Here is a 72,089-nt window from a genome sequence, read left to right on the forward strand (position 1 = left end):
AATTTTTTGCTGGCAGTCTTGTGAGTTTCTCATGTTAAGAAATGACACTGGCGTTTCCTTGAGAAAATCTATTACAAAAGAACAAATGACTACCTGTGGTTGCTTCCTTGTTCAAGACTGCTTAATATACTTAATATTTTAAGAGAAATCAATAATCATAAAGGTGATTTCTGGTCTAATTTAAAAGGAAGAATAGATGCTCAGCAGTAGCTACTGTGTGCTACAAATAAAACAGGAATATAATGAATACTGGATAAGGATTCCATTTAGAAAGTTACAAGACCAATTTTACTCAGCAGCAGAAATAACTGCTAGCATCATGGGTAGAGAGGAATCCCAGGTGGGACATAATGAGTTACCCTATTTATCTCTCACTAGTGAGGTGGGAATTTGTGGCAAAGTGCATCCTTATGTGGATTGAGGGGAAGGGAAAAGAAAGGGCATTTCCCCTGTGATCTGGCAATTCGGTTTAATTATGTCTTTTTCCTTTGAGAGAAAAAAGGAGATCAACTTGTCTTTGTCTAGTCCCATAATACCATTTGAATCCAGCCTAATCCTTTTTGTTAGTTAAGATTCAAATCCCAAGGTACCTGGTGATTTTTGTGTATGTGTGTTTGTTTGTATGTGACTAGTTAGTAAAAAAAAAATATGAATGTGAACTAGAAGAGAATTCTTATTTTACTTTGTTTTAGAAAAAATATGTCCATGTTTGTCATGTACAAAAAGGAAAAAAAAATAAGAAAAAGCAAACAACAAAAAAAAGGTGAAAATATTGTGCTTTGATCCACATTCAGTCTCTATAGTTTTCTTTCTGAAGAATAGCATTCTTCATTGGAGAAGAATCAAATCCATCACACTTGATCATCACATAATCTTGCTGTTCTCCTGGTTCTCCTTCCTTCACTAACATCAGCTCATTTAAATCTCTTCAGGAATTAGCCTGTTCATCATTTCTTCTAGAATAACAATATTTCATTACATTCATATACCATAACTCATTCAGCCATTCCCCAACTGATGGGCATCTACTCAGTTTCCAGTTCCTTGCCACTACAAAAAGCCTGCTATAGAAATTTTTGCATATGTTGTCCTCTTCCCTCTTTCATGATCACTTTGGGATGCAGACTTGCAGCAAAAATCATTTGGCAGGTGATGATTATCTGAAAACTGGGTATAATAACCTCCCATTGTTGATAAGTTGATAATTTTGTATGGGTGCGAAAGATATTATAAAAGATATGCAGTTTGGTTGTCCTTTGGGTATAGTTCCAAGTTGTTTTCCAAAATGGGTGAATTATTTTACCACTCCACCAACAATATATTAGTGTCCCTGCTTTCCCACCTACTCTTGCAACATTTATAATCTTTTCCTGTCATTTTAGCCAATCTGAAAGCTGTGAAGTGGTACCTCAGAGTTGTTTTAATTTGTATTTCTTTCTCTAATCAATAGTGATTTAGAGCATTTTTTTCATATGATTTGAAATGGCCTTTATTCCTTCATCTGAAAACTGTCCATTTGTATCCTTTGACCATTTAATAATTGGAAAATGACATATTCTTATAAATCTCTAAATAGAAATTCAATCTGTATCAGAAATATTAGCTATAAATTGTTTCCCAGCTTTCTGCTTCCTTTGGCTACGTTGGTTTTGTTTGTGCAAAACCTAATGTAATAAAAATTATCCATTTTGTATTTCATAATGGTCTCTAGTTCTTCTTTGGCCATAAATTCCTCTCTTCTCTACAGATCTGAGAGGTAGATTATCCCTTGCTCTATCAATTTGCTTCTAGTATCATCCTTTATGTCTAAATCATGAATATTTTGAAACTGCCTTTTTGGCTAGTTTGAAAAACCAAAATATACTGTACTTCAATAAAGTCTGAAAGATTCTTATTTTTATTTTAATCTTCCTTGTTGAAAGAAGATTACTGAGATCAACTCAGATTTTTTCAGTTTCAATTTTATGTTGAGGTTAGGGTTTGTCACATCATTATATTAAATAGGGAATAAAACTTAGAAGTTATGTAAATAATTTTATCTAATTCAAGATCTTAAAATCAATACAGTGTGTAAATAATTCTTTTTCTATTTTCCCTTTTATTAATTCAAGCATGATTCTCTCTCCCTCCTATTTAACTCTTTCTCTGCTGACCAAATAAATATGAGAAGAAAAAAACCAAAATCCTTTAAATAGTTAAGAGAAGCATTTTCTTAAGCAGTGTTCAAAAATGCATCTCATTAGGCATTTTCAGTCCATTATCATTCAGTAAAAAAATGGATAACATGCTTCATCTTCAATCCTTCATTGCCTTGATCAGAGTTCTAAAATCTTTCAAAGTTGTATTTCTTGATAATGTTGCTGACATTGTATAAATTGTTCATGTCATGCTGCAGTTATTTATGTAAATCTCCTCAATTTTCCTGAGTACTTTCTTAACTATTTCTTCAAAATCATAATTCAAGTTATTTGAAAGGATACTTTTTGGTTCTTCTCTTGAAATAATGACAATTCCACAATGATCTAGTAAAGTATATACATTATACTTTGATAGTTGTTACACATGTTAACATTAGTTTATATATATATTGCTTTAAGAAATCGGTTCAGTAGTTCTTCAGAAATTCTTCTATAAATAAAATGCTATAATTTTATATTTTGAAGTCTGTCTTACTTAAGTATTGATCATTTAGAGACAGTTTATCTAAAGATTGCTTTTTTGTGCTTAGTAATCTTTACAAATCTCAAAAGATTAACAATAGCAGCAGGAGTTATTCCAGGTATTCGACTAGCAGCTCCAATCTAAGAAATGAAAAGAATAAATAAACAAAAAGCCATGATCATAATTGCTGTGTTTTAAAGTTTACAAAGTACTTATTATTAAGATTAATTATTATTAATAATAAACAATTATTAAATATTGTCTTATTTAATCTTCACAACAATTTTGGGAAATAGGTTCTATTATCTTTGGTTTATAGATGAACAAAGTGAGGCAAATAGAAGTTAAGACTTGTCTGGGGGATCACACAGCCACTAAGTTTGTGAAGCTGGATTTGAACATACATCTTGACTCTATGCCTATTACTCTATTTATGCCTTACCATGGTATCTCTAATTCTATGGTGAAAAAGGGACCACCAACTAAGGAGTATATTTTTCCAACTAGATACAATTAACTAACTGCATAGAGGCAATTATAACAAACACTAACAACAAAGCAGCAGAAAAACTTTAAAGTGAACTTGCTAACAATAAAACTCAATACTTAACACTTGCAAAATTAGCTATACAAAACATAAATAGTCATGATTCCATTTTATGGAAAAATAAATAATCACACCACAGGTCTGAGCTAGGATTAACAGTTGTTTCTTTGTATGATATGAAAGGCAGGACAGTGAGAATGGGTTTGGAGGCATTGGTGTGCTTCATTTTGCTGTTTAGTCTCACCCTAATATAATTTAAACCAGGGATGAGAGTCGTCTGGACCTTAGGTCACATAAGGTTAGCAAAAATCATTTGGCAGGTGATGATAATCTGAAAATTGGATATAATAACCTCCCATTGTTGATAAGTTGATAATTTTGTATGGGTGTGAAAGATATTATAAATATCCTTGGAAGAAAAAAGGTTCCTCATTCCTGCTTTTAAGCTGTTTGAAGGAAGATACCATGTCTAACAACAATAATAAATCTAACAAGTAGATAAGCTAAAAACATTAGAACTGCTAAAAATGTCATCAGTTCACAAAATCTAGAGCATAAGTGTTTATATCTCTTATATTCATTATATTCCCTTTTTCCGAAAGCTCAGGAAAAAAGTCTGCCTGTATTAAATATTTTCTAGAGCATCTGACTGGAGTTGAGCTCCCAAAAAACCACCACAATATTCCTGTGTGTTCCTCAATAAGATTAAAATATACCTGGGAAATTTACCAAAATAAATTTAAAAATCTAAAAAAATAAAAAAAATAAAAATACAATGCAATAAAGATAATAAGAGGTTTTCTAAGTCAGTTTCTATTTGAATTTGATATCATTGTTCTATAGTTTTTCTCCCAGGGAAATCTAACAAAAATTTAATAGAAAGGCTAGGCAGGATTTATTATAGAATTTCAGTGATTAGAAAGAGAAGATGAGGGTACAGAATCTGTGTTTTCACTTGTTACAGGGAGCTCCTGTGGTGAAAATTTCTGCATGCTTAAAGCAGGGCAGCATCTGCTCTGAAACTCTATGAAGTGGCCTGGGGGGCACTTGGAGATGAAGTAACTTGCCTAAAATAACAAAGCTCATATACTTGGGAAACAGGTCTAAAATCCATCCAGATCTTCTTGCCCTTTATCTGAAATTATCAATAACTATTACCATGAATAATTCCATACTTTTTATATTCCCTCCTCCCAAATGACATTTCCATAAGTTCATAGCAATTAAAGCTGTAAAGGTGAAGTTCAAACCTCTTATTTACAAACAACGTAAATGAAGTGTAAGGAAACTGAAATGTGCAAAAAAGTAATACAAAAGTTAAGAATTAGGACCTGACACTCCAAATCAAAAATCAGTTTTGCCTCCTACTCACTTTCATTAGATTTCTTTTAGACTCTGAATATAAATTATTTTGAAGAGATGGCAAATGACACAGGGGGCTCCTGATAAAAGGCATATTTAAGTCACAATTCTTGAATAGAAATTCTTTGTTCAAATCTCTGCTCCACAAAGATAAAGGAACACAACAAAAATATGACATAGTCTGAGATATCTTGATACTCATGACAAAATTAATGCTCTGTTTCTTTACATCTCATAGTCCTCTCATGTGTCACTTACTGTTTGTGGGCGACTAGAATGCAGCTTTTCTCGAACTTCTTGGGACAAGGAAACATCTTTGATAGTCAAATAATCCAGATCTTTTGGGAGCTGAAGGGCTTCATCTCGTTGAACTTCCTCTATTTCCTTTTGTTGATGAATCAGACTTAATTCATAAGTGGCTGGTGAAGAAGGAAAGCAGAAAAGTTATGTTATATTATGTACAGATAGAGATATTATGTATATCATGCTCTTAAAAAAAAAAAAGCAGGGATAAAAATCAAAATTAACAAATGTTCCTAAAAATAGATTTTATTCTAAATGAAAAGACTTGTTAGTGTTTTCAGTTTCTTGATTTATATTCCAGAGCCTTGAGTTTCACTATAATCAATGTTTTTACAATAATGATGCATACAAAAGTAGCCTAAAATGAATTTTGTGTGAGTATGATCTCCTCATCTCCATCAGAGTTTTTCTGAAGTTGGTTCTAAAGATAAAATTCACTAATTTTTTAATAAACCAAATTTTCAGCTAACATACATATACTTTTGAAGTTACCAAGCAATCAATTATTCAATATATACCAGACACCACTAAGTGCTTGACATACTTGGAACATCTGGGAAGATTAAAAAAAGTGAAGTAAAAGGACATTTTACTTGTTCCACAGACAACAAAGAAAGGGACTGGTAATTAGACCAATCTATGAATTAATTTTAGGATGGGAAAAGACAAATTCTCAACTGGAAACCTCTAGTGGTGATGATAAGCAATAGGAAGATTTTCTCCTGAAGTCTACAATTACCAGTATAGAAACAAAAAGCTTAGATATTATATTATTACAGCTGTGCAAACTGTCATAGTAAGTATTCTTTTTTCCTTTTGGAAGCATAAATTTGGAAAACCTTTTATAAAGTCCTATTTATTGGCAGATCTCTATTATCCAAAGAAGAGAAATCATCTCCAAAAAATTTGTGTTCTGGTATCATAATCAAGATAAAAATCTGAATGCTAACTGTCTCTATCACTAAACTGACTGGATTATTAGTAAAATGCACATGCATTTGTCCATAAGTATATGTGTATGGATGTGGATAGATGCATACTTGTGTATCCATCCAAAATAAATATATAGTGAATGAAGGAACGCTACTAAGATTTCCTTTGGTATCTAGAAGCAACATGTAGGGAAATACTGGACCTGAGTTCTAGTTTTGTCTTTAACTCCTTTTCTTTCTTTTTTTTTTCTTTTTTCTTTTTTTTTTTGGTAGGGCAATCAGGGTTAAATGAATTTTATAGGGTTTACGCAGCAGTAAGTGTCAAGTGGGTCTGAAGTCAAATTTGAGCTCAGGTTTTCTTGACTTCAGGGGCAGTGCTTTTTTTTTTTTAAGGTAAGAAAAATGTCTTAATAATAGAAAAGTTGCTGACTGGTGGCTAATTTTCTGCAATAGCTCAGGGTAAGTGGCAAATAAACGTAGATCACCAGGCCCCGGTATTTTCATGAAGGTAGTATCCATCACCTATTTGCAGGATTGTTGCTATAACTTAAAATGAGGAAATCCCTCATTTTAGGGAGAAGATAATATCTTAACATAATCTAAAGACACAGATTAATGATAGAACCATATTATATAGCACCAGGGTTCCCAGTCTTTTTGTGGGAAGCTATTTTTTTAGGTACTCAAAATTTTAAGCAGTGAATATTGTACGAAGGTATATTGAGATTCAGAGGAATGTCAATGGCAAGACTGCTGAATATGATCATCTAAGTGAGTTTTAACTTTGTTATATTATCATATTAAATTGAGCTACATTAAACAAATGCCAGTGAATAATAAAACCTTGAAAAGTTATGGAAAGAATACCATGGCAGGAAGCTGCCTAAAGTCGATAAATACTTTTTAAACATTCATTGCTAGATACTGTGCAAGGTGCCTGGGGAAACAAAGGAAAAGTGAGAACAGTTTCTGTGTTTCAGGAGCGTAGGAAAACAGACATATATACTTTACCTTCTATTTTCAGTCTATTCATTAGTTCCTGACATTCAGCAAACTTTGTCAAGGGTTCTGGAAAAACTTTGGCTAACATTGCCATGTCAACTTCTTCATATTTCAAAATGTCCAAAGCACTACAAATAACAAAATGTTTATTTATCAAAGGAATCACAAATCACATGAAGCAGATAAAGAATCAGAATACTACCTCCACATCACCTTCTTATTTTCTCCAACTCTTTGATAACTTTTAGAAAAAAAAAAATTCCTCCTAAAAGTCATGTGCAACTTTAAAAATGCAACTGACTGGAGGAACCAAATAAGTTCACTGTTGAAGTAACTAAATGGAATGAAAGCAGAAAGGTTCCTCTTTTAATAGAAAATGAAAGAAAACAGCAGCTTCAAAAAATTCTAAAAATTAATATAAATGCAGCTAATGAATTCTGAGCTGCTTTGTTGACAAAATCATTACTGTATATATCTAGACTGTAGACTCCATCTCTGGGGTCCCTTCCTACGATCACTATAACTCTTTTCTTTTCCCATTTAATATTCTCTCCATCTTTTGGGTGGTGAATGAAACAAAAGCATAAAAAACAATAGTACAACACAGAAAACATTTATAACATGGTTCACATTATTGATGAAAATTCCATGGAGAAATGAGTTATGACTTATTATATGTATTTTAAAAATCCAATCAACAAGCACTTACTAAAGCACCTACTCTGTGCTAGGATAAATAAATGCAGAGTTAGAATTAGGAGATAGGGAATTTCACAGATATAGGGAATTTTATCTACCAAGGAATCTAAATTACAGAGAGCTGCCTGAAGCACTGGGAAGGCAAATGTCTAGTCCAAGATTACAATCAATATGTGCAAGAGGTAGATCTTGAAACCACATCTTCCTTCCAAAGCTTTTTCTATCCAAGATACCACATTACCAATTAGGATATACAAAAAAACTTCACTTGACCCTACCATACTCCCAAGCTATCTTTTGGATAAGCTGTCTGACAAACTTCTTATACTGGAACTAGGAATAAAGTGCAGGTTTCTATCTTCTTTTGAGAGAATGATAAATTTGTAGAAATTTGATCTCCTAGAGAACACCTGGTATGCAGATGAATGAAGAGAATCCTTTGGGTTGAAATTAATTCCACAGCCTGCAAAAATCTTAAGACTGATTTTTGTTTAGTTTTTTGAGTAGGTAAAACAGGCCATTTTTTGCCTAGCTTTTTACCTAGCCTTAATCACTGAAGGGGTATTGCCCATATTGCTCAGTCAATCTGAGATCTGTTAAAAACCTTAGCTTAAAAAGGTTAAGGTCTCCCATTGTATTCAAGACCATCTCCAGTCATCCTGATCTCTATCTGGACACTGGATCCAGATGGCTCTGGAAGAGACAGTGGAACAGGTGACTCTGCACTGCCCTCCCTTATTTAAATCCAACTCACTTGCAAGTCATGGCAACACCTCCCTGATGTTATGCTCCTCTTTGAGAACAAATGAACTAATGAATGAACTGTATTTGGGAAGGAGATGACTAACAACTGGGGGAATTCCCCCTAACTGGAGGAATCAAGGTTAGAGCTAAGTCTCAGAGATAGTCAGGGATTATTTACCATGTCACAAGAAACCATGGATGAAAACAGAAGGCATATAAAGACTTGCATGAACTGAATTAAAGTGAAATAAGCAGAGTCAGAATAACAATACATACAATTACTACAATGCTGTAAATATAAACAATAAAACACATAATAATGAATGTTGTGAAATTTTAAAGAGAAAAAACAATCTCAAAGGAAAGATAGGAAAGAATATCTTCCTTTGTTTTTCTGCAGAGATGGGGGCAGAGGAACTCATCGATATAAAATATTTCATGTAACATCAGATTTTTTCTGATGTATTACTCATTTTTTTTGAATTTTTTTCTTCCTTTTTTTCTTTGTTATAAAAGATGACTCTCTGGAAGGGGGGGGAGATGTGGGAGGAAATCTGGCAGATGTAAAAGAAATCAATAAAAATCTATTTTAAAATAAAAGGAGATGAAGAGTGAAAAAAATTCCAGGCAATTCTAATAGTGAAGATAGGCATTTCTTTTTTTTTTCCTGAGGCTGGGGTTAAGTGACTTGCCCAGGGTCACACAGCTAGGAAGTGTTAAGTGTCTGAGACCAGAGTTGAACTTGGGTCCTCCTGAATTCAAGGCTGGTGCTCTATCCACTGAGCCCCCCTCTATCCACCTAGCTGCCCCCAATAGGCATTTCTTGGCAAAAAGTTCACAGAATGTCAATTTGTTTGTAGTATGGAAATAATATGTAATTGATCTGGAAAGATCAGTGGTAGTCAGATTAAGGGCTTTAAAAACTGGAGGGCTTACATTTTATCCTAAAGATAAGGGGGAACCCAATAAAGCTTGTCCATGACACCATTAGGAGGCAGCTAGGTAGTGTAGTAAATAGTGCTGGGTCTGGAGCAAGGAAGACTCATTTCAAATCTGGCCTCAGACACTAGCTGTGTGACCTCTGGAAAGTCACTGAATCCTCTTTGTCTCAGTTTCCTCATCTGTAAAAAGAATTGGAGAAGAAAATGATAAACCACTCCAGTAACTTGCCAAGAACCCCAAATGGTATCATGAAGAGTCAGACACTACTGAAATGACTAAGCAACAACATAGTACCATCTATCCCTGCATTTGAGGAATATCAATTTGGGAACTATGTGGAGAAGGAAGGATGCACTGGATGTAAGAAAGATAAGATAGTCATGGCTATATAAGTGGTAATTACCATAGAAGAATTATGTTCAACAAATTTAATTTAATAAACATTTATTAAGCACCTATAGTACCATGTAGAAGACACTTAAATGTCAATGCTGGAGACACTGCAGTCCCTGCCCTCAAGGAGTTTAACATTTTAACAGGAGAATATAATTTGTAAAAAGAAGAATTAAATATAAGGTAATGTGAGGAAGGAGATCACTAACAACTTGAGTACCTTAGAAAAGGCAGATTCTCACAGAGGGTAGCAGCTGAGTTTAAAGAAAACTAATAACTCTAAGGCAGGGGTTCTCAAACTATGGCCAGCGGGCCACATGTGGCCAGCTGAGGACATTTATGCGGCCCTCAGGGTTATGGCAAATGGGCTGAGGGGTGAAGACAGAGTGTGAGTTTTTGTTTTTTACTATAGTCCGACCCTCCATCAGTCTGAAGGACAGTGAACTGGCCCCCTATTTAAAAAGTTTGAGGACCACTGCTCTAAGGTGTGAGACTACTTGTGAAAAGACACAGAAAACAGCAAGAAGCAAAGTTTGAATGGTTTAGGATGTCTAATAAATCAGTTGGCAATGTGAGTCTGGTGATTAACAGTGAGGGTAAGGCTAGAAGTAGATCTGGGGATCATCAATATAGAGATAATTTAATTCATGGGAAATGATGAGATCATAAAGTGAAATGATACCGAAAAAATAGAAGGCCCAAGGCAGAATGGATAGATATGATCTAAACAAAAATTTTAGAACTCTAATTAATGTCATGATAAGTCAAAGATCCAAAAGATTAAAGGTAAAAATTTTATTTCCTCAAAATGAAGAGACATAAAATGTTGGACATGACTAAAATGGGAATTTCTTTTGCTAGACTAAGTAACTGTATTAAGGGATTTGTTTTTCATATTAAAAAATGTTCAATGTGGAAGGGAGGAGATAATGAGAGATTAATAGACATGTTATGTTTCAGAAACCGTTAAAAGGTCATAAAGTTAAGAAGCAACATGACAAAATCGAGTACTGAATTTAGAAATATAAGACAGATTAAAATCCTGCCTCTGATACGAACTGTTTGATCATAAGTCATTTAACCTCTTTGAATCCGAGTTTCCTTGGTTGTAAAATAGAAATTATATTTACTTTAGGGGTTTTTTGGTGAGGCTCAAATAAAACTATTTCAAGTATTTTGTGAATTTTAAAGTAATATCTAAAAGCTAGCTATTATTATTTTTACAAATATTTAAAAATAGGTAAATCCACCTAAATTACTTTACTTAAATTACTATTACCATACTTGGTATGGTAGTGCCATACCAAACTACCAAAAATTATTTTATACAGTTAAAAAAATAATAACAAAATTTACCTGGAAGAATAAAAGGCAAAGAATATCAAAGGAATTAATGAAAAAAAAAAGTGAGGAAAAGTAGCCTAATTATGAAGATGTCAAATTGTATTATCAAGTGATAATCGGGAAAATAATCTGGTACTGGATAAGAAATAGAGTGGTGAATCAGTGGAACAACTTAGGTACACAAGATTACTATAATAAATTACTATAATATTAGTGTTTGACAAACCCAAAGATCCAAGTTTTTGGGAGAAGAACAAAAATTGCTGGAAAACTGGAAAACAGTATGGTAGAAACTAGTTATAAACCAATATCTTGCACATATTACAAGGTAAGGTCAATGATTTAGACAAAATCTAAATGATTTAGACAAAAAGGAAGATACCATAAACAAATTAGAGGAGCAAGGAAAATTGTCAAATCTATGGAGAAGGAAAGAATTTATCTCCAAAGAAGAGATGGAGAACATTATAAGATAATTTTGATTATATTAAAAAGATTTTGCACAAACAAAACTAATGCAATCAAAATCAGAAGGAAAGCAAAAAGTTGGAAAACAATTTTTATAGCAAACATCTCTGATAAGCATCCCATTTCTCAAATATAGAGAGAACTGACTCAATTTTATAATACAAAGTCATTTTCCAATTGATATATGATCAAAAGCAGTGAATCAAAAGATTAAACAAATCAAAGCTATCTATCATATAGAAAAAATGTTCTAAATTATTATTGATTAGAGAAATGTAAATTAAAACAAGCCTGAGGTACTATCTCATACCTATCAGATTGATTAATATAACAAAAAAAGGAAAATGATAAATGTTGGAGGAGATATGGGAAAATTGGTATACTAATATATTGTTGGTGGATTTATGAAGTGCATTAAACTTACTGCTCCATCCACTGAATAAACAAAAAGTAATCAATTCTTAGGACATTTTACATTTACAAGAAAAAAAATAAAACAAAGAAGTGTATGGTGTGGAGAGGTCATGGACACGGTGATCAAGAAGGTATAAAAGTATTTTAATAGAAATGTCAAATAATATTTTCACTTTTTCTGTTGTTGTTTGCTTGCTGTTTTCTTTCTCATTTTTTCCCTTTTTGATCTGATTTTTCTTGTGTAGCATGATAATTGTGGAAATATGTATAGAGAAATTGCATATTTAACATATATTGGATTACTTGTTGTGGAGGAGATGAGGGGAAGGAAGGGAAAAAAATTTGGAACACAAGCTTTTATAAAGGTGAATGTTGAAAATTACCCATATATATGTTTTGAAAATAAAACACTATAATAAAAAATAAATATTTCACATTATCAAAATCTTTTCCTGCATCTATTGATATATAGGATTTGTTACTTTTATTATTGACATAATCAATTATGTCAAAAGTATTAATTATATTAAACCATCTGTACAATTCTGGTATAAATTCTGCTTGGTCATAATGTATAATCTTTGTACTATATTACTGAAATCTCCTTGCTAGTATTTTATTTAGGATTTTTATTAATGAAATTAGTCCATAATTTTCTTTCTTTTTGCTCTTCCTGGCTTAAGTATCAATGTCATATTTGTTTCATAAAAGAAGTTTGGTAGGACTTTTTCTTTGCCTATTATTCCAAATAATTTGTTTAATATTGGAATTAGATGGTCTCTAAATGAGTAAATCTGTCTGGTCCTGGTGCTTTTTTTCTTAGGAAGCTCATTTATGCTTTGTTCAATTTATTTTTCTAAAACAGGTCTATTTAGATATTCTATTTTCTTTTCTGCTAAGGAATAGAAACTAGCAAAAAAGGTTTCACATTTTTCTAATATTATTTGAATACTGTCAAAACCAAGAAACTCTACTCAAACGCTTACCTTTGAGGCTCACTTTTAATAGTGCTTATTGGGGCTTCTGGAATCATTTTTTTCCATTTGTATCCAGAAAACTGGAGAGATTTCAGCACAGCAATTCCTTCTTCTAAAGAAGACTTCATCAAAGAGGCTTGATTATACCGCTGCTGTGATACACAACCAGTTTCACTGTAGCCTGGGAAAAAAGAACAGAGGAGCAAGATAAGTTTTTAAAAGTCATTTATGTCAAGTAAAGAAGTCATAGGGAAAAGATATAATTACCTCGGAAAGTAAGTCTGCTGTCAGCATTATCAGGCCGGAGAGAGACACGGAACTCTACTCGGCTAGTAAACATTCGATATGGTTCACTGGTACCTAGTGTGGTAAGGTCATCAATTAAGACTCCAATATAGCCCTCTGTGCGACTAACAACAAATGGAGGTTTGCCATGGACCCGAAGACTGGCGTTGATTCCTGCTATTATTCCCTACACACCCACACAAACAAAACCAAAACTGAAAGGTTATAAGAATAATTGTGAAAGTTACTACAGATGTGTTTTATTTAAAGAGGATCAAAGCCTAATCATGTAAGAAAATAACATAAAGCATGCCAATGAACTTAAGTGAAACTTTTAAAAAAATATATGATTTTAGATGAGAAAGGATAAACACAGTTTCTCTTTTCTATTTTAGAAGTACAATTCTGTTAAAAGCAGTGTGACAATGGATAGAGTAGTAGAATCTGAAGTAAGGAAGAATGGAATTAAAATCTTGCCTCTCACACTGTATCTTTCAACTGTGTGACGAAGGACAAGTCACTTAATTTATTGAAGTCTCAATTTCCTGTACTCAAAGCATTTTAGAGATCTCAGGGATTGGAGTAGACCCTTGGTAGAGACCCCTTCTTCCAGATGGACTTTAAGCTTTACATTCTCCACTACAGTAACACTTTTGTGGAACATATGTCTCCTTGTTTTTTTGACTCACTTGATAACCAGTTATTTCTGTGGTGGTGTTATGAAAGGATATTAACACATGCATGAAATTACGTATTGGAAAAGAATCTTTAAGGCTGAACTTTGCTGTACCTAGTTGAAAGGTTTTGATAAGCAACAAACAAACATAACAGAATCTTCTATTTTGTATACCTTTCAGTCAACTATGAATATAAAGAAAGGTTAAGTCTGCTGTAAAAAATGTTAGTAAAATAGTCCTTTCTCATTTTCATCAAGGATACTCTTAGCATATGTGCAGATCATTTTTATAAAGATGACAAAATAGGAATTTGTAACTATTGGTATTCTACTGATTACATTTTTTCGTAATAGTTTTTGTGACTTTTGAACTCCTGACTCCAGAGCTCTATCCACTATGTCCCCTAACTGCCCCCAAGATATTTTAATTTAAAAAAATACTTTTTTATTATTATAAATTTGGCAAATAGAAAAATTTCCTTTTGTATAGAATAGAAAATGAGTAATATCTATGAAACTATAACTATGCAATTTGGATCTTTTTTGTATATTTCAAATATAACATGGGACAATCAATACTTTTCTGCTTGTATATCTTCATGACTTTTCATCTGCTTTCTTTTTTTAATGATTCATTGATATTCTTTTTTTCCTTCCTTTTTTAGCATCACATTTACTATCTTTTAATTTCTTCCCAACTCTCTTCTTCTTTCTCCCCAAATAAAATTCCTTGCTTTTAACAATAAAGTATAGTCATACAAAACATATCCATGCTCTACTTTAAAATGTATGTCTAATTCTATAACTCTATTCTATCACCTATCTGCCAAGAAGTGAGAAGCATTATCATGTTTATATATTACCAGTTTTGTGGGATAATGATTGGTCTTTGCATTGGTCAGAGTTCTTAAATTTTTCTTTATAATTTTATAGTCACATTCTATAATGTTCTGCTGGTTCTGCTTACTTTGTTCTGCTTCAGTTCAGACAAATTTTTTCTTATTTTCTGAAGATGGTCTAGTTTAATCACTCTTTCCTGAAATCAATAGTTTCAACAGAAATATAGTCATCTCCTGTTTTGAGAAGGTATAGCAAGCACTTTTATGTTTTATTCATACTGAATCTGAAGTACTTGGTGCACCAGAAAAAGAAGTAATAAAATAATGAGCATTTGGCTCTTCTCTCTTTTCTGTTGCTATTAGAACTTTTTTTTTTTGTTTGTTTGTTTTGGTACTTTTCTGAGAGAACAGTTGTTTGTTTGTTTGCTTGTTTTTTGGCAAGGTCATTGGAGGGGAACTTCCTTCAGGACTTGATGAGAAACTTTGATAAAAACCAGAATACAACAATTCCAGGGTTGAGATCTTCTTCAGCTCTTTTAATAAGTTCAGTATTCTAGCTCTCCTCTGAAAAATACATTTGAAGATAGGGGTGAGATTTTACATTTATGTCCTGCTCTCTCTTTCTCAGACTTTCAACAGTATCTCACTCTCTTTCAGGGAATATTCAGGTCAATAATGATCATGACTTTGTGCTAGTTGGCTGTTAACTATGATATTGAAAGTAAATAATAAAAAAATCTGACAAATCTGTTATAATTTCTGTGTTCTTATTGTCCTTATCTAGTTTGTGTCTATAAATATTTTGGAGTCAACTCCTTAAATCTAATATCAGAATTTGTACAGACTTGATTGTCTCTCCACTGCTTTTTGATATTAAGAGGCAATACTGATCATAATCTCCTAACATTCTCCTCCATGATTTATTAGCATAGTTATACTCTAAATTGATTAAGTCAGATTTTGGTGTTGCCTTCTTTATGTATCCTTTCTTCTGATTTAAGTGATTGTTATCTCCATTGCAATTAATCATTAGTCTGACTATATGTACAGATACATCATTATTAGTTGCTTTCTTTTTGTTAAAAATGTGCTCAAATTTTCTATATGATTTCTATGTTCTTTAAAACCTCTGAATGAAGTATTCATGACATAGATGTGAGACTTCTTAGTATGAATGAATGAAAGAAAAAACATTTCTCAAATATTTATCATGTGAAAATCCTTGTATTAAACACTGAGGATACAGAAAAAAAAAAAACCAAAATAGTGTCTATTCTAAAGAATTATAGGGGGCAGCTAGGTGGCACAGTGGGTAGAGCACCAGCCTTGAATTCAGGAGGACCCCAGTTCAAATCTGGTCTCAGACACTTAACACTTCCTAACTGTGTGACCCTGGGCAAGTCACTTAACCCCAGCCTCAAAAAAAAAAAAAAAGAATTATATTTGTATTATAATAGGGGGTAACAAAAAAAAATATATAAGGTTTCACCTGCAAATCAGAAATAAAAACATTATGGTCCTCCTATGGTACATCAGCAAAGAAGATGGCAATATATTCTCTTTAATGTTACTTCCACATAAAATCTTATCTGGTATCATGTTTAGTTATGTGGTGGCACTAAGGACTTTGGTGGTGAGAAATTTCTTTTCTGGATTTTTCAGTAGCTAAAGAAGTAGTGGCTGCAGTATCTGTAGAATCAGGTGCCAGGATGTATCTCCACAAGAATTCATTCCCTGGATAATGGCTGCAAAAGCTAGGCTAGGAGGAGAACCTACAGCTTGCGGGGTCAGTGGGGATGTATGATGTTATTCCTGGTACTTTTAGGCTCAAAGTCCCTGACCATATCTATGAAGGTCCTGCTTGGAATATTTGAATCATCTACAAGCCTTTGTTATTATTCATTAATTAAATATGAACAATATTTTTCAACATATTTTCTGCTATGTTCCCCTGTTGCAATAAAATTACTATGAAAATATGTGGACTTGCCTTGAAAGATTTTCTCAACTTCTTCTGGAAACAATAAAATAGGTAGTAACTTCACTGTAGTTCCCCAAGCTAGCAACACATTGAATAAATATTCCATTTCCAACAGTTCTTTTATAGCCCCCAGATACTGCTATCTGACCTGCCATTATAAGCTGAAGACTTCTAGGCTTTGTCATCCATCCTTGCACATTAAGGACCACTACATTTGGTCTTTCCATCTGACCTGCAGTTCAACTGTTCTGTATGTATTTCTTCTCCTAATTAGAATGTGAGCTCCTTGAGAGCAGGAATTACCTTGCTTGCTTTTGTTTATAATCCCTAAAGCATAGCCTAATGCTACAAACACTGTAACCTTTAATGAATAAAGGCTTGAGTTCAAATCCCACCTCAGATACTAATTATGTGTGACTCTAGGCAAGATTATCCTCCTTAAAGTCTTAATTTCCTCATCTATAAAATGAGAAATTTCTTCCAAAGTTCTTTCCAACTATAAATCTATGATCCATCAAATGCTGTCCCATTACATTCCATATATAGCCACTTACTTGGGCAGCTGCTTCTTCATAACCAGTAGTACCATTTATTTGTCCAGCAAAGAAAAGTCGCTGAACCAAATGAGTTTCAAGAGAAGGAGTGATCTGACGGGGATCCAAATAATCATATTGAACACCATAACCTATCCAAAGAATAAACAAGACTAAAGTAATGTCACCAGATTTCCTCAAAGCAGAAATGACATAATAAATATTGTTATGATTCATCAAAAAATAAGACAGAATACTTTTATGGACATAGTTTGATGTTTAGATTTTCTATTTCCAGACTAAAAGAAGTGATGTAAACTATGACCTCTTCTCTATACTTCCACACCTACCGCCCTAGTTCAAAAGTTCATCATGGGCACCTAAATGGTCCTCCTGCTGCAGGTTTCTCTTGCTCTAAGCTATCTATACACTGTTGCCAAAATAATTTTCTTCCATGTCCAATAAGTTCTACTGGCTCTATATTGCCTTCAGGATAATATATAAATTTTTTAGTTTAGCTTTTAAACCTATTCAAACCTTGAGTCAACTTAAACTAACAGCGTTATTGTACATTGTTCCTGTTTTTTGATCCTCTCACATGATGCTCTTATCTTCTCTGTGGGTTTCTGCAATGATTATTCCCTATGCCCAGAATTCACTCCCTCCTCAGGATCCTTCATTTCACTCAAGACACGTCTGAAATATCATCTTCTACCTAATCCAACATCTTGTATCATCCCCTCCTTAGTAGCCTTGTATTTATTTTCTTTATATTTTTTTCTGCATATACTTATGTATGTATTTATTGCCTTCCCATTACAATTTAAATTTCTTAAGAATAGTGACTGTTTCATTCTTAGTACCTGTGACTCTTTAGGGCCTAGAGCAGATAATGGATGCTTAATAAATACTTATTGACTGATTCACTATTAAGTAAAATAGTGCTAAACTTGCGTGGAAGGACAAATATAACATATTACCTGGTTGTACAATCCTGGCTTTCTCCAAGCCTCTGATAGATGTGATCAGCTGTTCTTGCATGTTCGGTGGTAGTGTCATAGAAAGCCCTTGTGGATAGATGAGATCAGAATCCATTCCTTCTGGTTCCAACCATACTTGATGTATACGGTTTGGAAAACGTAAAACCTTTGACTCAATTGAAGGACAGTATCTGTTAATAGAAAATTTAAAACAAATGAAGGAAAAACTAAGACTAACAATAATACAAAAGAAGATTCAATAACTTACTAAGTAAACAACTAGACAAGGAAAAACACAATAAAAAAGAGCTAGTATGGCTTCATTTAGAATAGATTAGAGCAGACTAACTTTATTTCATTTTTAGAAAAGGCTACTAACCTAGTAAATCAGAGAATGCTATAAAGACAAAATTTACCTGGATTTTAGCAAAGCATTTAACAAATCTCTTGGACTAATCTCTTAGAAAAAAATAGAGAAACTAGGCAATAGTGTACTTATATTCATTCAGAATTGGTTAAATGGCTGAATTAAAGATTATTCTTTAATAGCTCAATATCAACTTGGAAGGAGTTTTCCAATAAAATATTCCAAAAGCACTGGTTTTTGGTCTTGAACCTGTGCTATATAACATTTTTATTAGCACTTGGATAAAGGCATAGAAGGCAAGTGTACCAAATTTTCAGATTGCACAAATATGTAAGGAGGGATTAAAAATGGATGAGAAAGCCAGGCTCCAAAAAAGATAGACAGATAGAGGGCTCAGTGGGAAGAGTGCTAGAGTTGGAATCAAGAAGACATGAATTCAAATTCAACTCAGATACTGTGTGATCCTGAGAAAAATCTCTTTACCTTTGTTTGCTTCAGTTCCCTTATCTATAAAATGAGGATTATAATAGCAGCTACCTTACAGAGGGTGGTTGTGAGGGCTAATTTAGATAACATGTAAAACACTTTGCAAAACAATTGCTATTATTATCTTGATAGACTAAATTGTTAGGTCACATTTTAAAAGATGATTATACTTAATCTCAAGTAAAATGAGTATTTCTATATATTTAGATGAATAGAAAAAAGGATTAGATATCAAATTACAAGCATCTATTATGTTACATCTTGCTTTTCTTTTAAAATACATAATGAATTCAATACCACATTTCATTTCAAAAAATTACCTTCATAAGTACAATATAGGATTGGTGTGGTTCAATAGCAATTTATCTGAAAAAGATCTAAAAATGTAGATTGAAGGCTAAAATAATTTAACAATGCAATAGTGCAGTGAAAAGGTAAATATAACACACTAGCTAAAAACAGATATAACTTCCAGGAATACTACCGTCTGTCCTAGTTAGAATATATTTAGAATATCATGTCCAGTTCTAGTCAATCACTGATAAACTGAAGGACACCCAGGAGGGTGAAGGGCCTCAAGCTCAAGCCACATTAGGACCAATTGAAAGACCTAAAAGTATGTATCCTGAAAAAAAGATTTGAGAATTGGGAATGGAGAGAACAAACACTGACATGTATTTCAAGTATTTGAAGGGTTATCATGTGGAAGACATGATCCAACCATGTCATCTCCATACTCAATACATTCCATATCACTTCCTGAATCAAATACAAAATCTTATTTGGTATTCAAAACCCTTTATACCTTCCTTCTAGCTTCCTGCTCTCCCCACCTGCCTTTCTATCTTAGAACTTATTCCCCACTGGATTCCAGTGATAATAGCCTCCTTGCTGTTTCATAAACAAGATCCTCCTTCCTGGAATGGTTTATGTCAAGTTCCAACTAAAATCTCATTTTCTATAGGAAGTTTTTTCCAACCCCTTTTAAGTCTAGTGCCTTCTCTTTTAAAATTATTTCCTATTTATCCTATACATAGTTTGTCTGCTTATTTTCTCCCCTATTAAACTGTGAGCTGTTCCTTGAGGGCAAGGACTATCTTTTGCCTATTTTTTTTTTTTTAATTCTAATACTTAGCACAGCTTCTGCCATATAATAAGTGCTTAATAAATACTTGTTGACTCACTGGAAGAGGAATCAGAATTGTTCTCTTTGACTTTGGAGGGCAGAATCAGTAAATTGCAAAAAGGCAAATTTAAGCTTGTCAGGATAAAATTCCTAACCATTAGCTCTATCTGACAGTAAATGAACAGCTTTTTGAGGCAGTAAGTTTTGTAATTAGAAGTCTCCGGGTAGGAGCCAGATAATCACTTACTAGATATACTGAGATCTATAGCTCATAATCTATAACCCAAACTCATACTTTTTTGAATAGGGGCAGAACTGCATGGCTACTGAAGGAAATCCCTTTTAATTCTGAAATTCTGTATTTTAAAAAAATACATTTTTATTATATTATTATATTAAAAATACATATATATATATATATATATATATATATATATATATTAAAATATAAATTATTCAGCATATTGTCAGAACAGTTCATTCTTACCGGGGTCCTTTGGTAGTCTCTTTCACATGAGTATTAAGATGAATGTTATCATTAACAATTTGTTCAACTCTTGGGTTGGTATGTGTTAAGTAACATGGTAGCTGGTCTTCTGGCTAAAAAAAACCCATAAGATGTTACAAAATTACTTTGAACCTCTAGTTTTGTTTTAATAAAATTATGAATTATGAGATGATTTATACAAGCTTTTTTTAACTGATATTAAAATCTATGAAGAATAAACTTCATAACTTCTTTTTTTTAATTCTAAAGAGAAAGAAATTTATTCAAAGTCACATAATATTAGGAGTCATGATCAGAAACTAAACCTTCATTTTTAAATTCTCAACTCTTAAATGTATAATAATTTTTTTATAATTTTTTTTCACAGTATATATGCATGATTAATTTTTTTTTAATAATATTATCCCTTGTATTCATTTTTCCAAATTATCCCCTCCCTCTCTCTACTTCCTCCCCTTGATGACAGGCAATCCCATAATGTATAACAATTTTTAAAAAAACGAAATGATGAGGAAAGCTATGGGGAAATTAATAGAATTTTAAGAAAGGTGGGGCTAATTTTTTCTAAATTAATCCTTTTAAAGATTTGTTGCTTATACTTTAAACAAGAAATTTGGACTGAAATTAGATAAATATGAAATGATTTCCTTTAATATTAGCTACCAAGACTCCTACAAAAAAGTTTCTAATCCATTCCAATTACTATCATAGTTTTGAAAATTCTTACCCTAAGCCAGACTGCTTCACTGAGAAAGCTGAATGGTACAGATGGATTGTCAGGCATTTGCTTATTCAGAATACTAAAGTTAATAGAATCTTTGGCAATTCGGGGTGGAGTCCCTGTCTTCAACCTTCCCACAACAAACCCCAATTTTTCCAGAGTCTGTGCCAAGCCAATAGAAGACTGATCTCCTAGGCGCCCTGCTGGATATGTTTCCAATCCAATTAGAATCATTCCTCTCAGAAATGTGCCAGTTGTTAGGACAACACTCTCAGCATACACTCTGCTTCCATCTTCTAGATGATTTATGAAAAAAAAAGGGGAAGGGAGTGGGGAAGAAAGGGAAAAAGAGAGAACAAAATCAATTGTCTTTGTTCCAATTATTACCAAAGATTAAACTGGATGGTGACTATTCTATGTCATTTGACTAGTGGATTTTTTAAAAATGGATTTCAATCTCTAGAAACCTGAGACAGTTACTCAATCTGTAAGGTGGGCTATACTTTGTTAACAAGTCCAAACTTGTTGGGTGAGTTGTCTACAGATACCCAAAGAGTCCATGGATAGATTTCAGGGGCTCTGTGAAGTTGGATGGGAAAAAAAAAATCACATCTTTATTTTCATTAACACCTAACTAAAATTTAAAAACACTACTTTGAGAAAAGAGCCATAAGCTTTTATCAGAGTGCCAAAGGAGAATGTTATAGAAGATTAAAAAGTCCTGTGCTAGAAGCTAGAATGGAACTAATCTAAATAATCCAACTTTTCTTTTAAAACAAACAACAGCAAAAATGACCACAAAAACCACAAAAGCTTTAAAAATAGACACTGTCAAATATCCTATATCCAATATATACCTAGCACAACACCACTGACACGACATTTTCCAGGGTGGTCTGAGTCTGGTTCCATAAGAAGAAGATCTTCCACAGCTGTCTCTTTAACAGTTAGCAGAGGCGTAGTCAAGATTTCCTCCTACCAGAGAAGAAATGATTGAGAAATCTGAGTCAAATTGCTTCCCCGCCAATTTCATTTTTTTCCTTTATCTATAAGCATTTATTAGTCCATCTCTATATGCCAGGCACTAGAAATACAAAGACAAAAATGAAACTGATCCTGACCTCAAGATGACAACATGAATATAAACAAGGATATGCAAAATAAATACAAGGTAAATTTGTGGAATTTTTGAGGGCAAGGGAGGAAGGGCCACTAACTGCCCTGCATGCAATAGGGAAGGTTTCATATAGAAATAATTATTTGAGCAGAGTTTTTGAAACTACGACAAAAAACAGAAGAGGGCCCAGATCTGAAGGCTAGGAAACACCAAATAATAAGATGGCATTAAACAGATGATGTACTATCAAAGAAGATTGAGGGATTGTAAAACAGTTAAGAAAAGAACAGAGATAGAGACAGAGAGAGAGGGAGAGAGAGAAAGAGAGAGACAGAGACAGAGAGAGGAAAAGAAGGAGGGAAAGATGGAGGGAAAAAGGGAAGGGAAAAAAAGGAGAGAGGACAATGATGTCACAAACACCTTGAAGAAAGAAAGGGTGTCGAGGAAGAGGTAGTTAAGGATGTCAAATATATTTATTTAAATTTCACCTGCATCTTTTGCTTATAAAGTTTTCTATCAATCTGAGCTCGGAGACCCCATACAGCTGGTCCTTTACATCGGTTCAATACTTTATAATGTATACCAGACTGATCACAGATCCGAGAACACAGACCATCCAGGGCATCTATTTCTCTCATTAAATGACCTTTCCCAATACCTCCAAAGGAAGGATTACAAGACATCTGACCTGAGAAAAGAACATACCAAAACAAAAAAACAAAACAAAAAAATTCCATTACTTTTGAAGTCATCCCCATGAGATGTAAATGAAAGCCAGGTCAACAATATACTAAAAACTAAATAACTACTATGTGTCATATTTAACTAAACTATCTTGTTGTTTTTGTTATTGATGTTCCTTCCCTTTTTAGAAAAATATTGTCAATTCCCAGATTTCTTCTCCAATTCCTTTTCCTAATTCTCTTTTGTGAACAAGCAGACTAACTTTCCACAATAATTGATAATGATTTCTTAACAACTCTTGTGATTCTAGTGATTACCAAAACAGATCTAGAACTGAAAGAAATTACAAAAGACCATCTAATTTATCATTTTCATTTTACAGTTAAGAAAATTGAGACCCTCAGAAATGTGACTTGCCTCAGGCAATACAAGTGCTAAATTTCAGAGGTGGGATTTGAATCCAGGTCCAAAGTTCTTTCTACTGTACTGAACCTGAGTTCATATATAATTATATTGTTAATAATTCAAGCTATTTATGTAACTTTTCCAATTAATGCAAATGCCTAGGTATTAATAGCTACTACAGACAGTAACAGTGGGCAAACCTGGGGGATATGGATAGTGAAGGGAATGGACACTTTCTAAAACAAACCCTAGATAGCAAGGGAGAAACCCAATTAGTTCTTTTTAAAGATCCATGTTAACTTCCATCCAATTTAACACATTCGGAAAAAAGAACCCCCCACTATAGGATACTTATCAAGAATTTCTTTTTAGCCTCTGCTTGAAAATCTCCAATGAGGGACCCACTACCTCCCAAAGCAGCTCATTCAATTTTCGGACAACTTTTAACTGTTAGGCATTTTTTCCCCTGACAGAAGCCTAAAACCCCCTCTTTGCAATGTCTACTCATTGCTCATAGTTCTATTCAGGTCAAACAGAACAAGTTTAATTCCTCTTTCAAATGATAGCCTTGAAATACATACACTATAAATATATTCCCTCCCTATCTTCCTCTCTCCCAAATTTATCTTCTAGAGGCTTAATGCCTTCAACTGTATCTTGTATAACATGCACTCTGCTTCAATAACCTGGTTGCCTTCCTCTGGACATTCCCCAAATTATTTTTTCTTTTCTTTTCTTTTCTTTTCTTTTCTTTTCTTTTCTTTTCTTTTCTTTTCTTTTCTTTTCTTTCTTTCTTTCTTTCTTTCTTTCTTTCTTTCTTTCTTTCTTTCTTTCTTTCTTTCTTTCTTTCTTTCTTTCTTTCTTTCTTTCTTTCTTTCTTTTTTTTTTTGATAACTTTTTATTGACAGTACATATGGATGGGTAATTTTTTACAACATTATCCCTTGTACTCCCTTCTGTTCCAATTTTTCCCTTCCCTCCCTCCACCCCCTCCCCTAGATGGCAGGCAGTCCCGTACATGTTAAATATGTTATAGTTTATCTTAGATACAACATATGTGTGCAGAACCCAATTTCTTGTTGCACAGGAAGAATTGGATTCAGAAGGTAAAAATAACCTGAGAAGGAGAACAAAAATGCTAACAGTTTACACTCATTTCCCAATGTTCCTTCTCTGGGTGTAGCTGATTCTGTCCATCACTGATCAATTGGAACTGAATTAGATCTTCTCTCATTTCCCAAATTATTAATGAAATGAATATATCACTTCAAATGTCTGAGCTGGGCAGAATGTAGGACAATCAATCAGTTCTCTGTTCTTATAAGCAATGTCTCTCTTTTAAGTAGTAACACATTACTAGCTTTTCTGGCAACTACATCACACTAATGATTCAATATTAACCCTATCTCTAGTTTTTTGTGATTCATCCTTTCAACTAAAGAAACTGGACCAAAATCTTGAATTTATTTTCATTCCTAAGAATGACGATGTTACAGTACCATTAGCTAAATTATCAAAAGATTCTTTTGATTCACACACAACTTTGGACACCTAAGCCTTTTTTGCAAGTTACATTCCTATTCTAACTCAGTAATACGATTACAACATAAAGATTAAGCTTAAAATATGGAAATTATAGCTTTACATCTCTAGAAAGGTTTCATAAAATTCAATTTAGCCAATGTGCTAAGAATTATGCTAAGCAGTGGGAATACAAAATTGCATAAGAGTTCTGTACCCAAGGATTCTACAATCTAATACGAATGAGACTGAGGCACAAGAAACTATAATAGGAATGACAACTACAAGATTTGAAACCTTAAAAAACATTAAAATCATTAGAATAAATGCAAATGAGAGATCTAAAGCGCTATCAGTGACTGGAGGGATAAAAACTTCCTGCTCCGGGGTCAGGAGGGACTTCATTGGGGAGAACGGGAAAGAACCTCAGAAAAGAGTGAAACATTGCCAAAAGTTTTTAACTCAGGTTGCTTGAACTTTTTCTAAAAAAAAAAAAAATTAAAAAAAATATATATAAATCTGATTTTCAATGTATCAGATTTCCTTTCACATTCTGCCTAATTATTTCATTCTGAAAAGAGGTCCACAGGTTCTACCAGACTGTTAAAAGAGTCCAGGGCATAAAATGATTTTAAAAAAAATTAAAAGGCTGGAAAGGTCATCTCATCCAACCCTCTGATTTATACACGAGGAAACTGAGTCCCTGGGAGGTAAGAGACTTGCTCGGAATTAAACAGGGCCTGGTTCCCCTCCTTTTCTCTCAGAATGTAGAACGGATGGCATTCATTCGGCAAGAACAAGAATTCAACAAATGACCTAACTTCCTCCGCTCCTTCCCTTTCAGTTTGAAGCCCCTCCCTTGCACCCAGCGGGAGGCCGCTGGAGGCGGGAGAGGAGGAAAGAGAAAGAGAAACGCATGCGCATTCGGAGCCCTTCATCTCAGCCCTGCCCCTTCTCCGCGGCAGCTCCTACCGATAGTGTCTACGCGGTGCGTAAGCAGCAGAGTCCGGGAGCCACAGCGGGCCGCGGCCGCCGCCGCCTCCGTCCCCGCATGCCCCCCGCCAATGACCACCACGTCATAGTGTGGCACTGCAGGGCCTCCGTAAGAGCGGGAGATCGGCAGGGGCCGTTTGCTGAGGCGAGCCGCTACTCGGCAACTCCAATGGCCTAAAGGGAGCATGGTGAAAGCGGGGCAGAAATCGCCGCTGCTAAGAACTGTGATGGGGCCACTGCAGGTGCTCAAAGTCTATGGCGAACGAATAGTACTCGGAGACTGCTGGGGGCCGCCATCTTTAGTGACGTCATAACCCGGCGCGCGCGGCCTTAGAGCGCCGTGAACCCGCCCCTTTACGCCTCCAATGGTCCTGGTACCCCATGGGACGGAGGAAAAAGGAGGAGGTTGAGGAGGCGGGCACAACCACGTGCTTCTGAGCTAATTCTCACATGATTTCCTCCCCCCTTTCCCAGATGTTAGTGTGTGGTCGGGGTCTAAGGCAGGGGTTTTTTATCTTTCATCAGCAGTTAAATAAACTTGTGCTTTTCACTAACCTGAAACCGAAATGTTGCATTTCCTTAAGTTTTAGTTCAAAAGAAAAAAAATTAATTCCCCATGTTCTGAAAAGGGTGCTATCAGAGGGTTCTATAACACAGAAAAAAAATAAAATTAAGATCCTCCTTTTCCCCCTACAATGTACAAAAGTAATACATAAGTAACACATCCCTGGTTCCTGGTGAGCTCTTTATTATTTTTATTTATTTTAAAATATATTTATTTTTTTATTATTATCGTTAGTTCTCTCTCTGTGTGTAATTACCTATCTAAATGTCTATATTCCCTCTTAAAGAGATATTAAAACATTCTCCCCTTCCTTAATAGGGTGCCCTTGATAGCACTGTAGCCAGTAAACTTCTCTCTCTTTTGCCCTAGTTTGAGTCCTGTCAATTAATAGCAAGCCTTTAATAAATGTCTACTCCATGTGCTCCAGTAGGAACAGGATACAAAGACAAAAAATACAGACCGTGTCCCTGCTCTCAAAGAATCTGCATTCAGTCAGCTTAAGGTCAAGTTCCACTTGAAAGTCAAACCTATGCAGAACTGGGATTTCTAAGAAGTAGAAACTTACTTTGAGGGCTCAGCCAAGGTTTTTATTTTTGTGTGTGTTTATGTGTGAATTTATTTTAGAATTGCTTATTTCTGTGGTGAATATCATTAAAAATTTAGTGGATAGAATTTGAAGTCTGTAGACTAGAATTTCATAACTAACAACAAATGTGGAGATTTTTAGAAAATAACCATTTTTTTTTTCCCTGTGGTGTGGTATGGCTGTGGAAAATATGTTCTTCTAAATAACATTGTAATATTGTTTGAAAATGCAGACATGTATGGAATAAAATCAGGTTTATTTGTGAAGTAAAAAAATAGAATAAAACTAGTTTCTGTATTTTCAATCAGCTGGTTGAAAGCCATTAATCACACTTTCTATACTTCAACAGAAAAAAAAAAGTGTAAAACCTTTAAATTGATATTTATGCCTTTTCAGCTTAAATGTTTTTAATCTAGTTAAGTCGTTTAATCAATCCTTACTGCTATATTGAAAAAGTTGTTATTCACTTTTCTAATATGTATACATTATGAATTTTGTCCATCAGAAGCTTTAAAATCCAAGTAAAAGTGGAATTTGCACTTTAAAAAAAAAAAAAGAAAAGAAAAAGAGGCCTGCAGCCTAGCCATCTGTCTTTGTTTCTGGGATTTACCATGTATCTTCTTCCTTCCCCATACATCAGCCCTATCCAAGCTGACTACATGTGGTTTCTTCACACAAGATATCAGCTGTGTCAACCACTTGGGTACTCAGGCTTCAGACTTGTCTTGTCTCATGTTCTTCAGTGCTCTAGATCCTAGTTTCTTAAATTGTGGGTAGTGATCCCATGTAGAGTCTTATAACTGAATGTGAATCACAAAATTATGATTATCTAAATATTTGATTTGTATGCCTATTTTATATACCTGTGTACCCAGAATCACATAAAAATTTCTCTAGCAAAAAAAAAAAAAAAAGTCACAAGTGGAAAAAGTTTAAGTAACTTTGTTCAAGAAGCTAATCCAAAATCAGAATCATCTCAGACTGCTGGCTCCTGAATTCTGTCAGGATTCCTTGGTCCTTACCAGTTCTTGCCTGTTGTATGTTAGTCCTCTTGGGATTCAAAACAGTCAACATCGCTACCTTCTACAAATTTGTACTTCATTTTAATCCTCTAGAATCATATTTTTTGTCATTGCATTGATCAGAATTTTAGTTTTTCAAAGTTGGTTTTCTTTATAACTTTGTTGTCATATAAACTATTTTAGTTCTGTTCACTTTACTGTATCATTTCATAAAGGGCTTTTCCTTTGAAATTTTCCATTTTATTGTTTTTTATGGTATAATAATATCCCATTATTTAACCATTCCCCTACCTTAGTTCCCACTTTTTGCTGCTATAAAAAATGCTACTATAAATATTTGCATATAAAAATAATTTCATGTGGATCATTTTCCTTTTTATTTGCTCTCTTCAATGTACAGGCATAATAATGGCATTATTGGGTCAAAACATATAATTTTGGGAACATAGTTCCAAATAGTTTTCTAGATGTGGGACTAGTTTACAGGTCTATCAATAATGCATTACTGAATCTGTTTTATTGTAGCCCTTCCATCATTTGTCATTTTCTTTTGTCATTTTTGCCAATCTGATAGGCATAAAGTCAGGGAGACTCTCAGGGCTGCTTTATTTTGTATTTATTAGGGATTTAGAACATTCTTTTATATGGTTTTAAATAGCTTAGATTATTTTTCTTTTGAGAACTTCAATTACAACTTCAATGACTTCTTTGATCATTTATCTATTGGGGAATGGCTATTAGTCATAAATTTTAATCAATTCTTTCATTATATATTGGATATGAGATCTCTGTGAGAGAAATGTGCTTCAGAATTTTTTCTAATTATTGCTTTCCCCTCTAATTTAAACTACTTTAGTTTTGTTTCTGTAAAAACTTTTAAAAATTTTATATAATCTCAATTTTCCAGCTTTCTTTCATCTTCTGGAACTCAGTAACATTTGAGTTTCTTCTGATATTACTTTCCTTGCCATCCTTTCTGGTTGCTATATTTTCTTTTATACCCTCTGACTCACCAGCCTAGATTAAGGAGATAGACTACTTTTGCTTCCCATTAGCCCATTCTCTTACTTTTGAGATTCATTCCATCCCAATTTATCATGTAATCCAGATCTTAGAGGATTATCTATAGACACCCATGACATTTTCCTTCCTTTATGAGTTAAGTATCTCAGTCTCAGAGTCTTTCTGTCTACCTCAACTCCTGACCTCATAATAAGACTTCAATATACATACTAATTTTTCTGCTAATAACCTGACATTTCAGCTTCTCAATCTATTCTGTTTCTGTCAGTTAGCCAGTCAATAGCATTTGTTAAGTCTTTAATTACAGAAAAAGAAAAAAGAGGAAAAAATTCACTCATTGACTGATCTCAAAGAACTCACATTTTAATGGAGGAGACACAAATGTCTGGGAACATCAAGATATAAATAGGTTAAAGGAAGTTAATCTGAAGTAAAAAACTAATTGGGAAGAATCAAGAAACCGGAAGACCAGAAAAAGTCTGCACACGAGATTTAAGAAGAAAGCAAAGAATCTGATAAGGCATGAACCATCCAGTGAAAAGGCACAGAGTGGGAGGTGTAGTTTCATCTGTCAGAAACATCAGATCCGCCTAGAACATATGTAACCAAGTAAAAGGTAATAAGATTGGGAAAATGGCTTTAAACAGAGGATATTCTATTTGATTCTGGAGGTAATAGAGGCTACTGTAATTTACTGAATGGGAGAGTGATATTGTCAGCTCTGCACATTAGAAAGATCACTTTGGCAGCTGAGTGATGGATTGGAGTGGAAAGGCACTTGAGGTAGGAAGGCTCTTGAAATAGTCCAAACATAAGATAAAGAGGGTTTATGCAAGGAATGTGTCAGTGGCAAGAAGGGAATATATGGGAGAGATGTTATCGAGGAAGAAAGAAGATCTGGCAACAGATTAATATACAATACAATTAATGATATACAATTAGATGTACAATACTGGATGGCTAAGGATTTGGTTGCTACTTTTTTTTCTTTTTTTAATGCCTCCATTGTCACTCAAAGAGCTGCTTCTTCACAGAACTGACCAGAACCCATTACAGAAAGTCGTCTATAGATACACTTTCTATAACATGTCATCATAGCTCTCTTGAATAGAGCCTCTTTCTCTTCTCCCACATGGAGATATACCACAGAAGCACTATGTAATGTATCAATTCCCATTATACTTATTTGACAAATGTTTCAATCTGCCTCTCCATTGCTTTCTCAGTGATTCTCACTTTTTAATTCTTCAGAGACTTTAATGTTCCATTGCTCACAATCGTATCATACAAAAAAAAAAAAAAAAAAGATGAAACTTACAGAAGATATTATACATGCCAAAATATGTATAGAAACAATTTCTGTGGTAACGAAGAACTGCAGGCATTCCTCATTTGAGGAAGAGCAAGGCATCAAATTGGGGACAATGAAAAACAAATATCTTAGTAACTATATTTTAATATAATTATGTTTTTTGTATGTGTTTCATTTTATGCACTTAAAATCATTATTCTGAGAAAGGGTATAGTACTTTTTTTTGGATAAATTATTTTATTTTAAATTGAAATATAAAATGGTGAATAGGACCAGGTAAAGATTTCTCAGAGTCTGTAGGACCTTAGTGTAAAGTTCTGGTGGTCTCTCAATTATAATCCTTTTCTGGGAGGAGGTATCTTTTCTCTGTGAATCCTTTTCTCTGTGTGCAAGTTTCTTGGGAGGCTTCTGGAGCCTTCCCCTCCAAAAGTGTGGGATTGCTGGACTTGCGAATCCACAGGATGTCTTCTCCTTGACTCAATCCAGACTGCCCTATCTAGACTCAATGTCCCAGTCTAGACCTTAGGCCCAAGTTTCAGGAAGTCATATGATCCCTATTCTCAGAGGGCTGTAGGGCAGAAGAGATCAGATCCTAAAGTCTAAGTTTCAGGAAGTTATGTGACCCACAGGAAGTAGGCAGCATTGCTGACCATTGATCAATTGTTACTTACTTTTCAGTCCATCCAATGAACCCAGGTTTTTTGATATTTAACCAATTCACCATTTCCTGCTAGCCAGGCCAGGAACAATGCTGGGAGATGGGAGGTAAAAAGCTCTGTGTCTGCTTAGCTGGTGTTTGGACCTCTCCTTGCAAGGACTGAATAAATGCTTCCTGTTTGTCTCTGAAGATGCCTCTGGGTAGTCAGTTTGGTAAGGGAGTCTACCATCTTGTCCCACATAATAGCAAAAGAAAAAACTACATTGACATACACAGCAGAACATAAGAGAGTATTCAATATTAATAAATTTGTATTTCAAAAAAACCCTGTAAAATAAATACTACAAAATATTTTCAAAGCTGCCCAGCTTTGCTTTACTTCCTTGTAGATTTTCTTTTGTTGTCTTCTGTGCTTATTTTCCCCCCTTTCTTTTCTCCCCCCTCCCCAGAAGGCTACAGTTAAGTCTGGATATATTTATATGTGCATAGATATCTAAAAACATACACATATTCACAAGTACATTCATACATTACAAATAAGACCACATTATGCTTATTTCCACTTGTCATCTGTTTCTCTGAAAGTTGTGTGGGACTGGTGCCAGACCCCTAAGCAGAGACACCTTCAGCTACAAAGAGAAAGCATTTATTTAATCCTGGCAGGGAGAAGCCCAAGCACACCCAGCATCTCAGCTCCCAACATGTAGTGGACTTGAAAAGCCAGAAACAGGAAAGCTGGTTAAACAGCAAAAGACCCAAGTCTTTTCATTGGATAGGCTAAAAGGAAGTAACCATCATTGACCAATGGTCACCAAAGTTGTCTGTTTCCTATAGCTGACCTAAGGTAAGACCTCTAAGTTTTGAGATCATGTGACTTTCTGTATCCTGGGCCCCAAAGCTGATCTTCCCACTCTGCAGACCTCTGGGAATAGGGAATCATATTGACGGGGGTGAACTCTGAAATTGTGTCCCCTTTAATCTGTAAAATAATCACTCTGAAACTGTGATCTGCAAAAGAAGGGAAATTTGGTATTTTCCAGAGTCTGGTAGGGGGCATATTTTCCAGATGGGCCTTTTTCTAAGATAAGTAGCATCATTCAATTGGAAATCTCAAGCAAATCACTCCCTATTGATTTTTTGGGTAGCTGGATCCCCATTCAGGAAACTCCAAATTCTGGGGGAGGGGAAAAAACACCTTCAAAATGATTTCATTCAATTGGGAGATCTTGGTCTGATAATCAGTTCAAACTGCTCCCAGCACCAAGATTTGCTCAGAAAATAGGTTTCTGTTAATACATTATTTGCAAATCTCCTCATTAAGAAATTTGTCCACTAAGAGAGCTTTTTAGTGAAAAATAAAATTTTATTTTTTGCCACTAAGATTTTGAGTTTGTTTTCACATTGGACCTCCTCTGAGAACAGAGAGGATTCTCACATCAGTTCTCACAACTCTCTGCACCAGCCAGTAACAGCATCAACATGACTTAGGTTAGGCCGGACCTACTCAATCTCATAGACTTTTGGAGAAAACTCCTGATCTCATTCAAGGTGAATAGCATCTTCCTTCATAAGTCCAAGTCTATCCATGTTTTTCTAAATCAACCAGTTCATTTCCTGTACCACACAGCATTTCCAATTCAATCATATCCTAATCAGAAATCATATCTATGAAAGGTTTTTCCCCAAATTTTCTGCATTCCTTCTATTCTTTGCTTCAGAATAATCAAAATTATTTATTTTAATACTTTAATGCTCTTCACCTTATGCTCTTACCTTATAATTTAGGGTATGATATTGCCAAGTCTCCTTACTTTACATTTTTTTTCCCTCTGTTTCTTTGAAGCTTTTGAATTTTTGTTCTTTCAAGTAAACATTATTGTTTTTTCAAACTCAGTATGATAATTTTTAATGATTTAATTGGAATTGATGTAATAGAACTGTGTCCCCCTGATCTTTTGGTGGGATGGGCCTGGGTTGGAAAAACCCTGAATTTTAACCCCTCTGGGCCTCTGAGAGCATCCCCACTGTCCTACCTGGTTCCCATGGGAAATTCCCCCCTTCAACTAATCTGGGAATCACTTTGGTCTGAGAAACAATCACCATCCATTACAGACCTGGAAATTAGTCCCTCAATTCATCTGGAGATCTCCCTAGTCCCAAGCCATAAAAGGCTAAATAAAATCAAAAGTCTGTACCCCAAATGTCACTATCTTCCTAATCAAGAAGCAGCCCACTGAGAGAAAGAGTTTCTCAGTGAAAATAAACCCATTTTGCCAAAAACCTCACTTTTGCAGACTGGGACTGCTAATTATTATTATTATTATTATTTTGCTGAAGCAATTGGGATTAAGTGACTTGCCCAGAGTCCCAGAGCATTTCCTTCCTATTTTTTCTCATTGCCATCTTAATGTTACTCCTATTTGTACCTGCTCTTCTGCTTTATTTCTACCTACTACTTTGCCCTCCTATTCCTTATCCTACCCACCTCTCTGTGTCCTTCCTTTATCCTCTCCCTTCATCTCCTCCCCTCTATTTCTTTTTGAATGTAGACATTTACATATACATACATCTATACATTTGTATGAGGTAATTGATGCTTTTTATCTCTCCCATAGGTTTTTAAAAATTCATCATACTCAGCTTGCCCCGTCTTTATAACTACTTAAATACCGTGACAGTCATAAGAATAGATAATATTTTCACATATAAAGAATTTGATCTTATTGAGTCCCTTATAATTGATCTTTAAAGAAAATTCAGCATTAATGTTTACCTTATATTTCTCTTGGATGTTATTAAATCCCTAATTTCCCCTAAAGTTCTGCTGTTTTGCCACAAATACTTGATTCTTTCAGTTTGTTAAATGCCTCTCTTTTTAAAAATCCAGGATTATACTTAATTTTGCTGGGAAAGTTACCCTTGGTAGTAATCACAGTTTTATAAAATATGGTATCCAAGACTTATGGTCCTTTAATATAGAGCTGCTAGATCTTGTGTGATCTTTACTGTAGCACTATAATGTTTGTTTGTTTTGTTGCTTCCAATATTTTCTCCTTTACCTTTACATAGCTTTGAAACTTGGCTATGATATTCCTGCAAGTTTTCCTCCTGAGAGTTCTTTCAGGTGTTGATCAATGGATTTCCCCCCCTTATTTCTGCTTTGCCTTCTTATTCTGGAATATTAGGACAATTTTCCTTGTTAATTTCTTGTAATTTTGTATCAAGATTCTTTTTTTTTTTTAGAATGTTAATTTTTTAAAAAACATTTAATTAAAATCCTTTAATTTTAATTTTTCAGATAATTTGACTTCATAATATTATTTCTCCTTGACTTGACCTGGAGAACAGACCACCTGTGGTAAGGTCTGGCCTTAAGGTATGGCCTTCCTTTATAAAGAATGAAAGAGAAGACACTGTCTTTTACTTCTAGTGCAAGGTGGCGGAGTGAGGAAGGAATCCTCTGAAACCCTTCCAAATTTCCCTCCAAACAATAGAAAACTGCCTCAAAATTGATCTTAGGAGCAGAGAAGCAGCTTATTGGCCCAGCAGAAAAGGTCTGTCTCACTGGGGTGGGAGGGCAGCAAAGTGCAAGGGCAGCAGCAGTCCAGGATGGGAGGGGGTGTGTGTCTGCAACAAGCCTCTAAGTCTGGGCTACTCAACCAGTCTGAAGACCTTCCCCTCTTGCAAATCATCAACTCTACCCCTGGCATAAACTGCCAGCAAGGCCTTGATACAACCATTGACCAATAGTGAAGCCCTTCTCTGGAAAAGACCTGTCCCTGGGGCCTACCAGAAAAAAAGACTGCATTTTCAGAGCAACCCAGCAGTAGGGCCCCTCCCCTCAAATACATCAGCAACAAGATCCCTATCTAGGACCAGCCACCCTAAAGACTGTTACCATGGCAACTCAGCAGCAAAGGCTCACTCCAGAGTAGGTCAACAGTTAAACCCCACTCTAGAAAGGTCAACAAGGAGGCCCATCCCCCAGCACATGTAAGAAGGGAAGCCTATCCTCCAGAGAAAGCAGGCAGATAAGCCCTGAAGTCCAGTTAAAGCCAGCAGTAAGACCCAGGGCCCCATCATAAAAGGCTTAGGACAGTACAGAACCAAAGCCTATATCTTATTTTAAAACACCAAATCACAAAAAAAAAAAGCAGAAAAAATGAGCAATACACACACACAAGTGTGACTATAGAAAGTAATTTGTGATAGGAAGAATCAAAACAAAGTTAGAAGAGGACAATAGTGTCAAAATAGCTACATGTGAAGTCTCAAAGGAAAATGTAATTTGGTCTCAAACTCAAAATTCCTGAAAAAGCATAAAAGGATTTTAAAAAACAAATTAGAGAAGTAGAAGAAAAATTGGGAAAAGAAATTAGACTAATGCAAGAGAACTATGGGGAAGAGTCAATAGAAAAGATATATATTAAAAAAAATTACTGAAGAAAATAACTTCCTAAAAAAAAGAATTGGCCAAATAGGAAAAAAAAAAAAGTACAAGTGCTCAGTGAAGAAAATAATTCCTTAAAAATTATAACTGGTTGTTTTTTGTTTCTCATTTTTTCCTCTTTTTGATCTGGTTTTTCTTGTGCAGCATGATAAATGTGGAAATATGTATAGAAGAATTGCATGTGTTAAACATATATTGGATTGCAACTCTCTAGGGAAAGAGGTGTAGGAGAAAGGAGGGAGAAAATTTTGGAACACAAGGTTTTGCAAGGATGAATGTTGAAAACTATTTTTGCATATATTTTGACAATAAAAAGCTATTATTTAAAATAAAAAATAATTAAACAAGTGGAAATCTATTGACTTTGCAAGACATCAAGATGTGATAAAACAAAAATTAAAAAAACAATAAAGTGTAAATTACTCATTGGAAAAAATAACTGATTTAGAAAAACAGATCCATCAGAGATATAAGAATTATGGTAGTATCTGAAAGCCATGATGGGGAAAAAAAAAAAAAAAGTCAACATCTTAATCCAAGAAAACAGCACTGATATGTTAGAATGAGAGGGCAAAATAAAAATTGAAAGAATTCAAGAATTACCACTAGAAAAAGATCCCCAAATGAAAAACTCTCAGTAACATCACAGTTAAATTTTAGAGTTTCAGGATCAAGGAGAAAGTATTGCAAATGGCCAAAAAGAAAAAAAATTCTGATATTATGGAAATACAGTCAGGATAAGACAGGATTTGGCAGTTTATGCATCAAAGAACCAGAGGCCTTGGAATATGATATATTGGAAGGCAAAGGAGTTAGTGTGAATGTTAACTCAAGGTATTCACTACATTTTCAAATATCCTTATTCAACTTTGCATTCACTACTGCCAGTCTCTTCTAATTCCCAGGCCCTCAGAGAACTCTTCTGTCACTGTCTTTTGCAGAGCTTAGACCAGTTTTAGCAAGCTTACCTCCTTCCGAGGTCTTCAGTGATCTCTGGCCACCATTTCATAGGAATGATAGTTTAGATACACAGTAGAGCATTCAAGAATAGCCATGTGCTCAAGATCTTTTATTCATGTGTTCACATCCTGCCCCTAGCTGACCTCCTGCTGATTCCCAAATGAACACCAGGTCAAAGAGGACCTACTTCTTCATCCCAAATCTTAAATAGGGTTTATGAGGTCACGAGCACAACCAAACAGAGGAGACACCTCCCCTTAACCATGCGTTCTCAATGTGACTAGAATTCCTGAAGCCAAGGTGGTCTCTGTTTACTCACAGAAATTACTTCTGGGGATCTCAGTCAAAACCTATTCACTTCCTGTTTGCACCATACATGATCTGATCCTTACAAGTTAGGACTGCAACTAAAAATCACCTATCTAACAAAATTGAATATAATCTTTCTGTGAGGGAGAGAAGGATGGATATTTAACAAAATAGAGAACTTTCAAGTATTATTCATTAAAAGTCCAGAACTGAATAAAAATTTTTACTTCCAAATACGAGACTTAAGTGAAAAACAAAAAATTAAAAAAGAAGCAAAAGAGAAAAAAATATAAGAAATTCAATAAGGTTAAACTGTTTATATCTCTATATGGTAAGATAATATTTGTGACACTTATCAAATTTATTAGTATAATAGCATTAGAAAGAATTTATATAGATGTGTGGTTATAAAATGACTTTGATAGGATGATACCCCCAAAATCAAAATAAAGGGATGAGAAAGAAAATTGCATTGGAAATAAAAGAAGGGGTTGAATGGGGTAAATTATCCCATATAAAAGAAGCATGAAAGAGCTATGATAATGAAGGGGAGGTGCTTTGTCTGAGATAATGTTTAATACAATTATTCTGGAGATCGATTTGAAACTAAGTGTTATGGACCAGAACTCTGTACTTAAAACAAGGATTCTTACAAGGTGTTAAGTCAGTGGAATTGATGAGACAAGGGTTATCTAGTTTAGCATGGTGATTTATAGTTCTCTAGTTCGGTACATGTACTTAGTGCTTAATATAGTTCCACAAGATTCACACCTATGATAATATAATTATAATAGAGTTTATGACAGCTAGCAGGGACTGAGAGCCAGATTTATTCCATTGCCCACCTTTGTGGTGGCTGGAGGCTGAAGCACAACCCCTCGGATTCAGAGAGATTCATTTCCATCTTCATCAGCCTCGTGGTGGCTGGCCTGTCCTCCTGCACTTCCTCCACTGAGATCAAGTTCTGTCTGACGGCCCTCCAGAAAACTAATTGAGCCCCAAGTGAGGGAGATAGGACTTTGAAGGAGATAATAAATAATTTGGACTTTAACATCTGGCTATTCTTGTGGTGATTACTCTACTGAAAAGAAGGCTGCTCCAGAGACCTCCAGAAAACCAAACAAGAACACTACAACTATGCCCAAAATGCATTTTTTGATCCAGCAGTCTCAGTACTGGGCCTATATCCCAAAGAGATAATAAAAAAAGGGAAAAGGACCTACATGTGCAAAAATGTTTGTAACAGCCCTTTTTGTAGTGGCAAGAAACTAGAAATCGAGTAGATGCCATCTAATGGAGAAGAGCTGAATAAGTTATAATATATAATGGAATGGAATATAATTATTCTATAACAAATTATGAGCAGGATGATTTCAGAAAAGCCTGGAAAGACTTACATAAACTTATACTAAGTGAAGTGAAAAGAACTGAAACAACACTGTATACAGTAATAAGATTATGTGATGATTAACTATGGTGGACTTGGCTCTTCTCAACAATGTGATTATTCAAGGCAATTCCAATAGACTTTAGATAAAAAATGACATCTACATCCAGAGGAAAATCTATGGACAGTGAATATGGATTGAAATATAGTATTTTCATCTTTTTGCTTGTTTTTTTTTTTCTTTCTTGATAGTTTTCCCCTTTTGATCTGATTTTTCTTACACAATATGACAAATATGGATATACGTTTAAAAGAATTGCACATTTTTAACTTAAATTGCTTGCTGCCTTGGGGAAGGTAGAAGCAAGGGAAGAAAGGAGAAAAATTTGGAACACAATATCTTAATAAAAATAAATGTTGGGGGGCAGCTAGGTGGCGCAGTGGATAGAGCACCAACCTTGAATTCAGGAGGACCTGAGTTCAAATTTGGTCTCAGACACTTAACACTTCCTAGCTGTGTGACCCTGGGCAAGTCACTTAACCCCAGCCTCAAAAAAAAAAAAAAATGCTGAAAACTACTTTTTGGTTTATTTGGAAAAATAAAATGCTTTTGAAAAATTTTAAAAATAGAGAAGAAAACTTATCTTACTGGAAGGTACCATAGACAATGAAGTCATATCAATAATAAATATATATGCACCAAATGATAGCATCCAAAATTTTGAAGGATGAAATATTAGGAAATACTAGGAAATTATGAGTAGGCAGATTTCAGAAAAACTTGGAAATACTTATATGACCTAAAATAAAAAATGAAATGAGCAGAACCAAAAAAAAAAATACTGTACTCAGTATAATTAAAACTGTGTGATGATCAAATATAATTGATTCAGATATATTCAGCCACACAATGATCCAAGACAAGTACAAACACTTATGAAGAAAAATGCTATACATAACAGGATAAAAAATTGATGGACTCAGAATGCAGATTGAAGCACATTTTTTTCCATTTTATTCTTTCTCATTTTTTCCTTTAGATTTTTTTTTCACAACTGTGACTGATATAGAAATATATTTTATATGATAGCACATGTATAAATTGTATGGAGCTGCTTACTAGCTTTGGAAGAGAGGAAAGAAAAAATTGGAATTCAAAATCTTGTAAAAATGTGTGTTAAGAATCTTCTTGACATATAAATGCAGAAAGAAAAATACTATTTAAAAATAATTTTTTGAAGAAGTTGAATGAGTTACAAGAGGAAATACATAGTAACACTATACTGGTGAGAGAATCTCAACTTTCCTCTCTTAGAACTAGAAAAATCTAACCAAAAAATAAACAAGAAATGAAGATGATGAATAAAATTCTGAAAAAGTTTAGATATGATAAGTCTCTGGAAAAAAATTGAATAGGAACAGAAAGGAATATATTGGTTGGCTAATGTGATAAAAAAAAAAAAAAGAAAATTATAAATGTTGGAAGGGATGTGGGAAAACTGGGATACTAATGCGTTGTTAGTGGAATTGTGAACTGGACCAGTCATTCTGAAGAGCAACTTAGAACTATAACCAGAGGACTAAAGAATTGTGCATATACTTTGACCCAGCAATATCACCACAGGTGTTTATTCCAAAGACATGCCAAAAAAAAAAAAAGGGGAGGGGGGAGGGAGAAACCTATTTGTACAAAATTATCATAGTTTTTTTGTAGTGTCTAAGAATTGGAAATCAAAGAGATGTCCATCAATTGGAGAATGGCTAAACAATTTGTGGTATATAATTGTAATGGAATATTATCATGCTATAAGAAATGACAAGCAGAAAAAAATTTTGGAAAGACTTACATGAACTGATGCATAGTGAAGTGAACAGAACCAGGAGAACTATGTACACAGTAGCATTAATATTTTTCGATGAATTATGAATGATTTAGCTATTTCATCAACACAATGATCCAGGATGATCCCAAAAGACTAATGATGAAATGTATAATGTTCTCTTGGTTTTACTCACTTTATTCATCATCAATTCATGCAAGTCTTTCCAGGATTTTTTGAAATCAGTTTGCTCATCATTTCTTATAGAACAATATTATTCCATTACATTCAAATATCCTAACTTATTCATCCATTCCCCAACTCGAGCATCCATTCAATTTCATTCTTTGCCACTACAAAAAGGATTGCTACAAACATTTTTGCACATGTGAGTCTTTCCTCCTTTTTTATGATTTTTTTTGGAATACAGACCTAGTAGAGACAGTGACAGATGAAAAGGTATGATTTTTTTTTTTTTTTAGGTATGCATATTTTGATAGCTCCACGGGCAGAGTTCCAAATTGCTCTCCAGAATGATTGGATCAGAATGTTTAAAAATTGTGAGGGGGGGGAAGAAGACTTCCTTTCTTTAATATTTCACAGAGGTGAGGAGGGTATAGGTGGTCCTGATTCCAGGGCCAGTATTTTATCCACTGTGCTATCCAGATGTCCCAGGGATGAGAAAGGATGTTGAACATTGCACATAACCTCAATTTTTTTTCAATGTATTGATCAGTTTTGTTAATTTTTTTTTTTAATCTATAAGAGAGAGGGGGAAAGAGAAAAGAGTATACGGGGAAATCTGGAATGGAAAAACAAAAAGATACTAGTAAAATGTATTTTAAATGAGAAAGCCCATGCTCTAAAATCAAGATTAGACTTGGAAAAATTAACTATGTCAAGATATGTTTAATATACATTTTGCTGAGTGTGATTCCATGATGAAGAATAAAAGGATGTGTTAAAATCTTACTACTCCAAAATCAAACTGTACTGCTTATTAAGTGGGGGTTTTTGAGTTATGAAAAAGTTATAAAGTTTATTGTATAACTATTTTACCTCATCCCAGTTAATTACTCAATGAAGGAATCTTAGAGAATAACTGGGGGTTTCCCTTTTGACTACGTCCTTGTGCAGCAGACTTCCCTCCAAGTTTCGTAAGTTTCATTTCCTTAGAATCTACCCTTCCACCTCACCCCTTTGCTTCAGTCCTTCCCACTCCCGCCTCTTCCAGGAAAGCCTTTTTCTCCGAGAGACTCGAAGGCGAGAGATCCGAGAAAATTTGAATGGTCTGGGATGGAGGGGAGAGTGACAAAGGCTCCAGCACCCGAGCGCAAGAGTTCAACCCGAGGTTCCGGCAAGTCGCAGGCAGCAGGAACCCGGGCTCCGAGCGTTCCCTCTCAGGCTGCCCCCGATCTTAAGGACGCCGCTCCAAGGCAAGGCTCCTGCTCTGGTGGTTCGGAAAGTCTGCGGGAGAAGAAACCCCCTGTAAGGCGGGAGAAACAACCTTCTGTAAAACGGGAGAAACAACCTCCTGTAGTCCAGGAAAAACAACCTCCTGTAAGACGGGAGAAACAACCTTCTGTAAGACGGGAGAAACAACCTCCTGTAAAACGGGAGAAACAACCTCCTGTAGTCCAGGAGAAACAACCTCCTGTAGTCCAGGAGAAACAACCTTCTGTAAAACGGGAGAAACAACCTCCTGTAGTCCAGGAGAAACAACCTTCTGTAAAACGGGAGAAACAACCTCCTGTAGTCCAGGAGAAACAACCTCCTGTAGTCCGGGAGAAACAACCTCCTGTAGTCCAGGAGAAACAACCTTCTGTAAAACGGGAGAAACAACCTTCTGTAAGACGGGAGGAACAATCTCCTGTAGTCCGGGAGAAACAACCTCCTGTAGTCCAGGAGAAACAACCTTCTGTAAAACGGGAGAAACAACCTTCTGTAAGACGGGAGGAACAACCTCCTGTAGTCCGGGAGAAACAACCTCCTGTAGTCCAGGAGAAACAACCTTCTGTAAAACGGGAGAAACAACCTTCTGTAAGACGGGAGGAACAACCTCCTGTAGTCCGGGAGAAACAACCTCCTGTAGTCCAGGAGAAACAACCTTCTGTAAAACGGGAGAAACAACCTTCTGTAAGACGGGAGGAACAACCTCCTGTAGTCCGGGAGAAACAACCTCCTGTAGTCCAGGAGAAACAACCTTCTGTAAAACGGGAGAAACAACCTTCTATAAAACGGGAGAAACAACCTCCTGTAGTCCAGGAGAAACAACCTCCAGTCGTCCAGGAGAAACAACCTCCAGTCGTCCAGGAGAAACTCCCGGTCAGGGCCCCGGAGTCTCAGTCCGGTAAGAAGGGGCTTCCCCACCCAGAGGACGGACATACACTGCGGGACAGGAGACCGGTGCTCAAGGAGGATCAGTCCCTTGGTGTCGCGACGTCCCCATCCAGCGAGCCGGGAACCTTGCCCAAGAAAAAGAGGGATCCTGCGAACCTTAATAAGAAGGTCCTCCGCCAGAACTCTGATGACTGGAAACCAACGACTGTAGCGCATAATCTGAGACTGCGGAGTCAGGATGTATCTAAAGCCTCCAAGTTGGTGAATAAAGTCGTGCACCAGCTGCTACAGAAGCTACCTCTCTATGACTCGGCCTTCAGGGGCATTGAGGCGCTGCGCACAGGCAGCTACTACGAGCTGGTTAAGGTGAGTTGACAATGGGTTTGCTTATCCCTTACCTCCCCATAGAGAATGATAATAGCTTCCTTAAAGATCTTTAACCTTTGCAAAATGTTTTGCTTTATGCTATCCTTATACTTTACATGCATTACCCCTGGCTCTCTGTAGGTCCCTTTTCACCAAAAACAAAACTTCCCGTTGCCTCCTTTGCATTGTAGCTGCTCATTTCTCCACGGGAGATCGACGAACGAAAGCTGGATTTTGAACGGGAAATAGTTCACATATGCTTGATACTTAATTGCCTGTTGAGCAAGTCGTTTGCTCCTGGGTTGAGCAAGTCACTTCACCCTAATTGCTTCCCCCCCCCAATTTCATCTTATATTGTTTTCTTATGATTCTGTTTACAATTAATTGCTTTTATCCTATAACTGCCTAAATCATAGTTCTTTGTTTCTGAACTTGGTTTAGAGTTCAGTTGGCCTGTAATGGGTTAAGTTCCAAAATCCATTATCTCCTCTAAATGAATTTTGCTAACCTTGCAGAGTGTGTGAACAGAAAGAGTTTGGATCTGGTATCTTTACCAAGTTATTCTTCAAGAATGTTTGGTTTGTCATACATAAATCTGCCTGTAGTCTTGCACTTGAACTCAAACAATGAGCCTGGGGGGGGGGGGCAGGGAAGATTTGCAGTTCTCATTACCAAATTTCCAACCAATCATGTTGTTCTCTGGGTCTCAGATCTGTAACCAATCATGTTGCCACTTAATCCCATGATTTCATCTACTTTGTTCCTTCTTTATTCTGTACTCCCCAAAACCAGAAAAAAGGGAGCTGTCCATATGCTTAAGGGCTTTGGCTAGTGGAGACAAGTCATTAACTCACCTACTGATAGGTAGAGGTCTTGCTAAGAAATGTTATCTTGTGTAGAGATCTGTCTCAGTTTGTCCTTTTGTTAAATTCACTTGCAACAAGTCCATTTTAGAGGCCTGGGGGCACTGACGGGTTAAGGGCTTTTTCTCCTCCTTTTCCTTAGTCACACAATTAGTGAACCTCAGGGCAGGATTTAATACAAAGTTCTCTCCCGACCGCTGTTTTCTCACTACATTAGAGGTTAGACCGGAATAAACCCTGAACTCACTTTTTATCCTAAACCTTATGATTTTCATCCTTGATAGGGAGTGGGAAAAGGTGGCACCTGTTTTTCCTGGAGCCAGTGATACTTCTGCTGCCACCCTTCTCAAATGAAGAGTTTCTATGGCTCATGTTTAGATATGGAGGATTTAATTATAAAAGAAGATTGGATTCAGCTGGACTGGCTTTAATAATTTGCATATCATCAAAATGATCCACATATTTAATAGTTGTTGCTTCCCTGAGTTTCAATTACATATCACCAATTGCTTGTTGTACATTTCAAACTGGATGCCCTAGAAACATTTTAAGCTCAACATGTCTAAAAACTGAACTCATTATCTTGCCCCTCAAAACTTCCCCTCTTCTGAATTTCCCTATTTCTTTTAAAGTTTTTCTTCTAGTTTCTTAGGTTCAGAATCTTAGCATTATTCCACCCACAGTCCTCATTCTTCCTCACTCATTATATTTAATTATCAAATTTAGTTATTTCAACCTTTACAAAATTTCTCACATCCGACCCCTTCACTCAAAATTATCGTCTATGTTCAGGGCCTCATCATCTCTTAGATTATTGAAGCTGCTCCCTAATTGGTCTCCCTGTGACAAGTTTCTCATCATTCCACTCTATTCCATACCCAGTTCCCAAAGTAATGTAATTTAAATTTATATCTTACCATGTAACTCCCCTATTTCATCAACTCTAGTGGTTTCCTATTGTCTCAAGGGTAACTATAAACCCAAATGTTTAGCTTTTAAAAATCCCTTCACAGCTTAGCCTCCACCTATCTTTCTAGCCCTAGCTATGCTCCCTTTCACACTTTACAATATAGCCAAACTAGCTTTTTATTCGTTCATCATATGTGATATTCCATTTCCCACTGGCCATACCCATCACCACCTCCCCTACCTTTTTACCTTTGCTTTCTTCTTACCTTACTTTATCTTCTCTTTAAGATAATGCTCAATCACCATGCCATGTGTGAAGTCCTTCTTGATTCTCCTGCTGTTATTCTACCTTTTCAACTCTTGCACTTAATTACTTTGCATATGTTTGCATTTTTTACTTTATATTTATTTACACACACATATACATACATATATACATATATTATATTTGTACTCAAAGGGGTACTAGTGAATATTTATTAATCCTTGGAGGAAGGTTATATATGTTTTTAAAATTCATAATAATAAATATATAATTAAATAAATAATAATAAATTCATAATAAATAATCTCCTGACGTCTACCGTAGACAATTAACCAAACAGTAAATCAAGCCTTGATTTGTAGGGATTGCTGATTTTTGAGGAGTAAATGTTCACACTGAAAATTTAACAATTTGCTGTTAAAGGCAGTTAGAGCTGATTCCATGGTGCCCATTTATGTTTTATACATATACACACAAATATTGGATATATTTTCATATGCAGTTTGTGTCTTCCCCAATGGAATATACATTCTTGTTTCATTGTTATACTTGTATCTCCAGGGATTAGCACATAGTTGATATAAAATGCACATTTATTGATTGAGGATGAACACAGCAAGCCCTAGTTATATAAATCAAATGAGAAAATATTTGTAAAGAGCTTCATATATTTTAAAGCACTACACAAATGTGAGGTGTTATTATTATTATTATAATCTAGCAATTATATGATGAGATGGAAATCACTTCTAATTGACCTGTTCATTCATTCAACAAATTATTGAGCACATGATATGTAAAGTATTGTGCTAGTTAAAATAGGGGATGTAAAGATGAATAAAGCAAAAGCAAACTACAGACTCCTAGTGGGTGGGAGAAACATGATCTTTAAGTTTCTTGTTCCCTTGAATTCTAAATATATGAACCTAAGCTAGCAGAAAGATAAGATGTGTGCACAAATAATCCTAGAGAGGATACATAGGATAGGGTACCAGAAAAATGGTTTAAAATGCTACAGGATTTCAAATGAAAGAAATAAAACATCTCTCTGGAACTAGAGAATATTTTATGTGTAAGATAATCTTTGAGTTAGACTTTTAAAAATGGGTAGTATATATGTATATGTATATGTATATATACATATGTATACAGTTGTCTACACAAGAAAAATAAGATTTATAAAAAAGGTAAAAATAACCTGGGAAAATGTAAGCAAGCAACAACAGAAAGAGTGGTGAACTCTATTCTTTTGACTCTTTCCAATGATCCATCTAACCTCCTTATGGGCATGGACACCTGCAGACCTATATTGAACACCTGCAGACTTATATTGAACACCAAGGAGGAGAGCAAAAGATTAAAGAAAAAGAAAATTTGTTCCATCATATATCTAGGGCTGCTCGTTCAAGGAAGGGTGATGACATGGGTAAGTCTATCTTAAAAATAAAAACAACAACTTGAGATCTAGATTTTGGCAATATGGTGGGTCGTTAGTACTATTTTCACAAATGAAGAACATGATTCCTTCTATAGTGAGGAGCAAAAAAAGAATAAATGAAAATTTATTTAAGGTCCTAGCTCATTTTATTAGCTTAATTCCTCTGGGAAAAAATTATGGGACATTAAACCCATAAAAACTGATTTATAGACAAAATCTTGTGTGATAAAATTTTAATTTTAGGAATTTTAAAAATTGAATTAGTAAATGGAAATTCTAAGGAAAATTAATTTTTGGTAACTTATCAAAACATTAAAAATACATCATTCATATCAATGTAATTTTATTTTATTTTATTTTTTGCTGTTTCACAGATTTCTGTTCCAAATGAATTTGATGTCATGCTTAAACTGAAAGTTTCTAGAGTTAAACTAGAAGAATATGATAACAGTGGTGCATTTCATTTTGTGAAATTTAAAAGAAATCCAAAAGGAAACCCTCTGAACAAATTTTTAGATAATGAAATATTATCAGCTTCTAAGTTGCAGTCTCAATTTAGGAAACTAATTAAGGAAGAAGTAACACATATGAAAGGTAAGAAGTTAGTATTCTCTGTTCTTAAAAATTTGCTTGTCCAGATTATATTGGTTCTTTGCCTTTTATTATGATCATACAATTAAGTAACACATAACATTTAAATAGTAACTCATCTTCATAGCCTTGCCAGGAAATATCATAACAAATATATTGTGTGGTTGGTTTTCTTTTTATAGTTCCATAAGAAATTGTTTAAAATCATTTCTCAATGACTTCAGCATTGGTTAGTGGATTTTTCCTCTTCCTTAGGAGGCTTTAGAATGTTTATAAGGTCTCCCCCATTCTGATTACCCAATTCTTCAACTTCCTTCTATGGACATAGAATTATAGAGACATATTTTTGGACATGGCTACAGAGTGGATTTGTTTTGCTTGAATTTGCTTATTTGTTATAAGACTTTTTTTTTTCCTTTCCAAAAATAAAGTAAAATAGATGTTATTTATACATATCTTCTGCCTGTTGGCAAATAGGTGGTGCATAGTAGGTCCAGAAGGAGATATATTTTTAAATAAGGCCAATATATTAATTTATATTAATTGACTGCAGTCGTTTATTATAGAGTAAGGTACTGTTGGGTATTGCTAGAGGGAATAGTGAGGAAAAACATTTCAATTATACTATTCTCATGAGAGGCTGTCTCTATAGTTGTTTTGTGATTTCCTAATTGCAATTTTCAATGGTTTATTTTAGTTTTTATTGTTCATCTTTCTAGAGCATGATACTGATAACTATTTACTCATTCTGGTTATATTTTCCCAACCTCACACGTTCGAAACTTTGGCACTAAATCTTTCATGCTTCCTTTTTCTTAACTTCTTATATCCAATTAATTACTAAAGCCTGTCAGTCCTATCTCCACAATATTTATCATATCTCTTTTCTATTCTCTCCATCACTATACTAATAAAAGACATAATTACTACTTCCTTGTAGTAATGAAAAAACTTTCAAAGAGAATTTTTTGCTTCCATTTTTCCTTTTCAATCATTTCTTCATATCACTGCCAGACTAATTTTTATCATGCATAGATTTTGTCACTCTTCTGCTCAAAACCCTTCTGCCTAGCAAATAAAGTTCAAATTAAGTTATATAAAATGGTTCAAAATAAAGAAATGAAAATGTTCAAAGAAATGTAGACTACTCAGAAGCATTACACTTAGCATCATGAATATTTTCTTCAAGAATAAAGAGTTTCTAGATATGGTAGATGCCAAATGAGATCATACTGTGACTTCATTGATTTTCATGTTGCCTCCAGCACTGTGTAGCACAACTTATCTGTATTTGCTTGTCCTGTGATACTTATTTTTCGTCTTCACAGAAGTGCATGTGTGAATAGGAAGCAATTAAATATGCTGAAGACCTTCTTTACTTTCTTTTAACTTCACAAAGATATCAGTGGTTCACCCTGGCTGTCTTCTGGTTATATCTCACTTTTTTGATCAGCCCAGCTTCTTTTTTTGATTATATTTTTTGAGGGATGCCATTTTTTATACTACTTCTTTGTATTTCTGTATTTATTATATATTGCATAATGTAGGTATTTCTCTATTACTCTGTGAACAATACTCAGTCTAAATTTTTCATAGATTATAGTATTCTATGAATCACAACCATAAAATAATACCAGAAGACTATTAGTACTAAAAATATGGATCTTTGTTTCTGCAAAAAGTCTGGGGTCATTAATGAATCTGAACTTTCCCAAAGGCAATTCCTTTTCATTCCCCTTAACCCACTTAATTCTGGGTCCAAATTACTGTCTATTTACAGAGTTTAGTCAAGATACATGTACTGATGAATGGTGTACGTCTAATAGCAAATCATAATTTAGAAAATAATTTTTAAAAGACATAATTTATTATTACATTAGTAATATTAATTATTAATGTATATTATAATTTATACAACAATGATATGGCTTGACCAGAGCATTAGGGTTTGGGTTTTTTAAAAAAAATTTTTTGTAGTATTTTAGTTTTCCAAATACATGAAAAGATAGTTCCCAATATTCATCTTTGCAAAACCTTATATTTCAAAATTTCCTTCCCTCTTCCTCACCCCAAATGACAAACAATCTAATATAGGTTAAATGTATGTGATTCTTCTAAATAGATTTCTGTATTTGTCATGTTGTACAAAAAAAAAATCAGATCAAAAGGGAAAACACACAAGAAAGGAAAGAAAAAACAAAGCAAACAAATAACAATGACAACAAAAGTAAAAATACAATGCTTTGATCCATATTCAGGATCCATAGTTCTTTTTGTGGTTGTGGTTGGCACTTTCCATCACAAGTCTCTTGGAATTGCCATGAAGCACACTACATTGTTGAAAAGAGCCATGTCCTTCAGAGTTGATCACCATATAATCTTGTTATGGTGTACAATGTTCTCCTGATTCTGCTCAGTTCATCTAAGTCTTTCCAGACTTTTCTGAAATCACCCTGCTCATCATTTCTTATGGAACAATAATATTCCATAACATTCATATACTATAACTTATTCAGCCATTCTCCAACTGATGGGCATCCAGTCAGTTTCCAGTTCCTTACCATTACAAAAAGGGCTGCCACAAACAGTTTTGCACATGGATCCTTTTCCCTTTTTTGTGATCTTTTTGGGATGTAGGCCCAATAGAGACACTGTTGGATTAAAGAGGTATACACAGTTTTATAGCCCTTTGGGCATAGGAATAAATACATTATTGAAAAGAGCCAAGGCCATCACAATTGATTATTGCATAATCATGTTGTTACTGTGTACAATAAAAATGTTAAAAAAAAAACTTCTCTTTTTTGAATAAAATTATTTTTTTCCTTTAAAAAGAAAGGAAAAACAATCTATGAAAGAGCGTCTTGAATAAAAGAGGGAGAAGACAGATCATAAAAGGGGAAAAGATGCATGTATATGAATATACACAGATAGATATATACACATATGCATAAGATGAAAGAAAGGAAAACTGGACAGTCAGGATGAGGGTTCTTGGCTAGTCACCTATTTCACTTAGGTTTTCATCAGGTATATTTTAAAGGCTGTAGTGTTTGTCCAGAATTTTGTGTAGTCAATAAGCTATGTTGTCACAGGAGGCTTTGGACAAACAAAAAGGAGGGTCATGATATGACATAGGACTGATATCCTTGAAGATATCTAAGCAGATATAATAGCATTGCATGTCCACACTGAGATTATAACAGGGAATGACAGAATAAGCAAGACCCCAAAGAAACAACATAAGAAGACATCTCCCTCTCAACTCATATAGAGAGGTGCTAAGTTCAAGATGTGGAACATTGAATTTATTGCTATATTTTAAATGTATTGATTAATTTTACTAATATCTTTCTCAAAGCAATATCTTTACTTTTAACTACTTTTCAGAGTTGATAATTTAAACCACTGGGTTGGAGTTGTTCGATGCATACAATGTCTTCTCCTCATCTTTTTATTTTCTTCTAATTTATTACTTATTTTGATATTTGTTCTAACCAAATGATTTTATTTCACACCGACAGTTGATTATGGAATAGATATTTCACTCGATCACTTTTCTATTAAGATTTTCATTAGTTATGATCTCATAGCTCCTTTGAACAGAACCATAAAGGCTCCCTTCTTCTAAAAGGGCATTGCAAAATAATTCAAAAGTCCATTAACAATATAACAAACAAGAGAACATAGTTTAACAATTATCTGATCAATAACAAAATAACATATATAGCAGATGGATGGATGCTCATCAATGTTCACCATTGTCATGAAGGATATGCAGCACAGGTTAAATTAAAGAGAGATTCCCTATAGATGTGAAGTCTTCCAAATGCTGCTACTTATTGCTAATTGTCTTAAACCTTGAAACATTTCAGAGTCTTCTTTCTGAATGAGAGTTTGACCTAACCATCAAAACATCAACCTGGTCACAAGGGTTCCAATGGCAAGAGGTTACAGAGAACTGACAGCTTAATTATGTCTGAAGGCATCATAAAAAGATGCCTTCTTGCTTTTCCTGAATTAAATAATCTCTTTAAATGGAGTAACATCATCCTTGGGGCAACTTGGAAGACATAATATATAAAGACCTGAGGTATAAGCACTTTTAGGAATTTCCCATTAGCCATTCCTTTGATTCTACTGTGAATAACATTTTTCTTTAGGTCTTGTGTTATGACTTTTCCCCCTCCATTTCCATTGTTGTAGTGATTGTATATACTGTTTTCCTGCATCTGTTTGCTTTACTTTGCATTAGTTCATGTAAATCTTTCCATGTTTTTCTGTATTCAGCACATGTAATATTCCATTACATTTAGGTAACACTTTGCTTTTAGTCATTCCCCGGTTAATGGGAATCTACTTTGCTTCCAGTTTTTTTGGAAGCAGCTCAATTTTTATAGTTAGCTTACTGCTTTGTAATTGACCTCTTTTCTGTTATTAGATCTTGGAATTCAAAGAACAACTCCTTTATATGAAAAAGTGGCAACTGGCACTTAAGGAAATAAAGTCAGAAAGTCACAGTTCATTATTCTCACCAAATCTAAGATGGAAGTGATATCATTTTAAGTTACTGAGGGATTGATTTTCAAGATATTTCAAAGAAAGAAAGATTCCAAATGAATGCAAAGGATCATAGACAATGCTTTTACAAAAAAAAACTCTCATTGATTTTTTGTTGGTTATGCTGCTCCAAAATTCAGTTTTAAGTGTTATTTCAAAATTGTTTTGGGGGAAATGTTAAGAGAGTGACTGGGTTGTTGCCTCTATCTAGCCATCTTATCAGGGGTGTGTATACCTGAAAAAGAAAGCTAGCTAGTTATTTACATATATATATATATATGTGTGTGTGTGTGTATATATATATGTAATATATATACACACACACACAAAGAATGCAAAACAACACTTTGTTAAAAGGATTGCTCTTAGGAGGAGGAGGAGGAGGAGGAGATGGTGAGGGTGGGAAGGAACATTTGTTATTGAATGGGAATCACAAAGTTTGATGGTTAGCTATACATTTGCAATGTCAAAATTTTATCTTTCATATTTGCAATAAATATTTTCCCTAACCTATTTATATAAAGATAATAGCACCTTTAACAATTCAAGAATAATGATAAATGTGGAAATATATTTAGAGGAATTGTACATGTTTAACTTATATTGGATTATTTGCTGTCTGGGAGATGGGGAGGTACAGAGGGAGGGAGAAAAATTTGGAATACAAGGTTTTGCAAGGGTGAATGTTAAAAACTATCTTTGCATATATTTTGAAAATCAAAAGCTCTTAGTATAAAAAATTCTAATACATATGTGTATATAAATGTGTGTCTATACATATCTGTATATATGGACATATAGGTATATACATATATACATACATGTAAGTGTAAAATATTTTGTCGGGGTAAGTAACTCAGGATCTTTAAAAGTGCTACTGATGAGAGTTAGGCAAGGGGTACTTGGATGAAATTAGGGTTAATTGAGTTCTAGTGGCAGGTTTGGGATATAGGAAGTCAAATAGAGCTCTCCTGCAACCCCTTTGGATTCGGCACAAGGATACAGAGTTAAATGAGGTCTAGTAGCAGTGCAGAGTGCCCTGTAAGGGAATTTACAGACCCAAAAACCTATATTAATAAAAGAGGTTTATTTGGAGTTTGGAAATAAGGGTAAAGGTAGAAAGATGTCAGGGCCAGGCTGGCGCCGAGTGGACAAGAACCTTGGCATGGCAGATGTAAGGATGCCATGTTTGGGGCTCCTGCAGAGAGTGGGCTCCAGGGCTCCCCTTTTTTATAACGGGGGCTTTTGGTAATCTTGAAGGTGGGTGGAGTCCCAAGCTCCTGGCTGGTTTCCGCCAGGGTTAGAATTGAATAGAATTCATTGGGTTTTTAGATAAGGAGGAAGTTGTTTGTGGGGGTTGGGGAAACCTGAGCAGATCATTAGAATGGGGGTTAGGAAAGCCCAGATATCTCCCATTGGGATTCTTGGGGCTGGGAATTAGAAAGGAATCTTTAACCTACATCACTACACTATTTCTTTAGAAACAAATTGTGAAGAGATAGTAAATGAACAGCCAGAAAGTGACATTGGCATTCCGTAAATGTTAAAGGGATACAAAGAAAGGTCTCCATTGTGTTGAATGAATCTTCTTAAGAGACATAGTTGGAAAACAAAGTTAAGTTAGAATTGCACAGAATGAATAGACACAGAGGGATTGTGATTTTCCCTAGGAAAAAAAGTTAACATATTGGTCAAATCATAGCTCCATGTAAGTATATCAGAATAGTTATTTTGATATATGCCATAGTGCTTTAAGAGACAGCAAGATCCATGAAGTCTATAATCTTAACTCTTTCTCTGTGCCAGTGTCTAGTATAATGCTCAGTCATCTAATAAATGTTATTGAATCACATTAAACTTCATATTTTTCTTTTAAATATTCAAACAGAAATGGACATTACTGTGGAGAGAAAAAAGCCTACAAGTCCAGCAGTAACCCTTCTAATTAGAAAACCTGAAGAAATATCGGTGGACATAGTCCTAGCTTTGGAATCGAAGAGCAGCTGGCCCTCAAGTACACAGGGGGGTCTCGCAATTGAAAACTGGCTAGGAAGAAAAATAAAGAGGAAATATAAATTCTGGCCAGTTTATCTTATACCTAAACCTGTAAAGGAAGGAAATGGTTTTCAAGGTATTTTCAATATTAAATACTATTAGCATTATTTCAAGCATATATATGTAATATGTATATATTTATAGCTTATATATTTAAGAATATGATTCTGAGGAGGGGTTCATAGGTTTTTACTAAAAGAGTCTATGACATAAAAAGTATAAGAACTTTTGGTCCAAATAGTATTGATAGAAATAGGTTAGTAATTTTCTGTCCTTTCAATAGTGATGCCATTTTGACTGCTTTTTTTTTCCTCACACTGTTAAATTTATATATTTTCATGAAATCAGAGTCAGAGATAATTCAGATGCTTTCTGTCTTTATCTTATAATTAGAATAAAAGAAAACTATTAAAACTACTTTATAAATCATGTTGATTACTTAGCAAATGACTTGAGTTAGAGAAGCTCCTAAAATGTCTTATGTGCCATTGCTACATGGAAACCACATAATACATATTTTATGAAATGTGAAATAATAAAGGGTCACCAAAATTTCCTTTTGTTTAAAATGGAATTTATTCTTAAAATATCAAGTTAAAACCTCTTACAGGAAATAACTTGTATTTATGTAGTTCTTTGATTTTTCTTTTACCTTCACCTTAGTGATCTTTATTCCCAAATGGTTTATTTACGTTTATATATCCTTTCCTCCAATGAACTTATGAAGAAGGTAGTATACACCTTTCACAGTTGGAGAAATGGCAACTTAAGAGAAATTAAATGACTTCCTTATGGTTACACAACTAATTAAGTGTTGGAATATGGATTTAGATCCAGATCTCTGGATGCCAGGTAATCTAGACCTGCGATACATCACCTCTCCGAAATCTGGGAAGAAAGCAGGGCCACAATAAATTAACAGCAAAGCTGCAATTAGAATACATCTCTAGATGCATTCTGATGGAAGTGGATATCCTCGACAGAGAAGATCTAATTCAGTTCCAATTGATTAATGATGGACAGAATCAGCCACACCCAGAAAAGAAACGCTGGGAAATGAGTGTAAAATGTTTGCACTTTTGTTTTTCTTCCCAGGTTATTTTTACCTTCTAAATCCAATTCTCCCTGTGCAACAAGAGAACTGTTCAGTTCTGCATACATATATTGTATCTAGGCTATACTATAACATAATTAACATGTATGGGACTGCCTGCCATCTAGGGGAGGGGGTGGAGGGAGGGAAGGGAAAAGTCGGAACAGAAGTGAGTGCAAGGTTGTAAAAAATTACCCAGGCATATGCTCTGTCAATAAAAAGTTATTAAAAAAAATACATCTCTGATTAGCTTCATACCACCTTCAGTACTCTAAATCCAAAAAATTTTTCAGAGAAGTCTATGTGTCACACAAATTTTCTATTTATGTAATCAGCATTTTTCTGTGATTGATTGCTAGAAAGTGTGTATACACACACACACACACACACATATATATATATATATATATATATATATATATATATATATATATATATATATGTCTATATATATATTTCGAAAGCAAGTAAAGTTATGCTTCACTTCATATATTCTGTAATAGGGTTTAAGAATGTTTTAATTAGGTTAGGCCAAGGGAGAATAGTCTATTTCAACCTACTTATCTTTACATCAGTATCCTACCAAAAAGAAGCTCATTTTTATTAAGTACCTACTATACATCAGTACTATGCTAAGTGCTGTACAAATATCTCATTTGATCTTTCCAACAATCTTGGGAGGCAGATATTATTATCCCCATTTTATAATTAAGGAAACAGGCAAATAGATTACTTGTCCAGGATTATGTAGTTTATAAAAATATCTGAGTCTGGATTTGAAGCCAGGTCCTCCCAACTTCAGGCCCAGCTATCCACTGTACCACTTTGCTGTGAAAATACATTTTAAAAGTTCCAACTAATTATAACATATTATATATAAATATTAATTATGAATTACATGAATAGGTTACATGTAAATAGATAATATAATTATCATATTAATTACAATTATTGTGTTTTTTAATGAGTTGGTTTCAGCATAAATGATGACTTAAATACAAAATATCTACTGATTTAGGAACACTATCTCTTGTTCTCCTTCCCCAAAAGTAAACAAATGAATTTAAAACATAATTCCAAGCTGCTAAAATTTCACTTGTCTTCAAAATATTAGAGGTTATATAGTATGGTTTTGGACAAAATGTCAGGAGGGCTAGGTTCTAATATTGATTTTGCCACTAATTAATAAGGTGGCAGATCTCAGTCAAGTCAAAATAAAAGGCAAGGTAACCTCTCAAGTTTTCTTTAATTCTAGGTAAAATAACCCTGACCTGCTGAACTTTTGATGAGATGTGTGAAATAAAGCATATTAAAGTAATAGATATTTCCTAACATTAGGATAGGGTGTTTAGTTGGATAGAATTGATTAGTTATTTACCTATACAGATGGAATATAATATTTTTGTAAACTGACACTTTTTTATTTACTTTTTTTAAAATTCAGGAAACATATGGCGGCTTTCCTTCTCACACATTGAGAAGGACATGCTAAAGGATCATGGAAGTGCTAAAAAATGCTGTGAAAAGGGCAAAATGTCATGTTGCAGGTGAGTTATGTGTCTCGTTTTCATACTGCTTTGTGGAATGGTCAATAGAATGTAGAACAGGAACCATTTATTTTGTTTTGCCTTTGTTATTCTTTCTCTTTTGCTGGGGTTATCAGTTTCTTTTAGTAGCAAGTGTTTTCCTGAATTGATTTTTTAAAAATCTATTAAGGCTATTCTATAAATTTGAGTATTAGTGTACCCCTAAAGAGTTAATTCAGCTTACTTTAAGCCTAGATTTAGGGGAATTATAAACAGGTTTTAAGATTTTAAATACAGTACAAAGTAGTGTTAAATCAGAAAAACTTAACTTGCTTTCAGAAAGATTGTGTAAACTTTGATGTATGAAGAAACAGTCTACATCCTTTCCTCTCAAATAAATACTATGTATCTGCTCCATTCTCAACAATTTAGTAAGAACTGCCATATAAGATATAGTCCTTACCTACAAATTTTTGTGGGAAAAATTATCTCAAAACAATTAAATATAAGACAGCAAAAGGGCCAGCCTTACATTTACTTTTTCATTAACAGGAAACCATGTTTAAAGTTGATGAAATATCTTCTTGAACAACTGAAAAAAAAGTTTGAGAACCACAAGGGGCTAAAGAAATTCCATTCCTATCACATGAAAACTGCCTTCTTTCATTTATGTGTCCAGAAACCACATGACAATCAATGGCAAAAAGAAGATCTACAACAGTGTTTTGATAACTGTGTGACTTACTTTCTTCATTGTCTCCAGATAGAACAACTTATACATTTCTTTATTCCTAAATGTAATCTCTTTAGTCATGATCTTATTGACAAAACCAGTCAAATGTTTCTGTTAAAGCAAATTGAATTTCAAAGAAACAATATGTTTCCAGTGTTTGATGAATAAGATTATGTTTAAAAAGAATCAAGACTTACAGTTGCTATCACCTTAATAAAGTAATTTCTGCAATTGTTACTGAATTGTCTTCTCTGAAAATAGATGTATTCTCTTTTTTGGTAGGATGGGGCAAAAAATGGGGGAAGGGGTTTAAAATAAGTAAGTGGGACAAAAAAGATTAATGGAGAAGAATGTTCTATGTTCTGTTAATGGCTTTGTCAATGTAAAGAAAAGTTTTTCAGCAAACTGGGACAAAACCAAAAATCTTTAATAAATAAAAGCTTAAAAATTTGTCATTGAAATGGTAGCCATTTTTAAGTTGGAATTTTAAAACAAGTTATTCAATAAGTAGTAAAGAAATCATAGTTAAAAATCCAAATGCTGTTGTTAGGATGATGAAAACTCAATATTGAGATGATGGGAGAGCAAAAGTATGAAATGATCTTAGTGTTCTAAAATAATTACAAATTATTTATATTATAAAATATCTAATATTAATTACAATATGTATAGTTATACTGATTATGTTAATATAATTACATATAGTATGTAATAATTGTAATCTTAATTACAAAATAATTAAGATTAATTTTAAAAGGTAACACATGCCTTTTATGTGCTGAGGGAGTTAGGAGAGAACAAAGCCTCAAAAAAAATGGATTTTTGAAGGAAATGGGCCCCAGAAAAAAAATCAGTTATAGATTTTTCTAGTCACCATAGTTTCTGTATATGTGAATCTGGCTACAAAGAAATCTTGTCATGAAATGTCAAGTGAACATAGAGAAGATAATTTTAGAGGGAAGGCACTGAGGAGGATTGAAAGCTTGAAGGAAGCAGAAGTTGAAAATGAGGAAGAAGGGCCTTCCAGGCATGAAGGAGAGCCAATGAAAAGACAGTCAGGAGATGGAGGGTTTGTAAATAAATTAAATAGCAAGCCCATTGTTATTGGATCTGAATAGATATTTAAGAAGGCTGAAAGGTAGGAAGGGACCAAGTTGTGAAGGGCTTTAAAAGTTCTATAGAGACTTTTAAATTTTGTTTAAGAAGTAACAGGGAACCACTGGAATTTATTGACTATGGTGGGGCAGAGATAATATCTATCAGATCTGTCCTTAAGATCGATCACCGGATCACTTTAGTAGAAAAGGAGAGGATGGAATAGAGTATGGAGAGATAAGGCAGGGAGACCCACAAGAAAGCTATCATAATAGTTCAGGTGGGATGTGATGAGGGCCTACACCAGGATTGCTATTGTGCCAGGAGAGAAGAGGACATATAGAAGAGATGATGCAAAAGGAGAATCAACAGGGCTTGGTAATAGATTCAAAGTGAAGGGTTAGAGGAAGTGGAGAGTTGAAGATGACACCTGAGTTGTAAGCCTGTGTCTTATAATAGGAAAGTTAGGAAGAAGGGAGAGTTTGATATTAGGATTCTTACAAGGTACTTATGTACTTAGTTCACATCTTTAAAGTAGTTCATACCTTTAAAGGAGTTCGCTCATTGGTTCACACATTAGACTTCACACATATAGAGAGCATATAAAAGGACAAGCTCTAGGAGGAAGATGGAGAGTCAGGATTCAGTCAAGGAGAGGACTTCCCAGGAGAACTTCAGGGAACTTCAGAGGAGAGGACTTTGAGAGATTCACAAGGCAGAAACCCACAATCCCACACTTTTAGAGGCAGAGTCAAGATTCATTCCCACTTCAACCTTTGTGCTGGCTGGAGACACTGGGACAAGAGCTCTCAGGAACCAAAGAGAGAGATAGGTCTCTAAGAAAGCTAACCAGGCACAGAAAAAAGATTCAGAATTTTGAAGGACACAATAAAGGATCTGGATTTTAACTCCTGGCTGCATTTTGGGATTATTGGAACTGAACTGAGAGGAAGTCTGCTCCCAGAAACTCCTCAAGAAACCTGCTCCAAGAAAACGATTACAATTTAGAGAAGAACAATAATTATAGTTTGGGAAGACAGATAGGTTCAGTTTTAGAGATGTTGAGTTTAAGATGATTATAGGACATACAATTTGAAATGTCCAAGAAGTACCTGGAGTTAGGAGATTGAAAGTCAAGAGACTGGAGAGAGGATGGGGTAGATAAATTGATCTAGGAATCATCTGAATGGACATGAGAATTAAATTGGTGGAGACCAACAAAGATCACCAAGGAAATTACTATGGAGGGAGAATGAAGATCCTGGAAAGGAGATTGAGGAGTGATCAGACAGTTAGGAGAAACAGGAGAGAGCAGTGGTATTAAAAATTATAGAAAAGAATATTAAGGGAAAAGGGGGATGATATTTGTACAGCGAATGAATTAAATTTTTCTTCATTGAATTATGAGGTAAGATTTTCAGTGGAGGGGTTGAAGGACAAAAGGAGAGGTTTTTTTTTTTTAATCAATTAATTAATTAATTTTTAATTTTTATAATTATAACATTTTCTTTGACAGTACATATGCATAGGTAATATTTTTTTTTTTACAACATTATCCCTTATACTCCCTTCTGTTCCGAATTTTTCCCCTCCTTCCCTCCATCCCCTCCCCTAGATGGCAGGCATTCCCATACATATTAAATATCTTATAGTATATCCTAGGTACAATATATATGTGCAGAACCGAATTTTGTTGTTGTTGTTGCAAAGGAAGAATTGTATTCGGAAGCTAAAAATAATCTGGGAAGAAAAACAAAAAAAACAAACAAAAAAAACCAATGCTCACAGTTTACACTTATTTCCCAGTGTTCCTTTTCTGGATGTAGTCCATCATTGATCAATTGGAATTGGATTAGCTCTTCTCTATGTTGAAGATATCCACTTCCATCAGAATACATCCTCATACAGTATCATTGTTGAAGTGTATAATGATTCCCCTAGTTCTGCTCATTTCACTTAGCATCAGTTGATGTAAGTCTCTCCAAGCCTTTCTGTATTCCTCCTGTTGGTCATTTCTTACAGAACAATAATATTCCATAACAAAAAGGAGAGGTTTAAAGAGAGACTTAATATTTGGAATAGATGCTGTGGAATTGAGACAGGAGTGGTGGCCTAGAAAATAACTTAGATTGGAAGTTATATTAGGAGGGAGGGACAGGGTCTCAGACATAAGGAAAGATGGAATGATAAAAAATTATGATCAGATAAAGGAATTTCAGGGTTCACAAATGTACAAGTGGGACACGTGGTCAAATCAAAGGTAAAACCATCTCTGTATAAAGGTGAGGCTGATGAATAGGTGATGGGAAATGATTAAATTAAGAAACCAGGAAGTTAAGTGTTTCAGAAAATAACAATATGTATGTTGCAGTTCTTTAGTATGAGGGTAGTAGAAAAGACTGTGAGTCCACTGAGGAAAAAAAAGGTAAATATTGATAAATAACAGTTACTGGAATTTTGATTGGGGATAAATATGGATTTTTCTGGACCTCAGAGAAAAGTTTACTGAGTAAGGGTAGTAGATGGAAAGTCATAATGTAGCAAAAAGGAGCAAAGATTATTCTGACTCTTTCATATGTGTGTGCATGTGCATGTTCCTGCACACCAAAGCTCAATGAATATTGAAAAGGTCGGCCAAAAATATTTGTGGCAGCCCTTTTTGTAATGGCTAGAAACTGGAAAATGAATGGATGCCCATCAATTGGAGAATGGTTGGGTAAATTGTGGTATATGAATGTTATGGAATATTATTGTTCTGTAAGAAATGACCAGCAGGATGATTACAGAGAGGTTTGGAGAGACTTACATAAACTGATGCTGAGTGAAATGAGCAGAACTAGGAGATCATTATACACTTCAACAACAATACTATATGAGGATGTATTCTGATGGAAGTGGATATCTTCAACAAAAAGATCTAATTTAGTTCCAATTGATCAATGATGGACAGAATCAGCCATACCCAGAGAAGGAACACTGGGAAATGAGTCAGGAGTTGGGAGGTGGGAGGCAGAGTCGGGTTGCATTTTTGTCTTTCTTCACAGGTTATTTTTACCTTCCTGTGCAACAAAAAATTCGGTTATGCACATATATATTGTACCTAGGATATACTATAACACATTTAACATGTATGGGACTGCCTGCCATCTAGGGGAGAAGGTGGAGGAAAGGAGGGGAAAATTTGAAACAGAAGTGAGTACAAGGGATAATGTTGTAAAAAATTACCCATGCATATGTACTGTCAAAAAATTATAATTATAAAATTAATAAAAAAAGAAAAGAACAGCCAAAGATGCAGCAAATCAGAAATGAGGCAGCTCTGAGTTCAAGAAGATAGGAGTGAAAAAGAGATTTAATTTGAAAGCAAATTTGTTAATTTCTAGTCATCCTAGAGAGCACAGTGGAAGGGGTGAGTAGATTTAAAGTAGGTCATGGGATAAGGTGATTAGAGTTGAGGTGATATTGAAGGATGGAATATCATGAAGGATTTGTATTATGAAAACTGGGAGTTCAGAATCACTCATCAGACCAGATGGATTTACATGTGAATTCTACCAAACATTTAAAGAACAACTAACTCCAATGCTATGTAAACTATTTGAAAAAATAGGGGATGAAGGAGTCCTACCAAGTTCCTTCTATGACACAGACATGGTACTGATACCTAAACCAGGTAGATCGAAAACTGAGAAAGAAAACTATAGACCAATTTCCTTAATGAATATTGATGCTAAAATCTTAAATAAGATATTAGCAAATAGACTTCAGAAAATCATCCCCAGGATAATACACTATGACCAAGTGGGATTTCTACCAGGAATGCAGGGCTGGTTTAATATTAGGAAAACTATTAGTATAATTGACCATATTAATAATTAAATTAATAAAAACCATATGATCATCTCAATAGATGCAGAAAAAGCATTTGATAAAATCCAACATCCATTCCTACTAAAAACGCTTGAGAGTATAGGAATAAATGGACTATTCCTTAAAATAATGAGCATATATTTAAAACCTTCAGTAAACATCATATGTAATGGTGATAAACTAGAACCTTTTCCTGTAAGATCAGGAGTGAAACAAGGCTGCCCACTATCACCATTACTTTTCAATATAGTACTAGAAACTCTAGCCTCGGCAGTAAGAGCCGAGAAAGAGATTCAAGGAATTAGAGTAGGAAATGAGGAAATTAAACTATCACTTTTTGCAGATGACATGATGGTATACTTAGAGAACCCCAAAGACTCTGCTAAAAAGCTACTAGAAATAATTCAAAATTTCAGCAAAGTGGCAGGATACAAAATAAATCCACATAAATCCTCGGCATTTTTATACATTACCAACACAATCCAACAGCAAGAGATACACAGAGAAATTCCATTCAAAATAACGGTCGATAGTATAAAATATTTGGGAATATATCTACCAAAGGAGAGTCAGGAATTATATGAGCAAAATTACAAAACACTTGCCACAAAAATAGTCAGATTTAAATAACTGGAAAGACATTCAGTGCTCTTGGATAGGCCGAGTGAATAGAATTAAGATGACAATACTCCTTAAACTAATCTATTTATTTAGTGCTATACCAATCAGACTTCCAAGAAACTATTTTAATAACCTAGAAAAAATAACAACAGAATTCATATGGAACAACAAAAGGTCAAGAATTTCAAGGGAAGTAATGAAAAAAAAAATTAAGTGAAGGTGGTCTAGCTGTACCTGATCTAGAACTGTATTATAAAGCAACAGTCACCAAAACCATTTGGTATTGGCTAAGAAATAGACTAGTTGATCAGTGGCATAGGTTAGGTTCACAGGGCAAGATAGTGAATAAAAATAGCAATCTATTGTTTGACAAACCCAAAGATCCCAAATTTTGGCATAAGAATTCATTATTTGACAAAAACTGCTGGGAAAATTGGAAATTAGTATGGCAGAAACTAGGCATGGAGCCACATTTAACACCACATACTAAGATTAGATCAAAATGGGTCCAAGATTTAGGCATAAAGAATGAAATCATAAATAAATTGGAGGAACATGGGATGGTTTACCTCTCAGACTTGTGGAGGAGGAAGGAGTTTGTGTCCAAGGGAGAACTAGAGACCATTATTGATCACAAAATAGAAAATTTTGGTTACACGAAATTAAAAAGTTTCTGCACAAACAAAACTAGTGCAAACAAGATTAGAAGGGAAGTAACAAATTGGGAAAACATTTTTACAGTTAAAGGTTCTGATAAAGGCCTCATATCCAAAATATACAGAGAATTGACTTTAATTTATAAGAAATCAAGCCATTCTCCAATTGATAAATGGTCAAAGGATATGAACAGACAATTTTCAGATGATGAAATTAAAACTATTTCCGCTCATATGAAAGTGTTCCAAATCACTATTGATCAAAGAAAAGCAAATTAAGACAACTCTGAGATATCATTACACACCTGTCAGATTGGCCAAGATGACAGGAACAAATAACAATGAATGTTGGAGAGGCTGTGGTAAACTGGGACACTGATGCATTGTTGGTGGAGTTGTGAAAGAATCCAACCATTCTGGAGAGCAATCTGGAATTATGCCTAAAAAGTTATCAAAATGTGCATACCCTTTGACCGAGCCATACTACTACTGGGCTTATATCCCAAGGACATACTAAAGAAGGGAAAGGGACCTGTATGTGCCAAAATGTTTGTGGCAGCCCTTTTCATAGTGGCTAGAAGCTGGAAGATGAATGGATGTCCATCAATTGGAGAATGGTTGGGTAAATTATGGTATATGAATGTTATGGAATATTATTGTTCTGTAAGAAATGACCAACAGGCGAAACACAGAGAGGCTTGGAGAGACTTACATCAACTGATGCTAAGTGAAACGAGCAGAACCAGAAGATCATTATACACTTCAACAATGATACTGTACGAGGATATATGCTGATGGAAGTGGATATCTTCAACATAGAGAAGAGCTAATCCAATTCCAATTGATCAATGATGGACAGAATCAGCTACATCCAGAAAAGGAACACTGGGAAATGAGTGTAAACTGTTATTTTTGCCTTCTGAATCCAATTCTTCCTGTGCAACAAGAAATTCGGTTCTACACACATATATTGTATCTAGAATATATTGTAATATATTTAACCATGTATAAGACTGCCTGCCATCTGGGGGAGGGGGTTGGGGGAGGAAGGGGAAAAATCTGAACAGAAGTAAGTGCAAGGGATAATGTTGTAAAAAATTATCCATGCATATGTACTGTCAAAAAAAAAAGTTATAATTATAAAATAAAAAAAAAAAAAAAAAAAAAAAAGAATCACTCATCAGAGTATGATGGGAGTAGGCTAACCATTAAGGAATGAGTTCATGAATATTATCAGTGGCTGGAGAGGTCTATTGGAGGAAGGTCACTGGATTGTTAACCTTGTGGCAAGTGGTAATATGTCCTATGGAGCCAATCAGCCAATGTTCCTTTCAGGAGCAAAGGTACAGCCTAGAGGAATCTAAAGAGAAAGCAGGAGCTGGTCATTTGAAGTAGGGCTAATTTAGAAACTGCATCCAAAGCACTGGAAAAGACCCCTTGATGAAAACAAAAGCCATATATATATCCAGCCATAGCTGGAATTGGATAACAGAAATGAAAATGTATCATAAGAAGGAAGGCGAAGTTCCCAATTTTATTAGAATATGTAGTCTAATTATACAAGAAATAGTTTGAGGAGGTTTTTTGTTTGTTTGTTTGAGTGAGGGAGTGAAGGAGAAGGGAATCAAGGGAAGGAAAAGGCGCCAAAGAATCCAAAGTTTTTAAAATACTTTTGATTTTATTAAACAAAGTACAAAAATGTTCTAAGATGTCTATATCTTTAAACATTATATTGATGAATGAACTGTCCTTTCATATGCAAGTCATATTTTTTATACTTCCATTCAGATCTGAACTTTCAATGTAATACTCGTTTCCTGACAATATATTAAAAAAAAAAAAAAAAGGGAAAAAACCAAATCCAGAATTGTCTTTCCTTTGATGACTTCCAATGTGCTCACTGTTTAGCTTTTGCTAAGCTGAAAGGCAACAACTCCAAAAGTAAGTTGTTTCCTGGATCGTATATGCTTCCAAATATCAATAAATGTTTCTTGTCCTTCCACGAGTTCTTGACATGTTTCTTTCTTCATCTTTTTTCTGTTTGTGCTGTTTATATCTTTCAGCCATTAATATAAGCTCATTTGGAATTTCCTGAAATTATTAAGTGCAGTAGGTTATTAAAATTGTATTAAAAATTGCTTTCTGGCTGAAGTGCTATTCCACATTCTCAGCAGTAATTTGAGGGAAATTTGTAAATTGATGTTAATTAATGAGATTAAAAACACTAAAACTCCAATTACTTAATAATAAATTTGCAGATCTTATCATGAAGTCTTACAAAATTATATTTACTCTCACATTTGTTAACACAGCCAAAACATTTGCTTCATATTTTCTAAAAAGCAAACTTTAAAAGTTAAAAGGAATTAGGAAGTAATAAATTAAATTTACTCACCTGGTTGGCTCTCTCCAAAATGTTGATTAATTCACCAGCTATTTTCCAATCATTCCTAGTTAGTAGGGTAATTGATTCCCCTGTGTGCCTTTAAGAGAAGAATTTCATGTAAGTAAACTCCTATCATATTTTTTATCTAATATTGAAATAAAACATGTTATTGTCTTGTTGATTTATTAGATTAGTATTTAATTAGTAATTAGTACATCATTCAGGTTAGTAAACAAGTTTGAAAAGGACATAAAGTTAAGGACATAATGTTAGGCAGAAAAGGCCTATTATAAAGTTATAGGTAGGAACAGGCAACTTATATACAAGGAATCATTAAAAGATTTGCTTGGACAGGAGTAATGAAAAGTGAAAAAGAGTTAATTGTATAAAAAGCATAACATTCTTACCCAGCTCTTCCAGTTCGTCCTACTCTATGGACATATTCCTCAAGGTTTCGAGGAAAATCAAAGTTAAAAACATGGGTGATATCTAAGACATCAAGACCTCGTGATGCCAAATCTGTAGCTATTAATATTCTTACTATTCCTAGAAAAATTGAAAAACCAAAAACAGGGATTTAATTTATAGATATACATGTATATATCCCCTTATATATTTATATGCAAATTTGGCTGTTTAATTTACTAATCACCAAGGGATACATTTTTCTAAGACTCAACCCACTTTTTAGATGAATACTAATTTTTGTGGGTGTTTATAGGTTTCATATGCCTTGTCAATGGTATTTAAAACTTGAGTCTAGAATTAGTTTAGAGGCAAAATAAATTTGAAGCATGATTCACTGGAATAGTAATCACAGTATAAACATACCTGTTTTAAACTCATTCAGTGCTCGTTCACGATCACTTTGCTCCCGATTACCATGTAATGATTGTACAGGTAAACCCTTAATGCTCAGGTCACTGGATATATCATCAGCACTAAGAAAAAAATTGACAATTTAAAATGCAAGCTAAACTAATAAATCACAGGAATTTCTATAAGTACTACCACCAACCTAAGAAGGTTGTATCTTATTAATGGCAGACTTCATGATTAGATTTTGGCTTTTATTGCCAAAAGAGACACAAATGAGTAAAAATTAACATTTCTGAGACAGGTAGACAAATGTGAGTACTATCTTACTCACATCAGTTTTCTTCCAACAAAAATAATTACTTTATCTTCAGGCTTCATGGAATCAATGAAGGAATGTATAAGAGCAGGCTTCTCTTGTTCTGTGGTTATGATTATTTTCTGCCTCACAGTATTTACAGCCTAAACCATTGAAGAAAAAAAATTTCAGATTTAGAAAAATAGGTGAAGATACAAATATTATCACTTCTATAAGTTAAATCTTTTAATCCTCATTCATCAAAAATAAAAGCAGCATACTGCTATGAGCAGTATCATAATTTCCTTTAGAGCAATTTTTTTTAATTCCTACTGAAAAACACAAACAAGGTACATCTTATTCCTTGATTTCCTCTGAGTAGACCTTGATTTATGTGAATTATATCCTTCTTTTTCCTGAACCAGGGAACAACCATTGTATTATATTTTAAAAATTGGTCAAACTATGTCACTTTTTAAGCTGGTAGTTAAGAATCCCAAAGGTTAGAGTGCCAAAGGTCTGAGGTGGAAAAGTTTTAATAAAAGGAAAAATGCCCAGTAAAATAGAATTACCTTAGATTATATGCCTGCTGTCATAGTTGGAGCTTACCCAGATTTGTCCCTGTTTAAATATTTTTCTAACAGCAGGTCAATGATAGGACCTCATGTTCTTTCCTTTTTTTAAAATTATAGCTTTTTATTTACAAGATATATGCATGGGTAATTTTTCAGCATTGACAATTGCAAAACCTTTTGTTCCAACTTTTCCCCTTCTTCCCCCCACCCCTTCCCCAAGATGGCAGGTTGACCAATACATGTTAAATATGTTAAAGTGTAAGTTAAATACAATATATGTATACATAGGACCTAATTTTCTATATAGCATATGGAATCTATAACTATTTTCATTGACTTGACATATAAGCTTCCTTATACCCACTCAAAAGAAGTGACATAAATCTCAAGTTTAAAAAGCTTACAGCAAGATCCAGGGTTCCAACATAAACAATCATTGGATCATTCAAATATTTTTGTGAAAGGCGACGTACAGCATCAGGCCAAGTAGCACTGGATGTAAGAAAAGATACATGGAAAAATGTTATGTTTCTAAGTATTGGCTTCAAACAAAATATGTGACAGTATAAGTCATATATACTAGGAGAAAGAACAAAGAAACTAAGTTGAGCCCTAGCCTTATGAAATTTCTAACATAGTAGGGTAAAAATAGGAAGTGATCTTCCTTTCTTTCAATGTCTGGGGATGAGGCAAGAGGTAATTAGGGAAGTTTTCATGAAAACAGTATTTGCTCTGGGTCATAAAAGGAAGGATATGATTTTATCAGTCAAGTAAAGGAATTTAGTTGTATTATGCTGAGTAAGAATAGCTGAAAGTTTATTTCATATAAGAAAGAAAGGATTTAAAGTCAGGCTGGCACCAAGTATTCAGTATTTAGGTGAGCAACAATAGACTGGTTTGAAAAAGCAAAGACAATTACCTTTTCTCATATGGAAGATTAATTTGAGATGGATAGTTTAGGATTAGATGAGCAAAGCTGAAGTGAAGGCTCAAAGAGAAAGTGGATAAAGTGCTGCTGTGTGGGTTTGAAGTGAGACACACACTAGCTATGTGACCCTGGATAAATCATTTAATCCCTAAGCCTCATTTTCCGCATCTGTAAAATGAGAATACAGAAGCACCTATCCAAAAGGATAAATGTGAAGTTTAAGTGAAATAATGTACTCCCCTTCCCAATTTCCCATAAATGATGGCAGTAGGGAGGAGAGATTTGGTTATAGAACATAGAATATTAAGAGCTGAAGGTAAAAGAAGGTGGAATAAGTGAATGATAATGCCACTGATGAAGTATCAGAAAGAACTTTTTTTTCTGCAATGAAGGACAAAGAAGAGCTATGACTTGAGAGATTTTACATTTCGGGTCAAGAGAAAAATCAATAGAAAATGAAAAGAATTTGCAGTTAATCCAAAATCTGGTTTCATTATGTAACTATTACTATATTTAGCATTCATTTTATTGTTATTATTCAAGGGAATAATTTAAAATTTTATGAAGTAGTTTTCATAGTATGTTAGGAAATTGTCAAAATCAGAAAAGACCTACATATTCCATTAATTCTATTTTACAAATGGAAATAATGTCATTTACATACCTGGTCATAATAGTTTGTCTATCTGGCCGAACATCTAATAAAATCTTCATTATTTGAGGTTCAAACCCCATATCTAACATTTTATCAGCCTCATCTAGAACCTGTAAAAAATTTGAAATGCTATTTTAAACAATTCTTTTAGATTCTATTTTCCCCCAAAGCCCAACCTAAAAGCAAAATAACTAATCATTTAAAACACTGGTTCTTAACTTCTGTTTCATGGACCCCTTTGGCAATTCTGAAGAAGGCTATGGATCTTTTTTCAGAATGATGTTTATTGCCTATATTCATAATTAAAAGAAGTGCAACATTTCAGATACAGATTAGTGAAAGTAATGATGTAATTTCTTTTCTCACCCAAATTTGTGATCCATCTGATAATCTATCCATATACCCCAGGCTTAGAACCTCACAAGTGTTATGGCTACTTCATGTAAGACACAATAAAATCTCCTTTGGGCTTTTAGAAATTTGATTTTGTAATTCACTTAATTTCTAACACAAGTACTTGAGATGAAACGAATGTTTTTTGATTACATTAACATTACATTAAAATAACATTTTGATTAAATTACAAAATTAAAAATTATTTGGGGAAGGTAAATTTTTTTTCATTCCTCTACCTCCTGCCCCTCCTGTGAAATAAGCTTACCAAATATGTGATGCTATTCAGGTTGATGAATTCATTCATTTGAAGATCATTGAGTCTACCAGGAGTAGCAATGACAATATCTACACCCTTAGTAACATGTTCAATCTGACCTCTTCTGTCTCCACCACCATATATACAAATGCTGCCAAAAGTTCCACAAGGTTTAGTTACAAAAAATCTTCCCAATAATCATGGTAAATGTCCAGTAAACAGAAATAATATTAAAATATAAAAAGCAATAGAAATTACCTTTTAATTCCTTTATAGGTATATTTTTTACATTCACTTTCCACTTGTAAAGCCAATTCTCTCGTTGGTGTCAGCACAAGCATTCCAGGACCATCCCTTTTCTCCATGGTTCTTTAAAATGTAGATAAAGAAGTATTAGTTATACTCAAGGGGCAAAGATTTTATTATGTGTTAAGAGCAGGCTAAAATTCATAATTGTTTTTAATAAAGGGTTTTTAGCAATCAGCAAGGGGTAAGACAAGTTTCCTACCTATAATCAGGAGGGAAACACCATTAAGGGTGATAGTTGAAGATGTAAGGATAGATTATCAGATATAAGAAGAAAGGGAGGAAAAGTATATGGAGAAACCTTGAAGAAAGGTCATAATTTAAAACTACAATCTGAAACCAAATGTTAACCTAGGGTTATAGATGATGGATATGAGAATATTTTGCTTTTCCAGTAATCTTTTACCAAAACATTCCAATTATTAGCTCAAATAGGAAATAACATACACATTCTTAATAAGAACATAGAAATCTTATCTTACCCTGAAGGAAAGTAGGAGGGAAATGGGATATAAGAAGGGGGAGGGAGGGAGTGGTCAGTAGCAAAACACTTTTGAGGAGGGATGGGGTGAAAGGAGAGAATAAATGGGGGGGGGGGGGAAATACAATTAGCAATAGTAAAAAAAAAATTTGAAGCAATTTTCTCTGATAAGGTTTCATTTTTCAGAGTGAATTGAATCAAATTTATAAAAAATAAGAGCCATGCCCCAATTGATAATTGATCAAAAGATATGATCCACAAATACCTCAAAGGCTGTAAAGTCATGCATATCCTTTGACCTATTAACACTACACTAGGAATAAATACTAAGAGATTTGGGTAAAAAACAAAAGGAAAATGACCAATATGACCAATATTAATAGCAGCTCTCTTCTCAGGCCAAAAAAAAAAAAAAAAAAAAAAAATGGAGATGCCAATCAATTGAGAAATGACTCAATAAACTGTGGCATATGTTGGTAAAGGAATATTATTCTCTGGGAATTGATGAGCAGGAAGCTCTCAGGAGAAAAAAACAAAAACAAAACACTTGAAAAGTCTTCCATGAATAAAGTGAAAAATATTATATACAAAGTAATATCAATGTTCTAGGACAGGGGTTCTCAAACTATGGCCTGCGGGCCAGATGCGGCCCACTGAGGACGTTTATGCAGCCTGCCAGGTTATGGCAAATGGGCTGAGGGGTGGAGACAGAGTGTGAGCTTTTGTTTTTACTATAGTCCGGCCCTCCAACAGTCTGCAGGACAGTGAACTGGCCTCCTATTTAAAGTTTGAGGACCACTGTAGGATGACCACCTGTAAATGACTTTTGCTATCCTCAGTAGTATAAAGTAGCATTCTCTCTAAAATGTAATGTTCTCTGTTGAGGTTTTCCTAGGATCTCTGGGAGCAGCCTTCCTTTCAGAAAGTCCAGTAATCACCACAAGTGCAGCCAGATGTTAAAGTCCAAATCCTTTATTGTCTCCTTCAAAGTCCTATCTCCTTCACTTAGGGCTCAGCTAATTTTCTTAGAGGCCTATCTCTCTCTTTGATTCCAAGAGCTTGAGATCCTGCCTCCTTCTTTGCCCTCTGAATTTCTCCGAATCTAAAGGTTTGTGCTTCAGCCTGCAGCCACCACAAAAGTGGACAATGGAATGAATCTGTCTCAGCCTCTGAGAGCTTCTAGTGCGCTTGTCTCTTTCTGGCCCTGAGAGCTTCTCCTCTGTGGCTCTCAGTCCCTTTGCTTATATCCTCCACACTGAGTATATACCAATCATTATATCACTAGGAAATCATTATTTGTTGTAGGACTAAATCAATGCTAAACTAGATTTAACCATTGTCTCCTCAATTCCACTTAGTACTTTGTTTCAAGTTCAGTGGGCCCATAACATCTTGTAGGATTAAATCAATCATTCTGAACCATACTAAATTATCTCTATCAATTCAGAATTCTGGCCTGTGACAGTACAATCATCCACAACTACTCTGAAGGATTTATGATGAAAAATCTTATCTATATCCATAGAAGAAACTGACTGTATTTGAATATATACTGAAGCATTCTCTCTTTTTAATTTAATTTTTTCTCAAGGGTTTTTATTTTCATTAGGGTGGGAGATGGATGTTTTCTTTCACAACTTGACTTTTATGGAAATGTTATGCATAACTTCACATGTGGTTTCTTAATTGTGGGTAGGGATAAGGGAGAGAACCTAGAACTCCAAAATCTCAAAAACAAATGTACAAAGAAATGTTTTGAATGTAAGTGAAGAAAAATATTAAATAAAGTACAAAACAAATAAATATTTCAATTATTTAAATAATTACTTCTTTAGAGTCTCAAATTTTCTAGCTACAAATGCCTTAAATTATACCTGGCTGGAAATATTGCAAATGTACCTTAAGACTT

The 72,089-nt window shown here is 34.4% G+C and overlaps 3 protein-coding genes across 4 annotated transcripts in view; 1 reads left to right on the forward strand and 2 right to left on the reverse strand.

Moving 5' to 3' along the window:
* Positions 1–2,081: 2,081 nt before the first annotated feature.
* MTO1 (mitochondrial tRNA translation optimization 1) lies at positions 2,082–26,317 on the reverse strand. Its single transcript, XM_074310495.1, has 12 exons — positions 25,990–26,317; positions 22,896–23,095; positions 22,148–22,265; positions 21,297–21,586; positions 20,549–20,661; positions 18,083–18,273; positions 17,124–17,254; positions 13,056–13,260; positions 12,798–12,969; positions 6,817–6,935; positions 4,829–4,989; positions 2,082–2,801 (listed from the first exon to the last, which is right to left on the reverse strand). The coding sequence occupies exons 1-12, from the start codon at positions 26,195–26,197 to the stop codon at positions 2,700–2,702; spliced, it is 2,010 nt and encodes a 669-aa protein (XP_074166596.1). The 5' UTR covers positions 26,198–26,317; the 3' UTR covers positions 2,082–2,699.
* A 14,862-nt stretch (positions 26,318–41,179) lies between these two features.
* On the forward strand, positions 41,180–57,076 carry CGAS (cyclic GMP-AMP synthase). Of its 2 annotated transcripts, XM_074310491.1 has the most exons (5): positions 41,199–42,808; positions 46,658–46,877; positions 53,323–53,565; positions 56,027–56,129; positions 56,661–57,076. In XM_074310491.1, the coding sequence occupies exons 1-5, from the start codon at positions 41,399–41,401 to the stop codon at positions 57,007–57,009; spliced, it is 2,325 nt and encodes a 774-aa protein (XP_074166592.1). In that variant the 5' UTR covers positions 41,199–41,398; the 3' UTR covers positions 57,010–57,076. The 2 variants fall into 2 exon arrangements, with proteins under 2 accessions (XP_074166594.1, XP_074166592.1); XM_074310493.1 differs by lacking the exon at positions 53,323–53,565 and having other exon boundaries at positions 41,180–42,808.
* A 7,863-nt stretch (positions 57,077–64,939) lies between these two features.
* The window catches only part of DDX43 (DEAD-box helicase 43), a 16,726-nt gene continuing 9,576 nt past the window's right edge, over positions 64,940–72,089 (reverse strand). Inside the window, exons 8-16 of the mRNA XM_074310494.1 lie at positions 69,652–69,762; positions 69,403–69,544; positions 68,751–68,851; positions 67,563–67,650; positions 66,620–66,747; positions 66,301–66,410; positions 65,877–66,015; positions 65,479–65,566; positions 64,940–65,174 (exon numbers count right to left, since the gene is read on the reverse strand). Coding sequence (XP_074166595.1) covers positions 65,061–65,174; positions 65,479–65,566; positions 65,877–66,015; positions 66,301–66,410; positions 66,620–66,747; positions 67,563–67,650; positions 68,751–68,851; positions 69,403–69,544; positions 69,652–69,762 — 1,021 coding nt within the window. The 3' untranslated portion in view covers positions 64,940–65,060. The remainder of the gene's footprint in view (positions 65,175–65,478; positions 65,567–65,876; positions 66,016–66,300; positions 66,411–66,619; positions 66,748–67,562; positions 67,651–68,750; positions 68,852–69,402; positions 69,545–69,651; positions 69,763–72,089) is intronic.

The sequence above is a fragment of the Sminthopsis crassicaudata genome, chromosome 4, assembly GCF_048593235.1.
Source record: "Sminthopsis crassicaudata isolate SCR6 chromosome 4, ASM4859323v1, whole genome shotgun sequence".
Classification (NCBI taxonomy): Eukaryota; Metazoa; Chordata; class Mammalia; order Dasyuromorphia; family Dasyuridae; genus Sminthopsis; species Sminthopsis crassicaudata.

Bases quoted from the DNA above. Each gene is read 5' to 3' on its own strand.
- MTO1 (XM_074310495.1), bottom strand. From the start codon at position 26,197: ATGCTCCCTTTAGGCCATTGGAGTTGCCGAGTAGCGGCTCGCCTCAGC. The intron at 18,274-20,548 runs GTAAGAATGAAC...TTCTATTAACAG, and splicing joins GAGACTACCAAAGGACCCCG to ATACTGTCCTTCAATTGAGT. The intron at 17,255-18,082 runs GTAATATGTTAT...TTCTTTGGATAG, and splicing joins AGCCAGGATTGTACAACCAG to GTTATGGTGTTCAATATGAT.
- CGAS (XM_074310491.1), top strand. From the start codon at position 41,399: ATGGAGGGGAGAGTGACAAAGGCTCCAGCACCCGAGCGCAAGAGTTCA. The intron at 53,566-56,026 runs GTATTTTCAATA...TTTAAAATTCAG, and splicing joins GGAAGGAAATGGTTTTCAAG to GAAACATATGGCGGCTTTCC. The intron at 56,130-56,660 runs GTGAGTTATGTG...TTTCATTAACAG, and splicing joins GGCAAAATGTCATGTTGCAG to GAAACCATGTTTAAAGTTGA.